Source organism: Rutidosis leptorrhynchoides, unplaced genomic scaffold (assembly GCF_046630445.1).
Source record: "Rutidosis leptorrhynchoides isolate AG116_Rl617_1_P2 unplaced genomic scaffold, CSIRO_AGI_Rlap_v1 contig220, whole genome shotgun sequence".
Lineage (NCBI taxonomy): Eukaryota > Viridiplantae > Streptophyta > Magnoliopsida > Asterales > Asteraceae > Rutidosis > Rutidosis leptorrhynchoides.
The window spans coordinates 10,074-82,162 of record NW_027266469.1 but is presented as its reverse complement, the minus strand read 5'-3'; the positions used below and the strand labels follow the sequence as shown (position 1 = coordinate 82,162).

The following is a 72,089-nucleotide window of genomic DNA, read 5'->3' as shown; positions in this document are numbered from 1 at the left end:
TGGCCTGGAGGAAGGTGTTCCGGGGATCACTGGGGTAATCAACCCTGAGAAGCCAAGAAAGGGTTTCTTTGAAATCTGGGAGGATGGGGTTGAGACTTTCATTAGTCTTCTGGACATGAAGAGGCCATTTAAGCCGATGAAGGATCTTGACATGGATGAAGTAATCTCTGATATCATTGCCAAGATCAAGTGAAGAAGCACTTCTTGGAAAAATATCTAGCTATCAGTACAGTAGTGATTGACAGACTTTTAGATGGCAAAGTTTGTAGGCCCCATGCATTATGAAATTTAAAACATGGTCGACTTTTTTGTATCCATTTTTGTAGTTCTGCCTGGTAGTATTTGCAAATGGAGAAATTCTTACATGCACTTGATACACCACGTCATTTGTACACCCTCCAATCAGATTTCGATATGTGGATTATTTATTTCATTCATTTTTCATATAAGTGATTAGTTGCCATATAATAATAGTTACGTCATAAATTCAAAATATATAAATCACTTATATGAAAAATGGATGACACAAATATTCCACATGTAGAAATCTGATTGGAAGGTGTACAGATGATGTGGTGTATCAAGTGCATGTAAGAATTTCTCTTGCAGATGCAAAAATCGTAAGGCTAGGATGTTGATACTTTTCATGTCACTATTGACTTGGTAGTTTTAAATTGAATCTTTGGAATCAAACAAAATATTTCAGTATGTACTATATATATGATAAAATAAATTGACAAAATTTAAGAAAAGATTTACAAAAACCTTTTCTTTGATTTTTTTGGTAGCTTCCATGTCATTTTGATACTACATAACTCTTAAATGAGCTCAAGCTAGCTTCTGTAAGTTGCAGGAACTCAAAAGAAGTTGAAAAATAGTCGGACAGTCACAATTAGTTAAAATTGATAATTTTGTTATAGTTTGAGTTGTGCAGTCCTTATAGCCTAATTAAGCATATATAGAAAATTTTCCTAATGATTTCTTTTTTCGAAAATTGATGAAACTCATTTTTGCTTAGTTTGTAGTTTTAGTATCAGAACATTTCCAGCTTCGGCCTGTTTACGTTTAATTGACATTTTTATTTTTATTTTATCTTAATTAGGAATTAAACATTTTTGTACGCAGGGGACAATTACACGACCAACATATATGAAAGGAACAAAAGGAAAGTTGATTCCCTAAAAGTGATGATAAAATTTATCTCTGTCTCGGCTTCTACTGCTTCGCAATAGCCCAAGGAATGGTTCCTTCGTCACCAAAACGCCCTTAGGAAATTCATCGGAAACAGCAAAACTCCCTAGACTTCTAGGCAACATCCAGAATCTTCCCAACGCACATATGCCTGAAAATGGAAGCAGCATCTCGCTACGTATAGCCGACTCATTTGCTGGGTTTGGTCAATTAATCTGGCTTTGATTTCTTGTAATGGATGTTTGCTTTCTATATATGTGTTTCTTGATAAGTTATTGGTAATTTGGTACAGTGGAAAAGAAACGTACTACATATTAGATATTTTAATTGTATGTGAATTCAATACTTACAACTCACATGAAACAAAAAATAAAAAATATTTATATGAATTCATTTAATTATGCTAGTGGAATTGAATGGATCAACAATGATAATACACGATCAATACTCTCCTTACTTTGACTAGCATGGCCATGATCCCCATTTTGGTACATCAACATGGCCATCCTTGTGATGTTCATTGTTGTTCGATTGAATACATTTGAAAATGGAGAATTTTTACAAGCTGCATTTAGCTTCTTCCAATCTTCTTCCATCAATTGTTGTATGTGTGCTCGAGCATCTTCCTCCGTAGCTCCGGTTTCATGCATATAACATTGGATTGATTTCGGGAACGTCTCCCATTTCTATCTCGTGCTCATCACGTCAACAAAATCCGCCATAACGATAAAAAAGTGAGATAAAATAGAAGCATCCTAGAGTAAAACATATATACACTATATTTTAAGAAATTTACCGATGATGTTGCGAGATTATCGCAAGGCAGAAGATCATAGCCGAGTGACGAATGATATGTGGTTGTTCCTTTGAACATTGTAAGTCCTGTTGCGTCATTTGATTGTTGGTCCAAAAATAGACTTGGATTAATGTGAGAGGGACTGATACTGAAACATGAGCATTTTTCAAGTACTCTTTTAGGGTTGGAATATAGTTGTTGTACGTGGTACCATTTGGCCTCCGCAAATAACTCTTCCCACTGCCTCTATGAAAAGTGCAATTAGTTCAATGAATAAACATATATAATTAATGGACGGATAACTGCAATTAACCTGATGGCCATTGAAAATCAGGTCGATCATTTTCTGGAGATTTTGGGCTTATACAGTCGCGCAGCTGGACAGTCAATTAATTTGCAAAGTCATCTGGCACGAAGTGTTCAGATATCTGGAGGGGGTTGTGTGAATGCAGGCATGTACTTTTGACTGGTAGCAGGTGGAGAGTAGGAGATGGGAACCAAATCAGGATCTTTACTGATCGCTGGTTAAAAAATACACCTGATGGTCGAGTTCCGGCTATATGGCATGCTATGCGCAAGATCCCTCCGAACCCAGGTTTCCTTAAAGTTAATTTTGATGCAAGCTTCACTTATGGATCGATTCATAATGGATATGGCTTTGTTGTCCGTGACTCGCAAGGGAAGATGGTGCATGCTGAAATGGGGCCTATTGGATCTGCTGAGGATGCTTTCCACGCAAAATGTCTAGGGGCATGGCGAGCGGTTCTATGGGCTGTAAATATGCAGGTTCATTCAGTCGTCTTTGAAGGAGATTGTCGGTTGTTGATCGAAGAACTCAAGTCTACTATGGCTAGTCCTACCAATACTGGATTGCTAATTTCCAAGCTCAGGTCTAGTGTTATTTCTTTACATAGTTTTTCTTAATCATTTATTAAAAGGGATGGAAATTGCTTGCTCCTTAAGCACTTGAGAAGCAATTTCGTTAATTGTGTTGAACAAAGTGGAATAACATATCTTCATGTAGTCTGGCAATTGCTCCAACTCATGGATAGTACTACTCCATCTGAGATTTACAACACTAAAATTAATTAGTAAAGCAAGATAAAAATAATTTAAATGACATTCTTACAAATCCTCTTAAATTTCCTGTCTAATTATATTATGAATGAATCTAGAAGGGATTTTAAAGCTCTTTACCTCAGCTTCTTAGATGTGTTATACTACTTGTTTAAAAAGAACTCGTCTGAATATTTTCCTAGAAAATGTTTGAGAAAACGTATATTTTCGTCCTCACGTTTCACCTGTAACACCTTTTCTGTCTCTCACGTTTTTTCCGTTAGCATAAAAATTCCTCACGTTTTCCGCCAGCGACCAAAAATAACCCTCCACTGTTTTCTTCAACTATGTGGCACCTATGTGGCGCTTTGTGGCGCCGACTCATGCCTAGTCAACTAACGGACCGATATAATAATGACACGTGTCAGTGACACATCACACATTTTCTTGCCACATCACCAAATTTTCAAAGAAAATATGGATTTTTTGATGACGTGTCAAAGTTTTTGAGGAGTCAGTTAACACGTGTCACAAATATATTGGTCCGTAAGTTGACTAGACGCCACTAGGTGCCACATGTGCAAAGTTAATGGCAGAGGCGTACGTATGGCTGCTAGTGAAAAACGTGAGGGATTTTTAGGCTAACGGAGAAACGTAGGGACAAAAAAAGTATTACAGGTGAAACGTGAGGGACGAAAATATACGTTTCTCGAAAAATATTTTCAATGCGATTCTATTTTGACTATATTCACTAAAGGCCAGAATAATATATGTAGCCCATGCTTGCAGGGTCAGGATCAATATCCAGTACAGTCTAGGAATGGGCATGTGCCAGGCATGTTGAACAACTCAATAGCACCACAAAAATATTAGTGGTGGAATCCTCTTGCTTTCAAACATTTTTTTTATAGTTACTTTCAAACATTTTACATGTGCTTGTAATTCTGAATTGATGTTTAAGTACTAGTTCTTTGTCTTTTAGGAACATGTTAAAGTTCAAGGGTCCTGTTAATTGTTGGAGTGGCTTGTTTCATGGAACCTACATTTCAAGACATGATTGAAGGTCTGGTATGCTCAAATGCAAAGAAAGCAAATAATAAGAAGAGCTGCAGAAACTTGCAGTTGAAGAAATCTAAGTCATCAATGGATAAAGCTATCAAAGTCGGCATTAATACATTTGTCAAAGCTCTCCTGGGAACTTTGGATAATTCTGAAGTCAATAGAAGCAAGACTGGATCGATTAGAGGCAATGTAGAGAAGATTGAAGTTGATTATATATTTGTGACCGACGAGGACGAAATGGCACGTTGGAAAGAAGTCAAGGATCTTGCTGTCTCTGCACTAAAAGTTGGGGACTCTGTTGGCTTTTTTGAAACTTGTGAACGCCAGAATGCAATTGACGTTTGGCGGACTGGACGACGCATAGTCGGAACTCAGGCGACATGCCAGACCACTCAGGAAGCTGTCGACAACAATGCCTCATTGTCTAATTCATCGACAATTCCCCAGAATGAAAGTGCCCAATTCGAAAGTTAGGATTTCCTATTTTGGACTTGCTACAGTACTTTAGACTTTCAGTTTTTAGCTTCTGCCAACAATAAATTAGGGTCAAGTCGTTCTTTCGTTGTAGTTGATCAAAACAATCGATTTAAAGCTCTAGATTCACTATAATAGATGTTGCAAATCGAATGGTTAAGTCAATTTCATCGATTAAGTAGTAAAGAATAAAATATCTGCTTGATCAACTTGCTTTCTAGGTTTAGTTGTCAGAATTGGAGATTTTGTATGCCGGCTATATTTCTGTTTCTTTCGATTCAGATAAGATGGATTATGCTTTTAGAAGTTGTAGTGAAGGTTTCTACAGAGTTACATCATGAGAAGATGAGAATGATCATTATATTAGTTCATTTCAGTTCAAAGTTCAACAAATCCAATAGTCATTTTGTTTTCCAGTTAAAAGAATGAAGAAGTAGAATTGTAGAACCATTTAGAATAGTATTTAGAAGCTTTCCACACTGGTTTTCTCGATCTGTCATGGCTGGAACAAGAAGTCAACTCAAAGTCAACCTTTTGAAGCTTTTGCTGATTTGATTTGATTCAATGAAGAAGAAGGAATTTGTTATAGCTGTAATTTCAACAGTTACTTTTCATCTTGCAAGATTAATTCCGAGCAAAGAGAAGTGATGAGCAAGAAAGAAACCGAGTAAAAGGCTATGTGGCATTTTCTCAAGCTTGTGGTCCCAAAAAGTGCTTTTCCCTTTTGTTTTCAATATCTGATTTGTATTTTTCATTTCCAGAATTTGTAAAACTCGACTTATGACGTCTAGGTTAGTTAGAGATCACTATATAAGGTCTCTAACTTTTCTTTTTTTCGATTATGAGCTCATAGTATTATCAAAATCAAATATGCACTTTACTAATTTGATCATTAGTTCATCTTTTATTTTTTTCAGTTTCAAATGCCTTTTAGTTTATGGTTGCATTGGATTTGAGAGTAAACTTAGTACTAAAATCGAAATTAAATTAGTTTTTAGGATCCAAACATCTTAGATTCCGACGATTAGCCTCATATTAGATTCAAACTTCAGCATGAATATGATTATCATTATATCAATTGCAATTTTCTTATTTTGTGTCTATAAGTATTGTTCTGTTTTTGTTTTTAGGTCTTGTGATCTTGTACTTCACCGGTGTTGGGAGTACTTGGTCGACCATCACTAATTAAGTAGAGAATGTATGAATGAATGGCTAAAGAAAAAGTCACCTCTTAATTGCATTTGTGAAGAGGGGGAGTTCATCCAAGGTGCCATAAACATCATAGACATCGTCAATTATGGTTATCAATGAAATGATTTTGGTTTGCAGATCTTCTACATTCTCCAAATTCTTGGCTTGAAGAAAATCCCAATCGTCCACAAGAAATTATCCATTAGCCTATCCCTTGCGAAATGTAACTTCTCTCCTAGCCCCGTACTCCTCTACCACCTTAATTATATATATCATCACATTCGGCCACATTGATTAATTATACTATTGAGCAATGAGATAATCGTATACACATTAATTAGATTAATGAAACATTAGAAACATACTTTGATGAATATCGTAGATCATTTAGATGTATCGATTGTACCATGTTAAAGTCCAATTTTGCGAGTGCTAGCAGATGATTAATATCTTCCTTTATTTCATATGTATCAATGAACCACCTTGCCTCTGACCTTGTAATCCTCCAATGCAATGGAAGCTCCAATGCATGATTTACCAACTTCAAAAAAAAAAAAAAAAAAAATGCACGATTTATTAGCAAAGAGAGATACAAATTTCTATTTTCCCTCTTCACACATATTCTTTAAGGTGGTTGATCACGAAACGTCTTGCATCTTCCAATATGTTTTCGCCGTCAACTAGAAGATATGAAGCTTCGTAAAATTGCAACATCCCCTTTATATCTCCAGTATTAATAAGGCTTGCCTTGAAGCTCCCATTCTCATCTTTTAATGTATTGAAAATATCTGTGATAGATTAATTATTTTTCATCTTAATTGAAGGGCATGACCCAGTGGTTAGACACTTCCTCCATTGTGAGGACGTAGATTCGGCTTTTGGGGAGCAAATTTGGGTGTGTAGATTGTAATAGGTTACTAAAGAAAACTATAATTAACACCTGATATAATTTATAAATAGAAAATATTAATTTTATATATACCTGTGTGGACTTCGTAACCATATTGTCTAAGTAGACGAAATCCTAATGATGTTAAGCACAAATCGTCCTTCTTCCATACTGCGTCAATGTGACATGAGATATTCTTTAATATCGATTTTATTTGATCGTCGAAGAGGTATGCTAATCCGAGTCTAATCATTGTATCAAATGTGTTTAGCTTAAAATAGTCTGTTTGGGTGTCGGGAACGTAAGGCGAAAGTATTACAATGTGTTGAATGAATAACTCTATACAAACTTCATGAATATATTAATTTATGCACAACGAAGTCTCATAATATATGAATTCAGAAAACAATAGATCCTTGCAAAAGTTGAACACGTCCCATTGGCTATTAAGATTTGCTATCTACGTGTGATGCATTTCATTTGCTATAGCGACGCCTATAAATATAGGAACAATGTGAGACACATATCATAAACATCGAGAAATTATGAGAAAGACTTGTGAAAATTTTGTGACTTATTGGTTGCGAATTCAGTATCGCGAAATTCTGCAGGTTCCAACGTTAGAATCCAGAAAAATTGATAATTACTTTCTTGCTTGTACGTCGAACTATGAACCACCCATTTTTGTGAGCCTTCACCCGTAGAAAGTGAAATTCAATCGTGTATATGGATTTTTTTTTTTTTTGTAGAAGCTATGTAAGTCTTAATTAAATATTGCTCAAACGTTAATTGTTATAGATCCCTTAATATATATTGATAACATCTTTCATATATATATATAGATAACTTGTTAATTTCATTCATTGATAGGCAGGTATAAAACATGAAATTACAGTAATGAAGAGAAATTTAGGTATAAAAAATACTAATATGGTCGGAACTACATTTTCTATGCATTTTGTCTGAACCTTGATTTGAATATCGCAGAAAGAGTTTAGAATCGGCTTATTTAGAAACAACAAGCAGCATAGCCTCTTCACTGACAGGGTTGGTCGATCAATTTATCTAGTTTTATAGGCATTACACCCTCTCACATGAAAATTAACATTTTTCGACAAAAGTAATTTGGTTCTATTTCTGAGCAGATTGTTTACTTGTTCGACTCGAAACATGACGGAAAGATTGATTTTCCTGAGTTTGCTCATTCTTTGTGCATCTTCCACCCTAATATCCAAAAAGAAGAAAAAGCAGTGTGTAAGAAATTGATCTTATCATTATTTGTGCATATATATTTCCATATTCAGACTAAAAAGTTATTATATCCCCATCATCTGATGTTTGCAGTTGCATTCGATTTATATGATATCTGGCAGACCGGTTTTATCGAACGTAAGTGAGGAGGTACGTTCTTGGGTTTAAACTCTGTGAAGAACTTATTCGGTTTAATTTGAACAGATGAAGCTTTTGATATATTTGACCTTTAACTAGATCTAATGCCAGGTCAAGGAAATGATCTCTGCGCTTCTGGACGATATAATTGAAGCCATCATCGATAAGGTACATAATAAGATAAAACGGACTAATTTCAAAACCAAACATATTTCAAGTCTGAATCTGCCCTCGTTCTTCAATTTGTCTTCAACTAGGATACTAGAATTCTGGAAAAATGTTTTGAGTATTATATACTCTTAAGTCTTCTTTTCTGTAGTTCATGACGGCTGAGAGAGAGGGGGATGATAAAGAGCTTTCACTCAATATCACATCCAATTGTGACGAGGCTGTTACAGGTGATCGAGAAGTTCCCGTTAATCTTTTTGTTGGAAATTTACCGGCAACGATGACCAGCTCATGGTTGAGGCGAATTTCCGAAGGCTTTGGGGAAATTGACTCTGTGTTTCTTTCCCACATATTGGACAAGAAAGGAAGGAAATTTGATTTTACTAAGTTTTTGTTTAAAGAACATGGAATCTCAGCTATAGAAAAATTAAATAAATCGTGGGTGTTTGATGGTTATATTCGTGTTAATATTGCTAGATTTAACCGGAAAGAGAAGCCCCATGTTCAACATAGCCCTGCAACATCGGAAAAGGAGATTAAATGGCTGCGGGAAGTTCGGAATGATATGTTTGGAGAATTACCATCTGCTTTTCGTAAGTTGTTGAATATCACTGAGATAGAGCCCCATTCAGACTCATTGGTTCAGCACAAGGAGGCCCCGAGCAAAGACGTAGCTTCTTATAGGCCGGATTTGAATGAATTAAATTGGTTGAAGAGAAGTGTGGTAGGGTGGTAAGGAACCCGCAATCGGCTCATCTAATCATGGACAATTTCATTATTGAAGGAGTTTTGTCCATTAATTTTACTACCATGGGACAATCTCAGATGTTACCGACTTTTACTTCCATTGAAGAGAAGAATTTTTGGAAGTCGTATGAGCGAGATTGGTTAGACAAGTGGTTTGTTTCATTAGATGACCGACAACCAGGTAGTATTTGTAGCAATCAAAAACGTCGAGTGACAGTCAGTGAATCCCGCTTCATGCATGGAGTTCGAAGTTCTTTAAGTTATCGAAATTCTATGGGGTTCTTTTATTTCTGCGGATGTACATGAAGTTAATAAGAAAAGACCGATTCATGCAGTATTTACTTCTCTGTAAGCGTAGAAATTGAAATTCCAAGTTCTTTCCCTGTTGACGTCAGTGGTACTATATTTCAATTGAAGGTTTTATCGATTGATAATGATGTTATAGATCCTTTAATTTGAAGACTTAAACTCTCATTTGTAACACATTAGGGTATCCCATTAGTAAGCCTACTTGAAAGTTCCATTGATTCAGAGGAACATGATGTTAATGATTGTTTTGATGAGATTTAGTTTTCCGATGTCGATTCAAGTAGTAATTTCGGCATGTGTTCAGGCTGTGGAGAACGAATCAGGTAATTGTGGAGACAAATCTATTTTGAATCTGGAAATTGGATTAAGAATGAGGACTGGATAATTAGGGATGAGGAAATAGTGGAAGAGGTTGATTTTAAAATTTCGAATCTTGACGGTATTGTTGGGAACAAGGAATTACGGAAATTTGTTCGGGTCTGCCTAGTCATCATTTGGACGTGCAAGAGACATTAGGCTATCAAGGTACTAATAATAACAATGATAAGTTTGATTTAAATTCAAAATTAAATGGAGCTTATATGGATTTATCATAATCTAATAGAAAGGTGGTGATATGGAAAGGACTTTCAGAAAGACAGAGCCCGAGAGTGAGTCACACAGACCGACCTAGATAGGCTCGTCCAAGGAAGGAGTCTGACCCTCATGGTCGGCTCCATGACCCTTGGACAGAGACCGATAGAAAGACCCTCTTGGCATAGGTCTCTCAGTCTCCCCTCTCTGGGCAATCTCGACTTATACTCCGGGCATAATGGTCACTTCCAAAAGAACCCTAGTAACTCCCTATAAATACCCCGTGACTTGACACTTGTCACATCATTCGAACATTACTATTCACAACCCTAGCTTACTAGCTTAGTTCCGTACGTTCTCTCTCTATCACTAGAGATACGAATACACACACATACCACAATCGACACCTCTTGTCCCCGAGACTCGTGTCCACGCCTAGAGCCTAGCTTAGCTATTGGCCCCAAGGTGAGCCTTGTTGGCCCGGGTAGGCCGTAGACGCTGAACCACTCTCTTCAGAGTCCTGTCCCTCTTACGATCGAGACCGACTACAACAAGACAAGAAGCACGTGCTCCTCACCACTCTCTATATTCCATCTGTGGACGAATCATTTGGCGCCAACCGTAGGGAATGGTATACAAGGTTTCTTGTTTTTTCAAGTTGTGTTCTCGGTCAGGCTAGAATTCTCGTCTCTTAGGAATGCCATCCAGGACCCGATCTGAAGTGGTGCGTCCTAAGGAAGACCGAGAGGTCGAGCCGGCCCGTGCCGTTGCTCCTTCTTCGGGTCGCCACCGACCAGCCACCGGAAACCATGAAATTCCAGTTCGCGATGAAGAACCACAAATGTTCTCTCCTAACACCGCCGATCTGAATAATTTGTCCCGTCCTACCGCATACCAGTCCGATCACCACCTGGACAATCGGGCTCTCTAGAGGGTCAAGTCGGTCACTCTCCCAGACCAAATGATCAAGACACTCGACCTGCCCAGATATACACTAGAAGGCCAAACTTGGCCGGAGAATCCTCGAGAAGACACCCGGTGGCTCCCTGTGTCGGTGGGGATCTTCATGATGACCTAACTACCCGACGTCAGGCCCACTCTAGAGATGACTAACGCGACTCCCTAACACGGAGGCGCGAGCGAGATGGCCAACTACTTGCAAATCACTACGCCCGAGGCAGAATCCGAGAGGATCTCCGAGATGAACTTTTGACTCGGTCTCGTTAGAATAGTATTCTAAACGACCGAAGGAATTATGCAAACTTACCTGAAGGCATAGCTGAGAGTCGATCTCTTCATCATTGAGACTTACGTCAGAGCTTGAGCAGAGGCCGACACGGTCTCCCATGTATCGTGCCCGCTCGCTCCTACCTGTCTGAAACCCTAGACCAATTGATAGAGGATGAGATCCAAAGCGCCTAGGAGGCCAAAATAATGCCCTCCCACAAGCTCCCCTACTACAGGCACCTCTCCCAACCCAAAATGGATATGCGTCGCATGTGCAGTACACCTACAACTTGATGCCTCCCCAGCTTATCAACCCTTAGTGGCGTATTAGAAGCGGATTGCTTATGGAAACGGGCTGGCTCCTCTCAACGGAGCGAAACCGATAGTATTTGGTCACAATGGGTATATGATGGGTCCATCCTCGTTCTTCCTAAGTGTACTCAGCGAGCCTGCGCCCAAGAGAATGCAAATCCCTAACATAAAGAATTTTGATGGCACAGGGGACCTGAGAAGCCATATCTTGGTCTTCAAGTCCTCTGTGACCCTCCATGGCTTCTCCGACGCCATTAGATTTCAAGCCTTCCTGACGACTTTGGAGGACGCTGCCCAGATGTGGTTTAGAATCATCTGAGGTGGAACTATCGACAACTTTTATGACTTGGCAAATTAGTTCATGCATCGCTTCGTCGGGGGACAAGTCCAAGGCCGAAGCTCGAAATCCCTCTTCTTGGTGAGGTAGCACCATTATAAAAGTCTGCGAGATTATGTTGCACGGTTCATGGACGCGTGCAACGAAATCTCAGACTTAACGCCCGAGGTCAGTGTTGCAGCTATGACTATCGACACCAATAATGAAGCCCTAATAGCAGCTTTGACAAAGAGACCATCGAGGACTATGGTAGACCTCTTAGACAAAGCAGGGGGAGGAGATGTTGGTAGAGGATGTAATGCATGAAGCAAATAAGAACAAAGAATTCGACAAGAAGAGGAAGTCCGACGACAAAGGCCAAGGAGGCCGAAATGATAAGAGAAGAAACAACAATGAAGGCAGAGAGCCATCCCGAGAGAAGGATAGATCCAAGTCAGAGTACCCATCTAGATTTGACAAATACACCCCATTGAATCCCCCGCGAAGTCGAATCCTCATGACGATTCAGGAGTCCATCTCGAACTCCATCCGCTATCCTAAGTCGATGCGAGGAGAAGGGAACCGAAAGGAATCAGACTCTTACTGTCAATTCCATAAAGACTACGACCACACAACAGACGAATGTCGAAAGCTCCAGAATGAGACCAAGTGGCTCATTCGACATGGAAAGCTCGATTCTTTCACTAAGGACGGTCGTGAGCCTCAAGGAAAAGGCCCGATTAAATTCAACGAAGGTCGAAAGAACAACAATCGTCGTGGAGGATATTAGTCGACTATGGGAGTTCCATTGACATCCTCTATTACCACGTGTTCAAAAACATGGGATTTGATGACCGACACCTAGCCACTTCGCCCGGACCTATCTATGCCATGAACCACATCGAGGTGTCTGTTTTTGGCACTATTTGCCTGCCCGTTGCCTTAGGATCGGGTGACTAAAAGGTTACTCAGTTCATAAACTGGCTTATAATCTAAGGACCGACTCATTACAACGGGATATTTGGCCGAGAATGTATAGTCGCCTTTCATGAAGTAGCGTCTTTCATATACCAAGCTTTCAAGTTCCCTACTTTCCATGGCATCGGAGTTGTCCAAGGGAACCAGAAGGCAGCCCGACAATGTCACATGGCCACTTTTAAATCAGACGAGCACCGAGAGCAACACGAGCTGGTCATATCAGGCTCGCTCATCAAGCCAGTCGGTTCAGGTCCCTCGGGTTCAAAGGGAAAGCAGATTAAGATAAAGGTTGAATGTCTGACAAAGGAAAGAAAAAATTTGTCGGCTCCACGTTGGCGATAGACTTTGATGTGAGAGATGATTTCACAACTCCACGTGCCAAACCAGTGGAAGAACTCGTCCCCATACGCCTCGTAGACAATGAGCCCAAGAAGGTGACCTTCATCGGCTCGGAGCTTCGAGGTCAGCTCCATGATGACTTAGTCGATTTCTTAAGAACAAATAGCGATGTCTTTGCTTGATCTGCAGCCAATATGCCAGGGATTGATCCTGATGTGATGGTCCACGAGCTGAATGTTGACCCATCACGAAAGTCGATCAAGCAGAAGAAGCGTGCTTACGCCCCAAAGAGGCAGGTTGCCATTGTTGAAGAAGTCGACAAGCTACTCCAGGTAGGTTTTGTCGATGAAATCCAATACCCATAGTGGATCTCTAACCCGGTTATGGTGAAGAAATCAAATGGAAAGTGGTGTATATGCATTGACTTCAGGGATCTAAACGATGCATGCCTAAAAGATCACTACCCCCACCCACAGATAGATATCTTAATTGATGCCACGACAGGACATGAGATTTTGAGCTTCATGGATGCCTTCTCGGGCTATAACCAAATCCTCATGCTCCTATCCGATGTGCCGAAGGTATCCTTTATCACCGATAAGGGCCTCTATTGCTACACTGTCATGCCTTTCGGGCTCAAGAACGCCGGAGTGACATATCAAAGGCTAGTGAATAAGATCTTCAAAGCCCAGATTGATCGAAACATGGAGGTTTACATCGATGACATGCTCGACAAGAGCGTCCGAAAGGAGGACCATATTGCCGACCTTGCAGAGTCGTTTTCGGTGCTTTGCTAATACAGAATGAAGTTGAACCCCTCTAAATGCACCTCCGGAGTAAAGTCAGGAAAATTTCTTGGACTCATGGTCTCTCAGCGTGGGATCAAGGCGAATACCGACAAAATTCAGGCCATAATTGACATGGCTGAGTTGACCGACACCAAAGTCTTGCAACGCCTAACAGGTCGGATTGTTGCTCTCAGCCGGTTCATGTCGAGATCGGGTGATAAGTGCCTACCGTTTTTCAACGCTTTGAAGAAGGCCTTTGAATGGACACCTGAATGCCGAGACGCATTCCACGAGCTTAAGCACTACTTATCGTCACCTCCCCCTCTTAGCCAAGCTGACTGAGGGTGAGCCGCTATTCATGTACTTGGCAGTGTCCGAGGAAGCACTTAGTGTCGTACTTATCAAGGAGGAAGGTCGAAGCCAAAAGCCTATTTACTATGTAAGCAAAGTCTTTCAAGGAGCCAAAATAAAATACTCAATGGTTGAGAAATTCGCTTTAGCACTGGTGATGGCCACGAGAAAGCTCAGACCCTACTTTCAAGCCTGATCGATACGAGTCTTAACAGAACAGCCCCTCCGAAAGATCTTACACGATATCAAGTCTAGTGGTTGAATGATCAACTAGGCTTAGAGTTAGGAGAGTTTGACATCTCGTATCTTCCCCGGCCTTCGGTGAAAGGTCAAGCCTAGGCAGATTTTATCATAGAATGCACTATACCCGAAGAGCCGACCAAGAGGTCCAGTGTTGACAGTAAGAGCACCCAGCCCGATAATCCGACCCAAGTTATCATATCAGAAAGGCCGGAGGCCGAGTATTGGAACTTATTCTTTGAACAAGTCAGGCAGTGGAGCCACCAACAACAAGGCTTAATATGAGGCCATTGTATCGACCGCGACCCACGTTTATTTTCTTAATTGAAATTGAGCCAAGTGGTCGCGTAAATAAATTCTTAAGTTGATTTTTCTATTGATACGAGTTAGAGGAGTGATAAATTTTCTTTTCGATTATTTTGAATTGAGTCGAGCGTAGATGCGAATCGAATAAAGGGAATGTTGAAAAAAATGGTATTAAATGTCAAGGACATTCATTAAACAAAAGAAAATCTAAAGATTACAAATAATGTTATTATCAAATAACTAATAATGTCCAAATACAAACATTAAAGTTTGAACTAAATACATTTAGAATATATATTACATAAATTGACATTATCACTTACACTCCACAAACATTACACTTTACTACCTTATTCTACGACACTATTATACAAAAATAAAATGAGATTTATAATTTAAATACAAATATAGACTTAGGAATTTCAAAGTCTTTGACTGGATAGCCATTGCACCATTTCAACACTACTCTGACAACACTTTGACTAACCACAACTCCTTGTCAATGCACAATAAAATTCATCGCCACCTACCAAACCCCACAGCCTATATCAGACATCTTCTTCTAGCCAACTCTACAATTCACTCTACTCTAATGAATTTTCAACTCTTGTCGGTAGAAAAATGCCACCAAATCTCTCCAAATCGACAGCCTGCAAGGTAATAAAACCAGAAAGACCATGATGTTATTCATTCAACATGTGACAGATAACTTACAGGAAAAATCAAACACTCAACTTTCACCAACAACAAGGCTTTCAGGCAGAGATCAAAGCAGCTGTCCAAGCATTCAAATCAAACAACCGGTAATCAAATTCGAAGCTACAAATCCTAGCAGGTATAACATTAATCCAAATTTTACAATTACCAGTAATGAACAAATTCAAACTTTGCAATTTTAGCTCATACTATCAAAATCGAGATCCTCACAGCAAACAAATTTAGCAGTAAGGAAGAATTAGGGAGAAAGAAATTTATTTGTTGTGTTCAACCGAGCCAACTCACTGAGCCAACCCGACTGAGTCAACTCAGCGACTGATCGACTGTTCTAGAAGAGAAAAAGCTTCCCCTTGTCGCCGTTAACTTCCTCCAAACCGAATCGGATCTCGACAAACAAACAGAAATTTTGAGGTAAACTTTTAAGCCAAATTTAACGTTGAATTAAAATTAAAAAAAACTACGTTAGGAAGCTTAGAATTCATTGTAGAATAACATATTAAAGAATCGGAACAAAACCCCAAAATTTGTTCATGTGCCCGAAACCTTAAAATCGAAATTAATGATAAAATAAACGAAATCAACGAAAACTAACCTTGGAAACGTGATCAGCGTCTCGTCCGCATCGAACCCGACCAGAATCGCCGAATTCTAGGCCGGATTCGACACGGCGACAAAATCACCGAGAGGAGAAATCGAGAGACGATCGTGAAACGGAGGAAGAAGAAGAAGAGAAATGATTGAACCAGCCAGTTCAATTCTTTTTATACCAAGGTTAAACCGGTTCAATATGTTAAAAGATTGTTTTACCCTTATATTTTTTAAATATTTACAAGATTACCAACGTTATTCTATTCGGTCAAATATTAGTCAATGATTAAACTGTCATTTCCTACTTTTTAAATCGGTTCACTTCGGTTCATTTCGAATCAATTCGGTTAAGGCCAAAACCAGTATTCCGACCCTAAACTGAAACCCTAAAATGGATAATTTTATCTTCCAAACCTAATCAAATCATCTTTACTCATTCCGAACCTATAAATTTTTTACCATAACTTAATATTAATATTTCAGACCTGATTATGTAAAATTTTGTAATTAAATAATCAGATTAAATAAATCTTAAATTATGGTTTATTTAAATTATTTTAAATTTATATGACTGGTCAATCAATAAATTAAAGTAGGAATTTGATTAAAAAAAGTGTAAAAATAATAATAAATTATTTTGGATTAACCAAAAATAGGAGAGCGACCGTCTTAGTACGAGTAATGTTTCTGAGAAGTATTTAACTAGATGATTGGTTAGCTTCGATAATTTTAACAGGTCGTTAGATTTTGTTGACGTAAAATCATGCTTACGATTATTTCGAGGTGAGTTATTTTTCATTATGTGATAATAAAATTTTTTGCTAAATATATACTACGTCGTATAACATCTATTTATTGTTTTAAAGTGATTTATATACGACATAGTATTATACATATAAATATGAATTTTGGTATATAAAAATTGGAGAAAATATTCTTCAAATAAATTAAAGCAAATTTTGCTTTATTGAAATAAAATTGTATAAAAATCCATAAAAAATTCCACCACTTGTTGACGGTTGCCTAAGTTCAACCCAAGTGGTATTTATTGTTCAAAAGGCGGATTACGGACGGCCTTGTACCTCTTATCAGACTGTACGTTTTACTATGACTGTTACCTAGGTCTGGTAGGGTCGAGTTCCTGGCATAAGAACTCACATACGTGGGGACGATCGTTACGGTTAGCTCTCGTAAATTGATCCACTATTGATTCACTGTTGGGTTCATATTGTGTTAAAATTTGATATGGCATATATCAAATTAAAACAACTGATTGATTGATTTAAAATATTATGTGAATATTGAATATGTTATCAAAAATTGAAATAGTTTTATGTGTTGACAAATGATTATTGAAAACCTCACTAAGCATATAGCTTACAGATTTCTACAAAAATAAATATTTTCTCCAGATTAAACAGGTTCAAGTTATGAGGCATGGCTAGGGCCCGAATTCTGCAGACGATAGAAGGTACCAACGGGCCCCACACTAGACCCACCTGAGGGGTCGAAATGCGGGAGCCACAGCCATACTTGCCGGACTCAGTCTGTGTAACGACTCAACCTTTTTTTCGATTTCTATGTGAGATGAATTTCGATTATTACGCTAGATGTACGTTACTTCTACGACAAGTTACGATTTTAATGTGACAATTTAATTCGATTTAGATGATGATTTTGAAGTAATATACACTATAGATGTTCCTATACAAAATCATTACAAGAAAGTTTTACAAAGTCCAAGTAAAAATCTTTGATTACTCAAATAAAATAGATTATACAAGAATTTTCATACATACAAATACTACCTACTTCCTACACGTACTAATTACCATTATATACACACCTATCTACAATACATCAAACCGGCAGCCTCATTTTTCCATGGCAACCTGCAAAACCAAGACAAGCAACCCTCTTTCTTTGACAATCTCTATAAGACAACAACAACACAAGTCAAATAAAATTTTTCATCACATGCTAAACCTACAATTATACATAACCAGTATGTCAAAGACATCTCACTCAAGTTAAAACAAGTTACCCTCCTGCACAAATTCATCTTAACTGCACTTGGGTCAAAAGAACTTTACAATTTCAACTTTCAACAGGAAACCCTCAAATCAACTCCAAAATGTCAACAAGCCTACTGTTATTTTTTCTAAACCTACCAGCTCCCCAACACGTTATAAGCACACTCAGACTCATTATACAACAAGCATCAATTAGAATTATCATCAACACCAAAAACAGAACCACAATCGGCCAAACAAAGTCTACCAAAAATCAAAACTTCCAAAAACTAAAACACTTACCTCAGTCGTGTTCCTTGTCGACTACTGACCACGTTTGTCATCACCTCCGAGCCTGCAGCCGGCCGAAACCAGCCGAGTCACAACCAAGTTAGGACTGAGTCGGGACCGAGTCAAAGCTTTCCAGCCAAGTCGAGCATTAATTTGACGCCCCAAACCTATTCTAGAGCCAACCAACAACAGAAACAACGATTTTAAGCCGAAAACAGTAAGTGACCCGAAACTCAGATTTCAATTCATCCCAAATTAGAACATTTTATTAGTCGATTTTAGTATAAAAATGATTAGAAGAAGGAGTAGAATAACATATATCAGAATCAAAGAAAATCCCCAATTATACCGATGAACCCTAATTTTTAGGAATCAAAATTAAAAACTTATCGGAGAAAATTAGAGGAAACTGATTGAGGATTCTTACTCCCCGTGTCGAACTCTATCGAGAACGTGCAAGACTTTGGAGAATGACGAGCGACAGAGACAGACGCGGAGAGAGAATCGGCTGTATCGACAAAGAAGAAGAAATAATGATTGAACCGATTTGGTTAAGTCATTTTTATAACAGAGGATTAAAATTGGTTCAATTAAGTAAAAGACTTTATTACCCTTACGATTTTAAAATATTTACAATATTACTAACGTTAGTCTTTCAGTCAAAATAAAAGTCAATGGTTTAATTGTCTTTTCACAATATTAAAATCGGTTCTTTTGGTTTATTTCGATTCAATTCGGTTTAATTCAATCTGTCAGATCGGTTCAATTTTAAATCACCCGCACCTATGTTAAAAGTCATTTATACCTTTATGTTTTTAAAATATTTGCAGATTTACCAACGCATCAGATTTATGGTCAAAGGTTATGTTTGTAAATTCGTACAGGTTCGGGTAAACTGATTTTTAAAATATTTCGAACCTAATAAAATTATTTTTACTGGTCCCGAACCTACCAAATTTTTACAGTAAGTTAAATATATTATTTTGAACATAATATCAAACATTCAGAATTTTTGAAGAACGGATTTAATTTATTTTAATTTCTGAGTTAATTAAGGTTATAAGAATATTTTAAATATAACTAAGTGTAATCAAAATTATTTAAAGTAATATTTCAACTTGGAAAATTATGTCAGAATATTATTTTCAATCATTTGGAGTATTATATAATTTTTATAATATTTTTCTATTATATAAATGCTTAATTAAATAATTAAACTAAATAAATGATTTAAGATAAATACCAAAATAGAATAACTTGACTTAAATATTTAACTTTAAAATTGCGCATTGGATTCGAATCGAGTAATTTTCCATTAAGCGTTAGTACTTACGAAATTAATAATCGATATTCGATAGGTCGCTAAATTTCACGCTAAACGGATAGAACGAATCGAGGAGCACTATAAGGTGAGTGTTACTTTTTTTTTTAATTATTAAGCATATTGTAACGACCCGGCCCCGCCCGGCCCGCTAGCCGTTCTCTTCTCGATCTCACCGGCACCGGCGGCACGACGAGCACGGCGTCCCCAAAGAATCGACAAGACTGTCTCCACAAACCAACACACATCTTTCCAGCATGCTTTGTCCTCACTCGCGCTCTCCGGAAAATTTCGAGAAACTTCCCAGACGAGTTTCTATCGATGGGCTACCGAAAAGAAGTTGCAACTTGTTGGCATGGATAGTACAAATCAATTCTTTTAGCCCATCGTCTTCCACGTACCTTTCATTTCCAATGCGGGCTGTCACATTCTCAATGCGGGTGTTCACACATATGTTGATGCTTTATGAAATATATATATATTACTATGTCGTGATTTATGTTATATCAAGGTTTATGATTTATTTAAATATACGACGTAGTTATGTATTATACCTTTAAAAACTAGAGAGAACCTTCAAGACCCTAAAAGCAATATTTTATTTGCTTATTAACGACGAATTTTAAAGCAAGATTTGCTTATATATATGCGAACCCAAATATAAACATTTTATTCGAGGGGATTCGGTCGACTTTGTGGCGACCAATCCAAAGAAAATACTTGGTCCTTACGTGACCCCATGGTTACGGTCTGATCAGAGGGTATGGCTCCCCTAGTTTATCTAATGTTTTTAGGATATTATAGTAGGTCGCTCCTGTTGTAGTCATCCTAATGTTTTTCACTGACGGGGTTCGACGAGTTTCTAAAGATGTTTATCAAGACTTATAATGACAAAGTGATTTATAATTTTTATGAGTTCAAAGTTTACCTTAAAGATATTTCAAAGTAATGTTTTCAATAAAACCTCACTAAGCGTTATAGCTTACCCTTGTCGAAAAACTTATGTTCTTTCTCTTCATGTTGAGTTGGAAATTTCTGAAAGAGGAGTTAGCGGTATTCATCTATGTACGATATCGAATAAGGTGGGTTGCGCGACATTAGGACTCGTTCTCTCTATTTTACAAGTATTTGAGTTATTTTAAATAATTATGTAATTTATTTTCCGCAAACACTTAATTTGTATAATTATATTTGTGATCGACTTGACGTTATGTTTTAAATAATGGATAATCGAATAAAGTTAAGATAACGAACGTATAGTAGGCACCGTTTCCGATCGGTCGAGGCGGTCGGGAGCGGGGCCCACAGTCTGGCTCAAAGCTTACAAGCGAAGAATGTTCGGATTCACACTGATTCCCAACTCGTAGTTAATCAAGTAACAAGGGAGTATATGGCCAGGAACGAAAGAATGGATAAGTAACTCAAAATGGTCAATGCTCTCCTAAGTCAGTTCGACAGCTTCAAGGTCTTACACGTGTCGAGAGACCAAAACCAACAAGCAGACCTCTTGTCCAAGTTGGCCTCACGTGACCTCGAGGATATAGACCAACCAGTCTACATTGAGGTGTTACAAAGGCCATCGATTGACATCCCGCTACTCGCCCCGATCATGTGCTCTCTTGACTGGATGATGCCCGATGACTCGGTCGAAGCCCAGAAGCTAAAGCGTTAGGCCGCAAAGTACACAATCATTGTTGGTTAGGCCACGAAGTACACAATTATTGATGGTTCGCTATACAAGAGGTCTATATCGGGTCTGTTTCTCAAGTGCTTAGCCCCGAAGGATGCCGACTACGCCCTTCAGGAAACTCACGAGGGTATATGTGGACAACATCTAGGAGGCTGATCCTTGGCTTATAAAATACTTCTTCAAGGCTTTTACAAAATACCTCGACTTCGTCTAGAGATGTGATGCATGACTTCGTTTAGAAAAATGGAGGCTTCCAAGCCTAAAGAAGTAGTGGGAAAGCTGAGTCCGAACTGGGAAGGCCTGTACTGAGTCATACGCGTCTCTCGGCCCGACTCATATCGCTTGGAAGAATTGGATGGCAAGGAGATTCCATGAAGTTGGCACGCCACCAATCTTCGTGCTTATCACCCTTGAAGAAATCCCAAGTCTATTGGACATGGGTCGAGATAGCCCGACCAGTATATTAACGTTGGCATTTTGCTAGTTAAGCCCGATACTCCCGAGTGGAATCGGCATTTTAGAAACTTACGATTGAAAAATCTTTCTATTCGGCCCCTTGTGGCAAACTTTTGTGTAAGCTCTGTTGTGGCACCTAAAACTTATTTACTTCTATGTCTATGTAAGCCCCGTGAGGCATTAATAAGTCATTTACTTGTAAATTTGTTTTAACTTTTTGAGACCCAAGAGTCTTAGCCGAAAGGCATTCCTCCTTAGGGTTTTTAGCCAACCTACAAGGTTAAAAGGGATGGAAGCCGACAACAACGAGTTAAGGATAGTCGCATGCCGACAGCCTTCCAACTCCAGTCGCACCATCACTCTCGACTAAGGCCGACAATCATAGGAATGAGCCGAATCCGCTCGGAAGCGTAACCCCTCAAACCTTAGTCGCCGTGAAGTCGAGAACAAACTCTAAAATGTCACTAAATAGTGGAGCCCCGATGAACGTTGAGGAACCAGCCAATCCGATTTCACTCTCAGCTCGCCTCGTTTCGTTTGGGCAACATCACACGCTTGTGCTTATCCCAACAAGGAGTTAGCCAAGACAACGTCTGAGTGAGGTTGACTTGACTTGTTATTGAAGGGTGTAAGAATTTAGCGCTAAGTGTGACAATCTAAAGTCCCTATTTCAACAACAAGTGATCGAACTGCAGAGCAGACCCGATCGCTTCGTTTTGTTCGGGCCAACGTCTGGCGCTAACGATTCTCTCATAAAAAAACTAGCCAAACGGACATCTAAAACGATGTAGCTTTACCTCATTTTTATGGGGGCAACCATCCAAAGCTAAGACAACTAAGCCACCTAAAGACCAAGGGAGATACAAGTGATTAGCCTATTAGACAAACTCGATCACTTTGTTTTATTCGGACAAGTACTATACACACAACGATATTTGATGCAAAAATTCGCTAAGTATGGAAAAGTTTAATAAAAATGCTAACGAGATAAAAATTCAAAGGCATAAGAATATTAAACATAAATATCCAACAAGTAAAGTAAATGTTTGTTATAGTCATCCAAAATTGTTTAACAAACTAAAGCAACGAGGGAGACGGAAACCGAAGGAGGAGAGCACAAAGCCGAGAGCAAGGCGAGTTATCTAGATTGGAAGCTCGAGCTCAGTCCAGCTCTGCTATACAGACTTCACCCGACTTGGCAAGGTCTCGGCTCTCGTCAGCAGTGCCATTGTCGGCCGGGGTCTCGCCATCTTCCATCCCATTTTGGTCTTGGCTCGAGCCAATACGACGCGGCAAAGTCTGGTTCTTGGCCTTGTCCTTCCCTCCATCAACCCCCTTTATGGTCGAAGAAATGACGAGTCAATCCGCCACTTACGTAATGGATCCACCGCCAGTCTTCCCATTTTGAAGAGGTTCTCGTCGCTCAGAAGGTCGACCCAGCTTCCACCTTCCTTGCCCGCCTCTTCACAGGCTCTCAAATCGCGCTTTTCCTCGTCATTGAGGTTTGCAACCCAAATGGGCCTGTCTTTCGGGTCCGAGTTGTATGTTCCCGTGAACGCCCGCATGCAGTCTATAGGACCCTTCATCATGGTATAGAGACCTCGCCAGTGTTGGTTTACCAGTCTCTTTACTATCGGAATTATTTTCTTGGTCCCGGCTCTCTTGTGGAATCCTTACCAGCCTTTCCATGGCCTGGCCTCGACTTTCTTCTTGCCTTTTGGTTTTCCGATCTCGATTGCATTGGCCTTCATACTAGACTTTCCTTTCTCGGGCTCATGGGGTTGACCACCCTCCTCATCGGAGTCAAGAAGAATTCCTTTACCCTTAAAAGAGGAGCCAACAATTAGGCCTTTCTTCATCTTGGCTTTTAGAGCCTTCTCGTCGAATTTCCTCTTTACTTCTTCGGGCTTGGGAGGAAATTCCTTTTGAATCTTCCATTCGCTCCTGAATACCCTGGGATAAGCCGAGACGCAGACAAATAAACACTGCATCTCGAAAAGGCAGATCATGCCGATAGCCTTACCAATGAATTGTTGGGGAACTACACCTATCTGGTTTACCACATCCACAAAGAAGCGGGTCTAAGGTACCCTCAAACAGTAATCCAAGTGGACTTTTAACATGGCCATACCATTCCTCCACCAGTCGTAAATCCTGTCTTCGGGTCCCATCATCTCGAAGTAATGGGATTTATCATCAGGAAAGTCATATAGAGTAATCCATTAGTCCATATGGCTTTGGTCGGTGACCCTTGAGCATATGACACTCATCTCGGTGAAGCTCATATCAGGCCCTCTCTTTGGAGGGATTTCCATCCCCTCCTCAGTCTCTTGCTCATACAACGACTCATCCTCGCTCTCACTCTCTTCATCGGTCTCCGACTCCTCATAGTCGGGATCATCCTCGACCTGTCTTTCATGATCCTAATACTGATCATCGGCCTCTTCTCTTGAGAAACACTCACTGACGTCATCATCTAATCTGTGATCGGACTCGCTCATGGTCTCCTCACTGTCACCTTCATCAAAATAATTTGCCTCTCGGCGTCCTAAAGAAACCATCAAAGTAAAACCAAAATAATATTGATTTTGGCCTAAGAAAGACAAAGAGTCGATAGTCCAGTACCGTTCCCACTGAAAAGAGAAAGGGTCAGAGAAACTTACTATCCTTAAGGAGTGACTCCTTGAATGCTAGGGTCATAGATTTCCCAGCGGTTGTCGGACGCACGCTCGCGACTGCCGAGGATTGCGCAGGCCCCGATTGCCTAGAGGTTGGTGAAAGCGCTTGAAATGCCGTCGCGTTCTCAGTAGCAAGTTGGGCCGAGGTTGAAAGATTGGCCGCGCTTGATTTCTTGGCGACCCCCTTCTTGATGGGCACTCTCACTATGTTGCCGGGGCAAGCCCGATTGAGGGAAGGAATCTCGGTATTCTTGCTACTCTTGTTCGAAGGTTTTAAAGACATCTTGAATATCAGTCGGAGTTTACTTAAAGAAAAAGACCGAAATTGAAGAGTGAATCCGAAAGGTGAAGCGAGAAAGTTTGAAGAAACGGTTTCTCTCAGGCTCTTGCTAGCTTATCGGGCTCTGTCTCTCTAACGGGAACATTAGTTCTCTCAATTTTGCTAAAAGTGGAAAAATGAGAAGAGGGAAGCACTATTTATAAGGAGGTCGAAAATCATGATGAAATAACTTGTATACAAAGTGGAAGACGGAGAGACTCAATAGTCATTATTATACCATCGGTCCGTGCACTAGGGTGTACCCGCGCCCAGTCGGTTCAACTTCCCTAAACGGAGCATGATCCGACCCGGCCCCATCCGACCGATCCGCTTACTCGACTCGGTTCAATTCAGTTCATTCCGAATCAACTCGATTCATGCTCTTTCCCTTCGAACTAGATTAAATTCACCATTCCCGGAATTACATCGCAAGGCGAAATCAACACTCATATCAAGGGTAAATCTTCGGTCGTCCAGCTTCAAGGCAAAGCACGAGGGATGCTTCTCGATATGTCGTCTATTTCAAGGAAATATTCACGACTTTAAGCCTACGCTGCGAGGTGAGTATGCCACGATGAATTAAAAGTTCAGAGCATGCCGAGAGCTTCCCCAGTGGTGCCGACTCGTTAGGCCCTGATCGAACTACGTCGTCCCGAAAGGCCCTATAGAAATCCATTTCTTACACGAAGATCACTCTTCATACAAGAGAGGGGGCAAATGATAGGGAAAGGACTTTCGGAAAGACAGAGCCCGAGAGTGAGTCACACGGACCGACCTAGATAGACTCGTCCAAGGAAGGAGTCTGACCCTAATGGTCAGCTCCATGACCCTTGGACAGAGACCGATAGAAAGACCCTCTCGTCATGGGTCTCTCGGTCTCCCTCTCTGGGTAGTCTCGACTTATACTTGGGGGCATAATGGTCACTTTCGAAAGAATCCTAGTAACTCCCTATAAATACCCCGTGACTTGACACTTGTCACATCATTCGAACATTACTATTCACAACCCTAGCTCACTAGCTCGGTTCCGTACATTCTCTCTATCACTAGAGATACGAATACACACGCATACTACAATCAACACCTCTCGTCCCCGAGATTGTCCACGCCTAGAGCCTAGCTTAGCTATCGGCCCTTATGTGAGCCTTGTTGGCCTGGGTAGGCCGTAGATGCTCAACCACTCTCTTCAGAGTCTTGTCCCTCTTACGATCGAGACCAACTACAACGAGACAAGAAGCATGTGCTCCTCACCACTCTCTACATTCCATCCGTGGACGAATCAGGAGGTTACGAAAATTCAAACTACTAGCGCACCTAATAATAAATTTTTGGTTGCTAACATTAAGGAGTTTGTTAGTACTCTTGAATCTAAATTTGATTTGGTGGAGTCTAATTCTGATTTAGCAGTGGTGGATAATATCACTCTCTTGATAAGGAGGTATTAATCGAAGAGAATTTAATTATTGCAAATAAATGGGATAGTCAATTTATTTGGAATTTAAATAATGGGAGTGATGAGGATGCTGGCATAGTGACGGAGAAAAAACAAAGTTCGAATATAGACAAGTTTATTGGACATATTGATAATGATTCTCCTAATTTAGTTGTGGGTTCATCAGTTAGTAAAAAAATTTTGCCTAGACGTAGTAAAAGGATTAACAAAGAAAAAATTAAGAAGTATGAGAAGTTTGATTTTGGGGGGCTATCTTTATCTAATATGCCTAAAATTCATAAACCATCCGCTGAAGAGTTTATTACTACTGGATTTCAATTAGGCATGAAATTGACGGACAAAGTAACATTGCCTCAAGCTGTAGAGACTATTTCTAAATTTTTTATGGAAGAAGAAAGGAGGTTTGAGAAAGACAAAGTCATTGAAGAAGGAAAAGAGAATGAAAAAGCCTATTTGGGGGAGGAGTTTAACTATCCCAACTTAGAGTATAATGGGAGCTTGAAATTATAGCTATGGATGATTGAAGGGTATTCACAATTGCTACTCGAAGGTTTCTCTTGAAGGAAATCCAGTGCAATTCGGTATGTTTTATTTTTCTTTAATTTTTTGGTGCTTTGTAGGAGGATGTTATTGACATTTGCCATGAATTTCCTTCTTTCAATTACAAGGTTAAAAAAGAAAGTTAAAAATAAAAAATCTGACTTATGTCAATAATGGATGCAAGCAACTATTTTTTCTTGTATTTTGGTATTTTCATTGTTGTCAATGATATCAAAAAAAGAAAGATAAAACGGACAAAATTAAATTAAACCAAAATGGCTTGATTTAGAATTTAAAACCAGGTGAACCATATGGTTCAAGAAATGATGCTCAAGTCCTCCATGACCCTCATCTTGTCTTCATAGTCCCTAGCTTTTCTCTTACGACTTTTTGCTCCATATCCTCCCCACAAAGGAATCTCATCTTCACAACCCAAATTGATCTCATCCTGGTGATGTATTAGCTTGGTTTGGCATGACTTATCTTGTTTCATTTGTCAACTGGAGTTGGAAAAGAGAGAGATCTTGGAGATGGTACTCCATCACCACCCCGTAACTTGCAATGACGCCTAAAGACTCAACTACATTCAGACCAAGAGCGTCTTAATCGAAGATTCAAAGTTGTCCTACATAATTTTAAGTCACCTATATAAAGCCATGATTCCATCTTGAGTGGGAATTAATTCACAAGCTCGAATTCAAATATGGATTATGAAGTGGAGTGAAAAGTCGTTTAGAATTATTTGCAACGTTTGGAATATGGATTGGTATTAATTAATCTAGAACTCCAATTATGTCCAGATACATTACTTTTTGGATCAATCAAAAAAGTAAAATGGATATTTGTTGTGGAATGGAGGAAGTAGTCAATATGGAATGGGTAAATTAACAATATAAAAATGTCATAATCAAATTAAAATGTCATTTAAGAATAAAATTGAAATAACATTGTCAGATAGAGGATAAAATTGCCATACTAATGTATTACGTAAACCCTTACACTGAAGCATTCCAATAAATATCCCCGTAGTGAACGAAATGAGTTATAGCATAAAAAATTCTTTCAATCCTTCGTGGTCGCAGTCGACATTAGATGTTCCTCAACGAATACAACTATGAAAGAATTTTCGGGGGTATTACTCTTGGTCGCTTTGGCTTAATTTAATTTTCGTTTTAATGGAAACATGATATAGTTGATTTTGATAAAATATCCGTTCATATAGGATTCCTGACGAAGAGAAAGGTGTATCAAGATCGAGAAAAATTATGCTTCGCGATGATGATCAACATCGAATTGACGATTTACCATTTACAAGGTATGTACTTTCTTATAATTTTCTTTTATATTGTCATAAATCTAAAGCTATTGATGATATATTTCTCGAAACTCACTCTAATGTTTTACCCTTAATATACGGGAATCCAAAGTTCCCAACACACGAAATGAACGAACTCTAATAATCTTAGCAAAATCCATTAGGACTCTCCAATTTTCCCCGCATTTTTCTTTTTCTATTATACCTTCGGCCATCGATGCACTGTGTTTCATTAAAACGGATGAATTTTATAATTGAAACTCTGATGACCCTTGCTTTTCTCCCAAGTTGCTATAATCAATATTGTCAAGATCGTAAATCTTATATAAAATCGTGGAATCATAAAAGATTGAAAATTCCATTTTATGGCTCATGTGAAATTTAGACTTATCATGGATATGTCTACTTTTGCTGACGAGGCAACTTGTTCCAGCTAAGTAAATATTGCTATTTCGGTGGTAAGAAACCGTAGAGAATATTGTTGCAAAAGTTCCACCCTTCCAGGTACTGTAGCTAGGTCTTCGTGTATGCAAAAGTCAAAGTGTATAATCTTTCGATTCGTTTCGTTAGGAATTTGATATGTTTCAGTTTTACTATGGCCTGCTCATTGTCTGTATTTTCACTAATTAAATCAATTTTTGAAGAAATTCAAATAATTTATTTTAATAGAATAAATTAAAATAAATTATACATATAAATGATAAATGATAAATAGGTCACTTTAATCTATATATATACATAAGTAAGTAGTAAAAATATTATTAAAGAAACATAAATTATAATGAAATTAAGTACTTACGGTATCTATTTTGGTTTTGGTCCAGGTGTTTGAAGAACCTTCCACCCCTCTTCCAGCCGAAAGGGAGTAGCATGTCGGCCTCGATCTGCAGCGTGGTTCAGCAGCTGCGGGTTGTGGGTTAAGTAAGCAAATGACGTCGGCTCCTCCATCTTGAGCATCCAATATTGGAGTTGGATTCGTCTCCTCCTCCACAACAGCAACTTCCAAAGGGGGTTCTACGATCAGGCTATCCGCCCACTTAATAAGTTCATTATCAAATATGGAATTTTTGCCATCCATTTTTTTTTTCTTTCTTTCTCTACTAGTGTATGTATGTATATTCTCTGTCTTTTAGGAACATGTTAAAATTCAATGTCCCTACTAACTAAGTAGAGAATGTATGAATGAATAAAATTAAAAGTTAGCTCTTAATTGCATTTGTGAAGAGTTTGAGTTCATCCAAGGTACCATGAACATCATAGACATCTTCAATTACGGTTATCAATGAAATGATTTGGTGAGCCATTTTTTTTTTATATAAATTCCTAATAAAATATATCCTCCAAAAATCTGCTCCCCCAGGAGTCGAACCCATGACCTCTCGTAGGAGGTAAACGCCTTAATTATCGGGTCACGCCTTGGTTGGAGTTCTCCAAATTTTGGCTTGAAGAAAATCCCAATCGTCCACAAGAAATTCTCCATTATCCTGTCACTCACGAAATGACTAATGAGTGCGAGTTAAAGGACTAATGACTTTCTTTTTTCATATGTATCAATGAACCACCTTGCCTCTGACCTTGTTGATAAACTATATATTTTAGAGTTGATGTCTCTTTTATACTTTATTTTTTGTTAAGGAATTGAGTTAGTTAGTAGTAATTTCATGTATTTTTGCATTATTACTTTGTGTTTGATTTTCCTTTGTGTATGTAGGCAAAATAAATCGAAAGGATAGGACTTATGTACATGTTCCAACTTTATAGTGATTTTAGGACAACATCCACTGTGAATCAACAAATGTGTTAAACATGAAAGTAGTAGCCCCATCTCTTAGCTTTCCAATTATAAAAAATCAAGTAATTTGGATATTGAGAGCTCAAGATATGACAAATTTACAAAAACAAGACGAAGGCTTCGCCTCTTGACGCTGCACCTGCGCGATTTGGCCAAGAGTTGGTGCAGCCTGCGCCCCTTAGGCCGCCCCTGCCGCGCCACAACGAAAAACTCCTTTTCCGACTTGATATCCTATTTTCGACTGGTTTTTGGGGCTTAGTATTAATTGAAAAACATAATAGATTATCAAAAAAAAGAAAGAAAAAAAAAATGAAAACCACCATTGGGTTCCAAGAAATTTCAGAGACATTGAGAGAGCATATTTATAGGGAGAAAAGGCAAAGACAAGGAGCGAGAAGATTCAACGCAAGACGACTCTTTTACGTTTACATCGTTAACTATTGTAATCATGCTACTCTCTTTATTTTTTGTTTTTGCTATTGTCATAAGTAGCTAAACTTCTAGGGCTTGATGAACCTATAATTTAGCCGATATTTCATACTTAGTTTCGTCCTCTTCTTTAGTTAATAGATTCCAATTTTTGTATTTTGTTTTTTTAATGCTTTCATAGGATTAGAATGAAGTGATTAGGGATGATTTTCATGGACATGCTATCAACTAATAATGAGTATTGAGCAATTGGATTAGTTGACGTAATTAAGTATGAACTTTGTGGAAACATTGGTGATAGTTAAAACGTAGTTGAATGCCATGGAATTCTCTCATCTCTAAATATCAATCGTTGTTTTATTTGCTTTTACTTTTGCACTAGCTATTTATATTTTCAATTCCATAAGTTTATAGTATGAACAAGTTCATATTGAGATAATACTATAATCTAGTAGTGACTTGAATTGCAATTCCTCATGAGATCGATAATCTACTTATTAGTATATTACTTGTGGAGATACGTGCACTTGCATGTGTGTGATTTAACCCAACACGTGTAATCCTCCAATGCAATGGATGCTCCAATGCAGGATTTATTAGTAAAGAGAGATACAAAATTATATTTTTCCTCTTCACTTATTCTTTGAGGTGTTCAGTCTCAAAACGTCTTGCATCATCCGATATGTTTTCGCTGTCAAACTAGAAGATACGAAGCTTCGTATAAATGCAACATCCCCTTTAAGGCTTGCCTTGAAGCTAGCATTCTTGTCCTTGAATGTATTGAAAATATCAGTCGTACATTAATTATTTTTCATATTAATTGATTGAAGGGTGTGCCCAATGCTGAGATATATTTCTTTCATATTGACGATGTGGGTTCGACTCTTGGGAGAGAAAAATTTGGATGGATAGATTGTAATAAGTTAATAAAAAAAAATATAATTAACACGCTATAATATAGAAATAGAACATATAATACACCTGCATGGACTTCGTAACCATATTGTTTAAGTAGACGAAATCCTAATGATGTTGAGCACAAATCATATTTTTCATGTGTCAATGTCACATGAGATATTGTTTAATATCGATTTTATATGATCATCGAAGAGGTATGCTAATCGGAGTCTAAGCAATGTATCAATTAGATCAACTTGTCGTAAAGGGTCTTCGCTGGCTTTGACTTTGACTAGCATAGTACTCACATCATCCTTCAATTGATATCTAGCTACTTCGTTGTATACTTCTCTGTATGAATTAAACACACGATAAGAGCTTATTCGATAGTAAGATTTCTCAAGCATCGTAAAACTCCATCCAATATGATGCAGTCAATATGGAGAGGTAAATTCACTACATAAAAGTCATAATTGAATTAAAATACCATTTAAGAATAAAATTGAAATTAAATTGTTCGAGAAAGGATAAAATTGTCGGACAATTATATTACGTGAGCCCTTACAATGATGCATTCCAATAAATATTCCCATAGTGAACGAAACGAGTTCTAGCATAAAACTTTGTTCCCGATCCTTCGTGGCCGCAGTGGACATTAGACGTTCCTCGACAAATACAACTATGAAAGAATCTTCAGTTGGTCACTTTGGCTAAATTCAATTTGTGTTTTAATGGAAATATTATATATTTGATTTTAATAAAAGATCCGTTCATATAGGATTCTGAAAAAAAAAAAAAAAAAAAAAAAAAAAAAAAAAAAAAGTGTATCAATATCAAAGGAAAATTATGCTTCGCAATGATGATCAACCTATATCGAATGGACGATTTACCATTCACAGGGTATGTATTTTCTTATCATTTTTTATATTGTTATAAATCTAAACTATTGATGTAATAATCATCGAAAGTAACTATAATTGTTTACCCTTTGTACGAGAATCCCAAGTTCCCAACACACGAATTAAACAAATTCTAATAGTCTAAGCAAAATCGGTTACGACTCACTAATTTTCCCAGCATTTTTCTGTTTCTACTTTTCCTTCCATCGATACGTTGTGTTTCATTAAAACTGATGACTTTTCTGATTGAAACCCTGTTGACCCTTGCTTTCCCTCAAGTTGCTATATAATCAAGGTTGTCAAGATCGTAAATCTTATATCGGATTGTGGGATCATAAAAGATTGAAAATTCCATTTTAGGTTCATGTGAAATTTAGACTCATCATGGATATGTCTACTTTTGCCGACGAGAGGCAACTTTGTTCTAGAGTAAATTTTGCTATTTTGGTGGTAAGAAACTGTAGAGAAAAATGTTGCAAAAGTTCCACCCTTCCAGGTCTTCGTGTATGCAAACGTCACGGTGGATAATATTTCGTTAGGAATTTGATATGTTTCAGTTTTATATTTCAGTATATGAAAAATTAAATTGATAAAATTTAAGAAAAGATTTACAAAACCGATTCTTTGATTTTTACGGTGTCTTTGTTTATCGGTAGCTTCCCATGTCATTTAGATACTACATAACTCTTAAATGAGCTCAAGCTTCTGTAAGTTGCAGGAAGTGAGCTGCTCAAAAGAAGTTGAAATCGGATAGTCACAGTTAGTTCAAATTGTTAGTTTTGTTATAGTCTGATTTGTGCAGTCCTTATAGCCTAATTAAGCATATTAGAAGATAAACTGATATCTAGAAATGTTTCCTAATGATTTATTTTTTTCGAAAATTGATGAAACTCATTTTTGCTTAGTTTGTAGTTTCAGAAACAGAACGTTTCCAGCTTCAACCTGTTTACGTTTAATTGACATTTTTTAATCTTAATAAGGAATTAATATTTTTTGACGCAGGGGACAATTACACAAGACCAATATGAAAGGAACAAAAGGAAAGTTGATCCCCTAAAAGTGATAATAAAATTTCTCTATGTCCCGGCTTCTACTGCTTCCCAATGGCCCTAGAGGAAAGGTTCCTTCGTCATAAGGCCTTTAGGAAATTCATCGATCGGAAACAGCTAAACTCCCTACACTTCTAGGCAATATCCAGAATCTTCCCAACACACATATGCCTGAAAAATGGAAGCAGCATCTCGCTACATGCAGCTGACTCCTTTGTTGGGGTTTGGTCAATTAATCTTTTTTTTTTTTTTTTTTTTTTTGATAAAGGGACAAACCGACAAAGCGAAAACCAAAAGAGTTTTCGCAGAAGAGAATACAAGAAAGAGAAATTAAGTTTAAATTACATCATAGAGAAGACGGAGCAAAGCTCATAAACTAGGTCTAAATTGGATGTGAAATCTCGAGAGGGAGAAGAAGCGTAGTTCCCAATCTTTCCAGAGTCATTATCATCATAATACAGAATGGGCAGCAGCATAAATGTTGAGACAGGAGTGTCTCGCAACAGTCCAGCCAAACAGAGCAGTTCAGGCATGGGCATGAATAGATTCCAAAATGCAGTCTCCTTATTATATCAGAACGCAATATTCACATTCTTAAGGTCCAAGAAATTCTATTCCAGCCTTACATGAGCTAATCATCCACGATATCACCATTCAAAAAATACAGTCTTGCTTTGATTTCTTGCAATGGATGTTTGTTTTCTATATATATATTTGTTCTTGATAAGTACTTATTGGTAATTTGTTGAAAAAGAAACGTAATACTATATGTAAATTAGATATATTGCTTGTATATGAATTCAATATTTACAAATCACTTGAAACAAATATATATATATATATATATATATTATTTTATAGCAAATGAAAATGAAACAGAGTACAAAACAGGGGCCTAGAAACTAAAACAAGCACATCACCCTAAACTATTTGCACCAAAACACCTCCTCCCTCAAGTGAGTAAATAAGGATGTAAATAATAAAGGCATCATGTGCAATACTTGTATAAAAATTAAAGACAATCCTGTGAAAATTACAACCATGTGCTTATCAACAACAGATTGTCTTCCTATTAGCCATATCACCTTGATTCTTATCATCTATCCTTGTGACAGTGTTCGAACCTCAGGAAGATACATAGTTAAGATTAGGGACTTCTCTTAGACCATCATAAAATACCTGCCACATTTCTTTGTAGCTCCGCCGATGAAAAGCAAAAATCTGCGCTTACTGCTTTAAGCCATGATACAGCTCGATGAATGATGAATAAATACAAATCAGACCATCTGAGCTTTGCATTCTCAAAAGCAATCCTGTTCCATTCTAACCATAACGTCTAGGAGGCCACGCCAAACAAAATAAGGGGGAATGATCTTTGGAATTTTCCACAATCAAGATTGGACCTGTAGACACGAATAAAAATAAGAAATGCAATATTCGGAATACACGATAAATGAAGTGCAGTTTTATTAAAACTTTAATGAATTAATATAGTTTAAACAAAAGGTGGGGATACGACGACTATTTTTACCCTTTGATCAACGCTAGCTAACTCCGTCTTCTTCGTTGTGGAATGTCCTTCGCTTGTGTCTTTGTGCTTTGTGACAAGCGGCGGTTTCTTCGCTTGTGCCTTTGTGCTTTATGCCAGGCGGCGGAGTTCCGACAGCGTGACGACGTCTTCTTGCTTTAACTTCTTGCCCGGATATTCTCTCAATTCTTTTGTGTGTTGAATTATGAGGAGGAGACTCCTATTCATAGTGTTGAGGAGGCTTGGAGTCATGAATGAGTGGATATATACTTTACTTTTTTTCTTAAACGTGATGATCACACAATGTAGACATAATGTTGACATTTCACTAATTTTGGCAAGAATTGGATCATTCACGGCAAAGCTTTAAACATTCCTAGCTCTGGAGCTTGTGGCTATGGGCACTTTCCGTCTCACACTTGATTATTTCCATTTTCATTCAGCTGACTTCCAACTTTCTCCATAAGACAATTAAGTCCAAATATTTTCTTCCACTTTTAATTTGATTTATGACAATATTGTGAGTTAATATATATATTCTTCTAAAATATAAATCATTTATTTTATACAACAAAAAATTCATTCTCGTCAACTTTTCTTCTTTTGGGCATATATCTGATTTGATCCTTAACTTCTTGGTTTGTCTATTTTCGTCCTTCTTTCCATCTTAGACTATTTTCGTGTGACAATCGTATCTTGAGCTTCAGACCTCCGATTGACTTGATTCTAGCGATGGCGAAAACCTAGGAATTAGGGCTATAATTTTCGTCTTTGCCCTAGGGCTAAATATTTACCTAGTATGACGTGTCATTATTTCATTGGTCATCAAATTTTCGATGTTTAAAGATGCTCCCTTTCAAGACTTGGTTGCTAATACAAAATTTGGTGAAGTATTAAAGCAACCTAGTCTTGAAACCCTTCATTGTTTCATGCCTTCAATATACTTCAAGCATGTTGGGCTTCTTCTTTCTTCGATGATCAAGGTGAATTTGTTTGTTTTGTGACTGTACTCAAGATATAAAATCTTTAAGTTGCCTACGTATCTTCTTTATGAAGAATCAAGTCATAACATAGTTTAGAGATGATCTCGGTGTTTACTTGAAGAATTTGGAATAGTTTATTCTCATTCTTAGAAGAGGATTTATTCGGGACAAATTTTAGTTTAACCTCATGTTGGAGAATTTGATTTGGGACAGGTTAGTTTAATTTCATTTCAGAAAATTTGATTTAATCGGGACAAATTTATTTTATACTCATTGCGGAGTTATTTGGGGCATTTTAGTTTAAAGGCCCATTACGAAGCATTGAATTTGATTTTAGTTTATGAGCTCATTACGGAGCGTTGGATTTGATTTTAGTTTATGAGCTCATTGCGGAGCGTTAGTTTTGAATTTGATTTTAGTTTAGGAGCTTATTTTGGAGCATTGATTTGAATTCTTTTTAGTTTAAAGGCTCATTACGGAGCGTTGAATTTCATTTTAATTTATGAGCTCATTGCAGAGCATTGGTTTTGAGAATTTAGTTTATACTCGTTACGGAGTATCTGATTTGGAATAATTTAGTTTATACTCTTTGCGAAATATCTGATTTAGAATAATTTAGTTGTCTTCGTCAGGAACTTTGGCCTACTAATCTGCAACTTTCTTTAACATGGAGGTATGGAAGCTAAACTTATGAACAAGTTAGTGCAAAAGACCGTAAGTCTTTTTTTTTTTTTTATTCCTACAGTGAAGCTAGGTTTTTGTAGAAAGTTTTATTCTTCAAATATTTTTTTACAGTTCATAATATATCAACAAATTAAAGGCGTTATGGTATCGGCTCTTCTTCACTTTGATAGGCATCTTGTATCTGTTTGGTTTGCATTATTAATTATTTAGTTTTTTCCCTCTTGGCTGAGTATCCGGACTTGTAACTTCTATTGCCTAGCTCACAATTTTCCAAGTTCACATTAGTTTCCTGGCTAGTAGCTTCTTCTTCATGTAGGCAATTGCTCCAACTCATCGATACTCCATCTGAGATTTACAACACACTAAATAATTAGTAAATCGAGATTAAAATAATTTAAATGGCATTCTCACAAATCCTCTTAAATTTCCTATCCGATTATTAGTGGTGGAATCTAGAAGGGATTTTGAAATGGGCTTTTGCCAGCCACTGTCGAGCATGAACAACTCCACACGCACCACAAAAATATTAGTGGCGGCATCCTCGTACTTTCAAACCTTTTGTTTTTTTGGATAGTTATTTCAACATTTTACATGTGTTTGTAATTCTGAATTGATGTTTAAGTACTAGTTCTTTGTTTTTTAGGAACATGTTAAAGTTCAAGGGTCCTACTAATTAAGCAGAGAATGTATGACTGAATGGCTAAAGAAAAAATCACCTCTTAATTGCATTTGTGAAGAGATGTTGAGTTCATCCAAGGTGCCATAAACATAATAGACATAGTCAACTATGGTTATCAATGAAATGATTTTGGTTAGCGATCTTCTACATTCTCCAAATTCTGGCTCGAAGAAAATCCCAATCGTCCACAAGAAATTCTCCATTAGCCTATCCCTCGTGAAATGTAACTTCTCTCCTAGCCCCGTACTCCTTCACCATCTTAATTATATATATCATCATAGTCGACCACATTAATTAGCTATAATATTGAGCAAAGAAAATATTTTATAGACATTAATTAGATTAATCTAACATTAGAAACATACTTTGATGAATATCGTAGATCATATTGATGTGTATCGATCTTACCATGTTACAGTCCAATTTTGCGAGTGCTAGCAGAGGACTAATGTCTACCTTTATTTCATATGTATCAATGAACCATGTTGCCACTGACCTTGTAATCCTCCAATGCAATGGAAGATCCAATGCATGATTTATTAGCAAAGTGAGATACAAATTTCTATTTTCCCTCTTCACATATTCTTTAAGGTGTTTGGTCGCGAAACGTCTTGCATCTTCCAATATATTTTCACCGTCAACTAGAAGATATGAAGCTTCGTATAATTGCAACATCCCTTTATATCTCCACTAAGGCTTGCCTTAAAGCTCCCATTCTCATCTTTTAATGTATTGATAAAAATATATGTCATACATTAATTGTTTTTCATCTTAATTTAAGGGCACGACCCAGTGGTTAGACATTTTTTCCATTGTGAGGATGTAAATTCGGCTTTTGGGGAGCAAACTTTTGGGTGTGTAGATTGTAATAGGTTAATAAAAAAAAACTATAATTAACTCCCGATATAATTTATAAATAGAAAATATTATATACCTGTGTGGACTTCGTAAGCATATTGTCTAAGTAGACGAAATCCTAATGATGTTGAGCACAAATCGTCCTTCTTCTATATTGCGTTAATGTGAGATGAGATATTCTTTAATATCGATTTTATTTGATCATCGAAGAGGTATATGCTAATCCGAGTCTAATCATAGTATCAATTAGGTCAAGTTGTAGTAAAGGGTCTCTGCTTGCTTTGACTTTGACTAGCATAATCTCCACATCATGTATCCTTCAATTGATCTCTGGCTACTTCGCTCTGTGAATTAATTTTAAAGTAAATTAACACATGCCATTATATACTTAAGTAAGAAAAGTAAATAATTTTAAAAGTGATATATATAGTTATGTTCATACTTTAGATGGACTTTTGAGAGTCTGAATCGTCTACTAACGACGCTTTCCTGCTCAATGGTTTTGGAGGAAGCTACTAGTATAGGACGAACCCAAAGAGCATGGCTATTAGGCGACGTCGATGAATTACCATCATTGTCGTGTACATGTTTCCAAAGAAGTTGCCTATGGAATTATGCCATCATTAGGAAATTAATTTGACAATTGATCCACTTGTTTTATGGCTTAAAGTAGTCTGTTTGGGTGTGGGGAACGTAAGGCGAAAGTATTACAATGTGTTGACAATTGACTTGTGCTATAGCGACGCCTATAAATATAGGAACAATGTGAGACACATATCTTAATCATTGAGTAATTATGAGAAAGACTTGTGAAAATTTTGTGACCTATTGATTGCAAATTCAGTATCACGAAATTCTGCAGGTTCCAACGTTAGAAGCCAGAAAAATTGATAATTAGTTTCTTGCTTGTCCGTCGAACTATGAACCACCCATTTTTGTGGGCTTTCACCTGTAGAAAAGTGAAAAGTCAATCGAATATATGGAAATTTTGTTGTAGAAGCTATGCAAGTTTTAATTAAGTATTGGTCAAACGTTAATTGTTATAGATCCCTTAATATATATTGATAACATCTTTTATATATATATACATAAATATATACAACGTGTTTGGACTAAGATGGAACCGCTAAGTTGATAGATCGATGATTCCTCCAAAGAGCGAATAGAGAAGTTAAAAGCGCAATAATAGCTTATTCTCTTGGAAGATTTCTCAAGTGTCGTAAAAATATCCATCCAGTACGATGGAGTCAATATGGAGAGGTAAATTAACTACATATACAAAAATTCATAATCAAATTAAAATGACATCTAAGAATAAAATTGAAATTATATTGTTCGAGAAAGGATAAAATTGTCAGACTATAATATATTACGTAAACCCTTACAATGATGCAATCCAATAAATATTCTCGTAGTGAACGAAACGAATTCTAGCGTAAAATTTTTCTTCCGATCCTTGGTGGCCGCAGCCGACATTAGACGTTCCTCAACGAATGCAGCTATGAAAGATCTTCGACGGGTATTACTCTTGGTCGCTTAGGCTTAATTTATTTTTTGTTTTAATGGGATATGATATAGTTGATTTTAATAAAAATCCGTTCACATAGGATTCCTGAAGAAAATGTGTATCAAGGTCGAAGGAAAATTATGCTTCGTGATGATGATCAACCTATATCGAATTGACAATTTACCATTTACAAAGTATGTATTTTCTTATCTGTTTTATTATTGTTATAAATCTAAGGCTATTGATGATATAATCATCGAAACTCAGTCTAATTTTTTACCCTTTGTACGGAAATCTCAAGTTACCTACGCACGAAATGAATGAACTCTAATAGTCTTAGCAAAATCGGGTACGATTTAGTAATTTTCCCAGCACTATGTTTATTTGATTCACTCTTACCCTAGTGAAATTAGCAGCTGATGTACTAAACTAATTGACGGTTTGTGTCTGTGTGGAAACACTTTTTGTATTGTTATGCACATTTCCACGTTTTGGTTCTTTTCCTGGCCTCGTATAACCTGTATATAAATTTTCCAAATTTTGAGATACATACATAAAACACGTAGGGATTTTGTCTTCAACAGTAAGAGTGAATCAAATAAACGTACGGATTTACGGTTTGCACCAAAGTGTTCTTATATAGAATGATTCTACGTTCTTAATAAATTATCGCTTCTACTATATTGTTATAGATTTTGTAGACGGAATTCTTTCCAGATTTGAAGGAAGCACACTCAAAATTCTAAGATAACAAACTCTCAGAATTTTCTAAGAATAAAACTAAAAAAACCTTTCAAGTTTTGAGTCACCAAATAAAATAAAACATCAGTAATAATAAATAAATAAAAATATATAAAAATTAAAACATTGAGGAGCTTCCCACTGATTTCTCATTATTAACCAATGAAATTTCTTCTTTTTCTTTTTCTTTTTATTATTTAATATTTAATTGTTTTCTAAAAATTCAGTAATTATCCTAAAAATATTAATTTCGGAAGGATGTATTGTTTCAACTAAAAAAGAATAATATATCTTTTGGGTCAAACAGTTTTTTTTCTTTGGTATTTAGCAGGTTGGTTTCGTTAAAAGAAAAACATTAAACCAAACTAATCTTTTGGTATACTGATATATATATACAGTCGTACTGTTTCAAATATAGATCAAAATAATCTTTTTCTTTTTTCAAATATATATACAGACCTACTGTTTCGATAATAGCAATATAAATATGTATATATACATATAAACTTTTGTGTAAATATTTTTTATTCTTGGTTTTTTTGGATTTTTCTTCATCTTTCTAATTTCGACATCAAAACAATTGTTTTTATTTATGTTTGTTTTTCGATTGAATAAATGATGACGGGAAGAAGAAGCATCGTAATTGCAAACAAAAATTTGAAAATATTGAAGAAGTATAAAATTGACGCATGTCTGGTATGTTGATTTATTTTATTTATTATTTATACAACAATTTAATATATGAGTATTAGTGGTTTAGTGAATTTGCAAGAGAGGTCTCTCTAAAAAAAACTTTTCATACTTAAAATTTTGGTTTTTGATAAAGCGGGTATATGGTGAAAATAAAAACAGTGGAAGAATGAGAATTTTAAAATATAGTAGGCAAATTAAAGTTATCAAGAATGCTTTTCCTTTTTACCGTATAATCAAGGATTATCTTTGCTTCATTAGCATTTTCTTATGTGGTATGGGCAATTGATATCGTAGAGCATGATATACAGTGAACCACAGTATCTTATATATTATAAATTGATTTTATGGGCAAGTATAAGAGTTTCCAGAAGATTTCCTAACCCTTTTTTTTTTTGTCAGTTTGTTTATAATGAAGAAATAATCAAGTTTAAAATTGCAGAATTCGACATCAAATATGTTCACATATCCGAGGCAATGCCTCAGGTGCTACTCTAGTCTCATTTATATAGGTTAGTGTATGAAGAGTTACAACTGTTTATTTATATTTTTAGAAAGACACATTTTTAAAATAATTTATTATTTTCGATTTTTTTTTTTGTTTGAACTCAGATTTTGGTTCGAAATTTTTTGGGTCAAACTAACTTCGTTTTGGTCGAATTGTATATCAAAAAGAAACTTTAAGATGTCTAGGTTCACAATATATAAACCTATTTCAAAACTGTGTCCATTTACCCATAACAGACTAACTCTATTTTAAATAATCAATGGTTTTAAACCATTTGATATACAATGCATTTTACTTTCATAAAAATATTCTTTCATTTAATTGTCGGATAAACTATTTATTTAAACACAAACTATTTTGGAATATAAAATTCCAATAAAATTAGTTGATGGGTAGTAATTCTATATAAGATCGAAGCCTTTCAGAGTCTGAACTGTGCAGTCATTATCCGGCCTAATTAAGAATATGGAAGACAAATCAATATCTAGACGTTATTCCTAATTATTTAAAAAAAAAAAAAAAAAAAAAAAAAAGAGACATTATTCCTAATGACTTATTTTATTTTTATTGAAAATTGATGAAACTAATTGCATGAAGATTTTATAGCCTACAATCAACATTTTTTGGTACTCTTTATAACTTTTGTTGTACAAATTAATAAAAAATTTCATACAGTTCCCAGTCGACAAGCAAATGATGATTGGTGCAATCTCTTAACTGGGGAGGTACTTCAATTAGTTGTAATTAAATACATTATGTTATATAAATATATATATTCAATTTATAGTTACTTTATTTTCCAACTGTTGCAGCTTGAATCAATGAGAAATGAGACTTTACCTGAATATCATTTTGCGACAGATGGAAGTCTGAAATTGAGAAGGTAATGTGTGCTGCTTCTATCGATCGACCTGTTTACGTTTTCGGTTAATTGTCATTGTTTAATCTTATTTCGGAATATTTTTAATTATGTAGGGGGACAACTACACAAGAACAATATGAAGGAACATAAGGAAAGTCGATGCCCTAAAAGTGATGACAAAATTTCTCTCTGTTCCGGCTTCTACTGCTTCCCAATGGCCCAAGTGTTCATCATCAAAAGGCCGTTAGGGAATTCATCGGAAACAGGAAACTCTCTACACTACAAGAGTTCCAGGAATATCTAGAATCTTCCCAATGCACCAGCGAGAAATGTATGCCTGAAAATGGAAGCAGCCTCACGCTACAGCCTACTCATTTGTTGGGATTTGGTCAATTCTTGCTATTTCTTGTAATGGTTATTTGTTTTCTTTTTTTCTTCTATAGATATAATGAGAAAAACATTAAACTGAAAGAAAAAGGTGTTTGTATCAATTTATTGATATGGGTCTGAATTTTTCAATGGGTCTGAATTTTTCAATTCTTTTTATTCTTGCCCTCCAAATAAAGAAAATTCATGACAAATATCAATAACATCCCTAAAAACTAGATAAATTGAAAAAATAAAAATAAAGTAAACATCAAAAAAACCTTTCCAAAGCTATAATTTTAAGCTCCATGTATAATCCAAATTGAATTCCTCCAAAAATTAGGCTTGATCTTTCTCAATCAATTTTTCTTCTTCCATAACTTTGTCTTTCCCCTTCCTCTTGCCCCTTCCTCTTTTCTTCTTTGACAAGAATTTCAGACAGTTGAAATCCAGTACTAACCATTTCTTCAACGGAAATTTTATGAATTTTAGGCATATTAGATAAAGATAGCCCTTCAAAATCGAACTTCTCATATTTTTTAATTTTTCCTTTATTAGTCCTTTTGATATGCCTGAGTATAATTTTTTTATTAGGTGATGAACCCACAACTAAAGCAGGAGGATAACAAACTTCTCTGTACTTGAAATATTTTCTTGCTCTGCCACTAATCACATGGTTTCATTACTCTCATTATCTAAAATCCAAACAAATTGACTTTCCATTTTCAGGCATACAAGTCTCATAAACTATATTATCTGTACCTACTAAATTAGGATTAGACTCCACTAACCCAAATTTAGCTTCCACAAACTCCTCAATATTAGCAACCGAATCCTATTTACTAGTCCTATCAATTGGAATTGGAATTTTCGAAACATACTCCTTAGTGAATTGCAATGCCTCTAACTTATCTGAATTTAATTTTGAATTAAAAAAAATTATCATTAATACCTTGATCAAATATCTCTCGCCTCATTTGCTGACTTTGAAATCTCGAGCAATCCTCCACAAATTCTTTCTCAGCCAACTCCACAACATCCTTCACAAGACTTTGAAATTTGAAAATCAACCTCACCTGATAACTTTATCCCCTAAAGTACTGGAATCGACCTCCAGAACCTATGACGGATGTACCACCAGAATTGTTGACGGCAAACTGAAATCATAACCACCATCAAGACAATCCTTACTAACATGTTTGTCATGATCAATCGAGCTTTCACCTCTCTTGAAAGTTGAAGTCTTTAAAATTAAAGAATCAATGATATCATTCTTAATAGATAAAATCTTCAATTTCAATAAAATTCCTCCCACATCAACAAAAAAGAACTTGAAATTTCAATTTCTAGACTTCTTGAGAAATAAATGCTGCAAGTATCAAGTCTTTTTTTAATAACTACATGCCAATCCGTCAAAATAAATGATCCCCATAGATTTCCAATAACCTTGAAGAACTCCTCACTCCATGCATGAAGTGGAATACCACCCATTGTCCCCCTACGTTTCCGATTGGTACAAATACTACTGCTGTGAATCATCCAGGGATACAAACCATTTGGCCAACCAATCTCGTTCATACGACATCAAAAAAAATTTCTTTTCAACTGAAGAAAAGGTCAACAACATCTGAGATCGTCTCATGGTAGTAAAATCAATGGACAAAATCCCTTCAATAATAAAATTATCGACGATTAGATGAGCTGATTCCGGATTCCTGACCACCCCACGCTTCTCTCCAACCAATTTAACTCGATTAAATCTGACTTATAGGAAGTTACTGCTTGGCTCGGAACCTCCTTGGCCTGAACAATGGGGTCTGAGCTTTGTTCCATATCAGGAATATTCAACAACTTCCAAAAAGTAGCTGGCAATTCTCCAAACAAATGATTCCTTACTTCTTGTAACCATTTAATCTTTTTTTTGGAAAAATTTGGGCTTTGTTGAACATTAATAGTCTTTTCTTTCCGATAAAATCTAGCAATATTAACACGGATGTAAGCATCGAACACCCACGATTTATTAAGTTTCTCCATTGCTAAAATCACATGCTCTTTGAACGAAAACTTAGCAAAACCAAATCTCCTTCCCTTCTTGTCCAATCTGTGCGAAAGAAACAACGAATCAATTTCCCCAATGCCCTCGAAGATTCGTCTCAACAATGACTTGGTCATCGTTGTTGGCAAATTGCCAACAAATCTATTGCCAGCTTTGTTCTATACTTTGGATGTTTGTTTTCTATATATAGTTTCTCTCTTTATACATTTGTTTCTTGACAAGTTATTGGTAATTTCGTACAGTTGAAAAGAAACATTACTATATACATTAGATATTATTGTACATTAATTCAATACTAACAGTTCACATGAAACAAAAAAAAAAAACAAAAAAAAAAAGATACATGAATTAATTTAATTATGGGACTGGAATGGGATGGATCAACAATGATAATACACGATCAATACTCTCCTTGCTTTGACTAGCATGACCATGGTCTCCATTTTGGTACATCAACATGGCCATTCTTGTGACGTTCATTGTTGTTCGATTGAAAAAATCTGAAAATAGAGAATTTTTACAAGCTGCGTTTAGCTTCTTCCATTCTTGTTCCATCAATTCTTGTATGTGTGCTCTAGCGTCTTCCTCCGTAGCTCCGGTTTCATGCATAAAACATTGGATTGATTTTGGAACGTCTCCCATTTCTATCTCGTGCTAATTATGTCAACAAAATCCACCATAACGATAAAAAAAAAAAAAAAAAAAAAAAAAAAAAAAAAAGCATTATAGAGTAAAACATATAACAATACAGATTTCATGAAATTTACCGATGATGTTGCGAGATCATCCGCAAGGCGGAAGATCATGGCCGAGTGACGAATGATATCGGGTTGTTCCTTTAAACATTGTAACTCCTTTTCTGTCATTTGATTGTTGGTCCAAAAGAAGACTTGGATTAATGTTAGAGGGACTGATACTGAAACATGAGCATTTTCCAAGTATTCTTCTAGCGTTGGGATATAGTTGTTGTGGTACCATTTAGCCTCCAATAAATAACACTCACATAAATCTGCCCACTGTCAAAATGAAAAGTGCAATTAGTACAATATATAAACATAATTAATCGAGGGATCAGTACAGTTAACCTGATGAATTATATCGAATTTTATTTTATTTTTTATACAGGGAAAAAAAACCAAAAGGCAGAAAAGCAAAACACCAGAAGAAGAAAATTCAAAGGAGACACCAAGCCGCACGAAGCAAACAGAAGGGAGAACAACCAAGACGAAGAAGGAGCCACAAGCAAGCAAGACGAACACCCAACAGCAAAGAAACAAACCAAATTGAAGGAGGGAGCACCAAAAAGAAGACCAAGGCAGCAAGGCGGAAGAGGGAAAGCAAAGAGCCAGAGGCAGAACACCAAAAACCAGCGTGCAAGAACACACGAAAATTATTAATTACCGAGTCTTTGAGATAAGAAATTATGCAGATTCCTTGCTCCTTAAGCACTTGAGAAGCAATTTCGTTGATTGTGTTGAACAAAGTGGAGTAACATATCCTCATGTAGTATGGCAATTGCTCCAACTCATCGATTCTCCATCTGAGATTTACAACAAATTATGTGATTAGTAAATCGAAATTAAAATAATTTATATGACATTCTTACAAATCCTCTTAAATTTCTTGTCTGCACAATTTTCCTTGACCGTATTTTCAATGCTGATTCTATTTTGACTATATCTCTATTAAGGCCCAAAAAATATGTGTGGGTACGTAAATATTCTTTCTTAAAATTTGGCTTTCAGGCCTAGGCTCAATATTCATTTCTGTCCGGAAATTGGCTTGTGCCGGCATGAGGAACAACTCAAGAACCACCACAACAAAAAAATGTGGTGGCCTCCTCGTACTTTCAAAACTTTTAAATGCGTTTGTAATTCTGAATTGATGTTTTAGTACTAGTTCTTTGTCTTTTAGGAACATGTTAAGATTCATACTAATTAAGTGGAGAATGAATGAATGAATGGATAATACTAAAAGTCACCTTTTAATTGCATTTGTGAAGAGATGGAGTTCATCCAAGGTTCCATAAACATCATAGACATCGTCAATTATGGTTATCAATGAAATGATTTTGGTGAGCGGTCTTCTACAATATCCAAATTGTGGCTCGAAGAAAATCCCAATCGTCCACAAGAAATTCTCCATTATCCTGTCCCTCACGAAATGTAGCTTCTCGCCTAGCCGAGTACTCCTCCACCACCTTAATTATATTATCAAAGTCGACCCCATTAATTAAGTGTAATATTGAGCGAAGAAAATTTCTTATAGACATCAATAGATTAATGTAACATTAGAAACATACTTTGATGAATATCGTAGATCATCTTGATGTATGGATTGTACCAAGTTAAAGTCCAATTTTGCGAGTGCAAGCAAAGGACTCATGTCTTGCTTTATTTCATATGTATCAATGAACCACCTTGCCTCTGACCTTGTAATCCTCCAATGCAATGGAAGCTCTAAAGCATGATTTATTAGTAAAGAGAGATACAAATTTCTATTTTCCTTCTTCAAATATTCTTTAAGGTGTTTGGTCGCGAAACGTCTTGCATCTTCCAATATATTTTCGTCTTCAACTAGAAGATATGAAGTTTCGTATAAGTGCAACATTCCCTTTATATCTCCACTAAGGGTTGCCTTGAAGCTCCCATTTTCATCTTTGAATGTATTGAAAATATCTGTCATACATTAATTATTTTCCTTGTCAACTGATGGAAGGATGTGGCCAATGATTAGACACTTCCTCTATAGTGAGGACGTGGGCTCAAATCTTGGGAAGATAACTTTAAGTGTGCAAATTATAATAGGTTAATAAAAAATATAAAATATATAATCTACCTGCGTGGACTTCGTAACCATATTGTCTTAGTAGACGAAATCCTAATGAAGTTGAGGATAAATCGTCTTTCTTCCATGTATCATCGTGACAGGAGATATTGTTTAATATCGATTTTATTTGATCATCGAATAGGTATGCTAATCCAAGTCTAATCAGTGTATCGATTAGGTCAAGTTGTAGCAAAGGGTCTCCGCCGGCTTTGACTTTGACTAGCATGATACTCACATCTTCCTTCAATTGATCCCTGGCTACTACTTCATTGTATGCTTCTCTCTGTGAATTAAATTTCAAGTAAATTAAGACATGCCATTATACATATTTAAGTAAGAAAAGTAAATAATTTTAAAAAGTGATAGATATTGTTAGGTGCATACTTTAGATGGAGTACTTTTGAGATTCTGAATGTAATCATACTTCCAAATAGGTGGTTGATAATTTCCTGATCGTCTAATAACGACGCTTTCCTGCTCAATGGTTTCGGAGGAAGCTACTGTCATAGGACGAACCCCAATAGAATGGCTACTAGACGTCATGGATGAATTACCGATCATCGTCGTGTGCATGTTTCCACAGAAGTTGCATATGGAAGATGCCATAATTAGGAAATTAATTTGCCAACTGAATTGAGCTTAAATTAGTCTGTTTGGTGTGGGGAACTCGTAAGGCGAATCAAGTTAAGTATTGCAAGTATTGATTGAATAATTTAGTACAAACTCATGGGTATATTTATACACAACTCATGGGTACGTGTAGTCTCATACAATTTCTGAAGTCAGAATCCTTACAAGTTGAACGCGTCCATTTACCAACATATGCCATCTACACGTGCATGTCATTTCTTTTGGCGACACCTAAAATATTGGAACATGTAAAGCACGCCTTAAATATCATAAACATTTATGAGAAAGACTTGTGCAATTTTAGTGACCATTACAAATTATTGCTTGTACGTCCAACTATGAACCGCCCATTTTTGTGAGCCTTCATCTGGAAAGCGACAACCCAATTGTTTATACGGAAATTTTCTCATAGAATACAAAGTTCTAGCACTTTCAATGCCGCGCGATCGTACTAACTAGTTTTCTTATTGAAGGTATGGAAGTTATAATCAAATATTGCTCGAACGTTAATTGTATGTATCGATCCCTTAATATTGATAGCGTCCATTTGATTAGGGGTGGCAAATGAGCGAACACGAGCAAATACGAACCGAACAAAAATGAAGTGAACAAGAAATTGTTCATTGTTCATATTGGTTTTTTCTTTTTTTCATTTTCGTTCATGTTCGTATTAACTAAAATAATTGAAATGAAACTAAGAACATCATAAATTTAAGAATGAATCAGTTAAAAAATATGAATCAAAATGAATTATCATGTTCGTCCATGTTCATTTTTGTTCATGAAAAAATGGGCACGGCACTTTTGTATAACGGAACCTGAAAAGGTGAACACCATTTACTATTCCCCGGGTTTCGTATACCCGGGATTGTTAATGACGATTAATTAAGCTTGTCCCGGGTTTGGGATTTCCGGGAATGACTTTTTCTTTGTAAAAAAAAATGCTTAATTACCATTCCCGGGAATAGATAATCATGTAATTAGTGAGCTTGTCCCGGATTTCGCATACTCAGGAGTAGTAGATTTGTCTACCTCCCCCCTTTTCTCATTATTCCGTTCATCTTTTAAAAAAAACTTATACAATTATAATTTTTCGATGAAAAAATGAACACAATTTGTTCGTTCGTATACGATTGTGTTTAAAAATGAACTGCACATGAACGAACTTTTAACGAACGAACACGAGAGATCAAGTGAACACGAACACATTTTGCCACTTCTAATTTGACGATGATTCCAGTCCACACAAACCTTGACTAAAGGCAAATAATAAGTGATGGGGAGTAGGGACCTAATCAAGCTTGAAGAAAGTTAATTATAATAAAGCAGGGCGTGCTAACTGATAAGGGTGTAGTTGGTCCAAAGTTTATCATTTTACAAGCTTTGGCTCAGTTATTTAATTACTACATATTTTGGTCCACACTAAATTATTAACATGTATCAGTAATGGTTTCCATGGCCGATTCCGTCAAATAATCCTACGTGAATCACTTGATCCGTTAAGTTCCATATGCTGCCGTTTTATGGCTGCCAGTGGACAAAATTAATTTCCACTCCCTCCATCTCAAATTAAATATTAATATAAATATAATTTTTTGTCTTAAATTAGATGTAAATTTTGACAAGTTTAAGGAATATTAATTATATTTTTTCATTATATCCTCACCACCTTCACCATCTTCATCCTCATGTTCTCCATGTACTCTCCTTCACCAACTTCACCATCTTCACCCATATATTTTTTATGAGGATTTTTTAGTCTATACTATCACAATTATATTGGAAAATGAACTAAAAAACATATTTTATTAATTTGTGTGAAATTTCCTAAATTAACATCTAATTTGAGACGGAGGGAGTATAAAATAACTTTGTCCAATTTTGTAAACTGATAAAGATTTGAGACCAAATACTTCTTTATCCTTGGTAAATTTTCTTTGGATATGACATGGACGGCGGAGTTATTTAGTAGGTTGTCACGTATGTTAGGCAATTAGCCTCAATTGGTGAAGCATAAAACTTGGTTTCGTAAAGATCGAGTGATAAAATTAGGACTGAAAATGTGACATTAAGGTACACATATAATATAAATGGTGATTTAATTTATACTCCCTCCGTCCACTTTTAATTAACACAGGTTTTATAAGTATTAAGAAAGCTAATCATTATTATCAGGTTTAAGACTTAAAATATCCTTACATAAATAATCATTACTACTAAAAAGTTGAGTAGTTATATGAAGGTATAAATGAAAAATTCTATAACGGTATTCTTGAAGTTTGGATGTGACAATTAGACATCTTGAAATGTGGGAATCGTGACAATTATTCATAGATGGATCGAGTTCATGAAAATATATTTATGGAACGGGTTGGACTAGCAATGATAGGACGCGATCTATACTCTCTTGGCTTTGACTAGCATGGCCATCCCCGTTTAGGTACATCAACATTGCCATTCTTATGAGGTTCATTGTTGTTCTCTTGAAAACATCAGAGAATGGAGAATTTTCGTAATTAGCATTAATACAAGCTTCATTTAGCTTCTTCCATCCTTCATCGATCAATTTTCGCATGTAGGCTCGAGCTTCTTCCTCTGTAGCTCCAGTTTCGTGCATATAGCATTGGATTGATTTCGGAACGTCTCCCCTTTTTATCTCATCCTAATTACCAAAATCCAACAATTAGAGAGGGAACAAAAATGAATTAGCAAGCACAAGTAAATTGTACTTTTCCTAAAAGCTTAAGCTAATAAATTAAACTCCATCAAGTATCCCATTGGAGGATTTTATCAAGTTTATCTCATATATATCATTAATGTTAATTCTATACCATGTACCATATCTATTGTGATACAAATGGGGTACATCCTTACCGGTGATGTTGCAAGATCATCTACGAGGCGTAAGATCATTGATGCGTGGTAAATGATGTCAGGGTAATGTTCTGCTAAGGTTCGGAATGATCCATTTGTCGATATTTGATCGTTGGTCCAAACATAGAAGTGTGTGATTATGAGAGGAGATGATATAGAAATATAAGCATTTTCTAAGTATTCTTCTAGTGTTGGCATATGGTTGTTGTGGTACCATTTAGCCTCCAACAAATAACACTCGCATAACTCTGCCCACTGCATGTATCAATAAATATAGATCAGATCGAGCTTTTAATCAGTTTAATTTGTATTATGAATAAAAGTTGTGAGGCAACATATATATTATCGCAATCAACACCGTGAATTATTACCGAATTTTTAAGGTAGGAGATGACGCAAACTCCTCGCTCCTTAAGCACTTGAAAAGCAATTTCGTTTATAGCGTCCAAAAGTGTGAGAAAACATGTCCTCATGTAGTCTGGCAATTCCTCCACCTCATTGATATCCCATCTGAGATTTATAATACCAAGTAATATCGATCATAAAATAAAATTTAATAAAATAAATCAAATTTTACCTATTCATAACTAAGGATACTCACCTCTTAACTGCATTTGTGAAGAGTTCGAGTTCATCCAAGGTGCCATACACGTCATATACATCGTCAATAGTGGTTATCAATAAATTTACTTTTGCAAGTGATCTTCTAAAATTTCCAAATTCCGGCTCAAAGAAAACTCCAGTTGTCCACAAAAAATTCTCCACCAACCTGTCCCTTGCAAAATTTAGCTTTTCTACGAGCCCTGTACTTCTCCACCACCTTATAATTCAAACAATGGGAGAGTCAAATAGTATAATTATCAATAATACTTATCCAATCATACCTAGATGTCGAAATTATAACTAATATAGCCAATAGACATTAGATTGTACATACTTTGATGAATATCGCAAATCATCTTGGTGTATCGCTTGTACAATGTTGAAATCCAATTTTGCGAGAGCAAGAAGGTCAGGATTCATGTCTTCCTTTATTTCATATGTATTAATAAACCACCTAGCCTCCGATCTTGTAATCCTCCAATGCAATGGAAGCTCCAAGGCATGACTTACTAGCAAAGAGAGATACAAATTTCTATCTTCCTTCTTCACATATTCTTTAAGGTGTTTGGTCGCGAAATGTCTTGCATCTTCCATTATGTTTTCACCTTCAACTAGAAGATATGAAGCTTCGTATAATTGCAACATCCCCTTGACATCATTACAAAGGCTTGTCTCGAAGCTTCTATTCTCGTCTTTGAAGATATTAAAAACATCTATCATACAATTTAATCAAACCACTCACGAAGACATTAAAACAGTATTTATTGTGATACTTAGGGAATGCGTAACGACTTATGAATAAGTAACGCACACGACTATATGTATAAAATATACATACTTGTATATACCTGCAGAGACATTGAAACCATGTTGCCTAAGTAGTCTGAATATTAAGGCCGTCGAGTACAAATCCTCGCTATCAAAGTGATTATAATCATAGTGCATGTTTTTTAATATCGATTTTATTTTACCATCGAAGTGATAGGTTAATCCGAGTCTTTGCAATGCATCAATAAGCTCAAGTTGAAGTAGAGGATCGCTACTTTTGTGAAGCATTATCCTAACACCATCCTTCAACTCTCTGGCTAGTCCATTATATGCTTCTCCCTATAAATTTCAAGTAATTAATTAAATCAACATATATATTTCATGCTATTATAATATGTTAATCTGGAATTTTAAGTTAAAAGTGCATACTTTAAATGGACTTTTGAGAGATTGAATGTAATCGTACTTCCAAATAGGTGGTTGATAATTTGCTGATCGTCGGATAACAGTGTTGCTTTTCTGCTCAATGCAAGCTGCTACGAAGATACGATCACGTCGAACCCTGATTGACGACGATGAACTAGCTGTTGTTGTGTGCATGATACGATTAGTGAATTTCTCAGTAGACAGTGAAAATGACATCGTCAGGATATTAATTAATTTGCCAATATTGGAATAAAGGTGTATGGGTCTAAATAATTCCTATCCAAGATATGGCCTTTATATATCAAATCTTTGCTATGTATGTCTCCTTTTTTGTTAATAATTTCTCTCTTTACTTTACCATTAAATGAAAGTTGTTGATTACATTATTGTAGTGGGTGCATGCATTTAGCAAATTCATTTTTTTTCGTGCAAGAAACTTTTGTTTTGGTATAGAAAAAGGAAACACCTTTTTTCTACCTCGTGAATCACGAGTTGTACAGATTTAATATTAAAAAAAATTAATTATTCAATAATACTATTCCATCTTAAAATAAATATAAATTTTTATATATAATTTATATTGAAAAATTTATATTTATTTTAAGACGGAAAGAATATTAGTATATGCTATATATTTAGGCGTGTCTCATTTAAACATCACAAAAAAATGATTTAATTATAATAAAAAAAATAAAGGATTAGATTATGGCCGTCTCGTGAGAGATAAGCTGAAACAGAGCTGGACCTCATCGTCATCCGTCTCCCACATTATATATGATCCAAATCTAAATTGTTCGATTGTCGGATCACATTAATGATCACCTTCATAAGAATATAGATGAGACGTGTCTATGTCTTATTGCTTCCTATAGCATTCTAGAAGTTATTACTAGTATCTCTTTAAAGAAAAACTTAATTAACTTAATCATTTGAGATTGTATTGTGCTAGCTAGTTTATATCCGAAATGGATAATGTCACGAGATAAGTCAAACTGTTAATATCGGTAAGGATTTTCTTATGTTTGTAAGAGCATGGACAAATTGATTAAGCATTCTCCCATTTATATATATATATATATATCTTATATATAATAAAGAGACTTTTTCAATTTGTCCAAATTGTAATATAATTACAAATTTTATTGACAAATTAGCATCCGACACATGGCGTTTTATTAACGAATAGTAATTTGACACATATATATAAGAACTTTGAGTTTAATTAGGTTTCAAGTTACTATTTTAAGTCAATAATATTTTTTTTCCTTTTCTTATTAAAAAATCAAAATACAATAAAAATATAATAATTCCTTATAAAATTCTACCAATTACTTTTTCTTAATATAATAGTGATATTCTTAATCAATTTCCTTTCCATTATTTTAAAAAAATCCTAATAAAATTATAATACACTATATGTTTTTTCTATTTTTTTATTAAACAATTTTTCCTAATAAAAATTCATGATATTTTTTTTTCCTATTCCTAATTAAAATAGGCAAATCTTCTTTTTCTCCCATTCAAACGGGCATATTGTTAAAAAAATTATTCCTAATCAAATAATAATATATATTATTTTTCCTAATTTTTTTATTAAACTATATTTCTCATTTAGAACTTTAAGTTTAATTAGGTTTCAAATTACAATTTTAAGTATATGATTTTTCCTATTCTAATTAGGAAATCAAAACACAATAAAAATATATTCCTAATAAAATTATAATACACTATATTTCAAACGGGCATATTGTCAAAAAAATTATTCCCAATCAAATTAAAATATATATTATTTTTTTAAAAATTTTTTATTAAACTATTATTCCTAATAAAAATTCGCTATATTTTTTTCCTATTATTAATTAAAATGAATATATTTTATTTTTTAAAAAATATAATTTTTTAATTTTAATAGGATTGTAAATTTTGAAATAAAATCAAAATAATTCTAATTGATTTAAAGTTAAAATAATTTCTTTTTGATATAATATTTGACATAGATTTAATAATGTTTAATGCAAATAATTATTATATAATTTTTTTTAATATGTATATAAATTATTTATTTTTAAATGTACAGACTTTCCGTCCAACGGACAGGTCCACTGACTAGTATAATAAAAAGAGGAGAAAGTCTCATAATACAAGTAATTATTTTCTTATAGAAACGAAATCTATCGCCAAGATTATTGAACCTCAATAATATAGAATCACATTCCAAAATGATCACTCAATAATACAAGATGATAAAAAGCATGAAAGTATTAACATTGAGCTAGAAGTGAAGTAATAATATGAAGAAAGTATTCGACTCACCTCATGTATATGGATCACAATCTCACTTTCTTAAATTGGCTTATTTAAGAATTCGTATCCATATTTTTTTATTCAAATTAATTGAAGGGATGAGGCTTCTACGTACCATTGTACATCTGCAATTTTGCATCAAGTCGAGGTCGATAATCAAAATAAACTCTATAATCATGTTTACTATTGAAGGAAGCAACTGATGCTCTTCTCTTTTGTAAACCATTTGCAAAGTGAGATTGACAGCAGACGGCCTCACCGGCCATATTCATTGGGCCAAACATTTTCAGATTAGCAAAAAGCCCGGCCCATTGAAAATTTCCATCCCACTCAGCCCATTGCTTGATATCGGTCTGTGTATTGTCGACTTGACTCACATAGCTACTGATAAAAGATTCCTTACATAAAATTCTGTTTCAATTAAATTTGGTTTCAAATGGAGTTTTAGACTAGCAGATTTTTAGATGATCATCATGACAGCGTGACAAGCATGTTTTTGTGCTTTTCAATCTAATGATATGTTGCCTTAATTACTAGTTTTGAATTACTCGAAAAATAGGGGTATTCCCTTCGTAGAGGTGTGCAACTTCGATTCGGTTCGATTTTGAGCTAAAAATCTTACCGAATCGAATATATTCGGTTTCAATCGGTTCGATACAATCGATATAAGAATATAAAAATTTACCGAATCGAATCCAACGGTACCAAACCGAACCTTATCTTATTTACGATGCAAATAAATATGCATTTACGTGCCGAATCCTCCTACGTAACGAATCATGAGATCATATATATATATATATGTCACAATCTTACTATTTCAAATTACTTATATATTAATTGAATGGACGAGACTTGAACCATTCGCAAAAAGCAATTCTGCATCCAGGTCGAGATCGATAATCTAAGTAAATTCTTTAATCATATTCATCATTGAAGAAAACAACTGATGTCATATAATATTACTAATTGTATCCTTTTAATAAATCCTAATTATAATGTGTATACACATGTATTATTTATAAAATTTCCACTAAAAAATCATACCATATACACGTCCTTAAAATCAAACAATTGTCATAAACAAACAAATAAACAAATATGGTCTCCGAGATACTCTTCTCTTTTGTAAACTTCATTCTTTCTTCTTCTTTTTTGGGTAGCATCCCGTCTCATTTGCACAAGACAGCTTAAATGACAAAATTATATATCAAAATTTAATTTCATAATAAAATTTATAAATACATCTAATCAATTTAGTTGGTTTTATTATTTGAAAAATAATATATACACGCTTTAATTAAAAATAGAAAAAATATATAATTATTTTTATGAAAAATAATAGTTTAATAAAAAAATTAGAAAAAAATAATATATTATAAATTAATTATGAATAATTATTTAAATAATATGTCCGTCTAAATAGGAAAAAATAAGACGTGTCCGTTTTAATTAGGAATAGAAAAAAAATGTAATGAATTTTAATTAAGAAAAATTGTTTAATAAGAAAAATAGAAAAAATATAGTGTATTATAATTTTATTACGAATAATTTTTTAAATAATAGATAGGAAATTGATTAGAAATAAAATTATTATATTAGGAAAAAGTCATTGGTAGAATTTTATTAGGAATCATTATGTTTTTATTGTGTTTTGATTTTTTAATTAGAATAGGAAAAAAAATATTATTAATTTAAAATTGTAATTTGAAATCTAATTAAACTCAAAATTTTAAAATACATATGTCAAATTATCATTCGTTAATAAAACGTCATGTATCGAATGTTGATTTGACAATAAAATTTATAATTTAATTTGCAATTCAATTTACAATTAAAACAGATTTAAAATTGAAAATTTTTTGTTATTATATATAAGATTAGATATTAAAAATCATGATCTTTTTTTGAAGATTTAAAGATCATGATCCTATAATTATTTAAACTAGTCAGGGGCCGTCCGGTGAACGGAAGGGCATTTTCCTTCAAAAACTGTTTAAACGGATGTTATATATAATCATCATATCATAATTTATATTTTAGAAGTTCGATAATCATCAAAATATAAATTATGAAAACGAATATTTAAGTAAAACTATCCAGATGAGCATTAAGATTAATTAGAAAAAAAATAAAAAAAAAAATTCCTAACGAAATCTAGAACTGTTTGCTTGGTTCATCGATGCTAATTTTCTTTCTCAACTTTAACTCTAACCAATTTGGGACGGACTTTCCTTGGTTTTTCCCCGTATCATCCTCGTCATTAGATGAAATATACATTGCTCTTTTTCTTTTGTTGGATTTGTCAATTGTCGGAGTCAAGTCGCTATCTTCTCGATCGGTATCCTACCACACCAATTTTAAAAAATAAAGTTCATTATATATGTGTATATTTTAGGAATGAAAAAGTGCCTTATAACTAAAGATTCAATCGATAGTGTTTATACCTCCAAATCCGCATCGACGTATTCTTCTTCTTCTTTCTCAGAAGTCTAGAAAGAAAAAAAGATTCAAGTTTTTATGTTAAAAATACGGGTGATAAATAAGGGAGCCCCAATTATAATATTATATATATGTGTAAGGTAAATGTGAAAAAGTTTACTCGAGTGAAGTGTTTATCCTTAAACTGTTTAATGAGAGCCTCGTCTGATGTCACTTGATTAACGGTATAAGTTACATCCCAATCCGATAATAGATCCTCCTCGATAATTCCAAATTTAAATAACAGCTCATTGTCGGCAATTTTCTCAAATTCAACTAAGAGATTTTTATTTGATTTTTTCTAATGATGATCAGAAAATAGATATGGTGGTTTACAAACACGTTTAAATATAAATATAAATATAAGTTCAATTTATTTTCAACCTTGGTTGATGGATTTATAAGCTCCGTTGCTGATTTGCCGATCAACAATTTCACCATCCGATCAAATAGCATTATTAATGTTGCTCCAGTACGATCACGGACTCTCACTTGCATCTTAAATCCGAAAAAAAAAACCATGTTAAATAATTGACTTGTGTTGGAATATGCATTAGCATATCGGAGAATGCTATTAAATTTATATCGCTTTGCCCTTAAATTTGGTGATATGGCTCAGAGTCAGCAATATAACCAATTAATTAAAAAAATATAAGGCTAAAAAAATAACATTACTATTAGCATAAACGGATGAATTTACGAATATGGATTTTCGATATCTTATTTTGGCTCAGCGGTCACCAGGTCTTGACACTTTGGACACCACCATTTTGGCCCATTCTTTTCAACTTTTTTATTGCACATGGTACATCCTTCATAATACCAGTTCTCGATAAACTAGACTTCGATAATTCGTGCAAGCATAGTAAAAAGTCCCACCTGTAATAGAATTTTGAATATTTTACTTTTCTTGATAGGTTTGATTATAATAAATTCTCCAGATAAATAGCTACTAATTAAGACTATGAAATTATTATTACCTCTAGAGATATAGAAAGTTCTTTAACTGTGATTCTTTTCGTAAGGAGAAATTCATCCGACATCGAAATTGGTCCCGGTAGTTGAGTTATAATTTGTGTGTAGGAGTTTATATCATGAAGTCTACAATACACCATAAAATCAGTAAGTAAAATTGTAGAAAAAAATATCTAGTGTAAATTAAAATCAATCTATGGTATAAAATAATTACTTTTTGCTGTATTCAACATCTTCAGGTAGATTCGGGTTGACAAATATCTTTGTTCCTTGAAAATTATTACTTATTTCACGAATTTCTGCAATTTAAAATTATTTAAAATTTATTATGGTATACATTATATTATGAGATTTTAAAAAAAAAGTAATATAGAAAATTGATGAACTTACTATTAAAAGTATTTGTAACAAGCGATTGTAAAATAACAACTATTGATTTCTTTAAAGTTGTAGCATCTAATATAGTTTCATTTAATTTCTCGGCAAAAGCATCCCACAAAATGCAATTAATCCTCTTTTTCCTTGAGCATAGGGAAAAAATAAGCGTTTAAATAAAAAATCATAATAAATAAAATAAAATTAGATCAATGACATAATTAAATTTATATCATAAATAATGATAAAAAAAAACTTACTCTAAATCCTCTAGAATAAAGGTAAGCAATTTCATTGTCTTGTCTGGCTTGACTATTTTCCTTATTTTTTCATTCTCCACGACATACCCAATAACATCTGTATTTTTAAGAGATCTATACGATTATAAAAAAAAAAACAGAGAAAATTAAATATAAAAATTAAAAGTAAACTTATCAAACATAAACGATTCATTCTCCTTATTTAAAATTGAATCAAAGCTCACAAATTTTGAAATCCCTTCATCCGAAAACTTTTCGACTATGGTATTTTTCAAGAAGAACAATTTGTATTGATTTCTAGTAGCTTTAAGTTTGTTGGTAGGTTCAGAGACGAAAAAATTTTGGAAGCTATATACTTCTCCTTCACTTATTTGTTGTCTATATGTTGCAAGAATATCCTCTTTTTTTTGTTGCTTGAATGCGGCCATACTACACACACAATAAAATATATTTTATAAAAGAAAAATTTATTAAATACATTAAAAAATAAAAAATTCTAAAAATTCAACATCATAAATATTCTAAGGATAAAAAAAAACCTTATCATCAAGAAAAATCATCTCTATACTTCCATCTCCTATATGGCTACGGAAATTTGGTATCGTCCAAAGATTTAAAACGCGCGCCTTAATCTTCCAATCAATACGTCCGGGACAAACATCATCGATTTGAGAATATTTTGACATCATCCTACAATAAAACGATCTATAATCAAAAGATTGAAAAGATAATTATTTAAATATAATTTCGTTGATTACATAACAATAGAATGTTATATTGATAGTTGTATTGATGAGGAAAAAAACCCTTACCCGAAACTTTTTTTTGAAATAAAACAAAGCTAGTTTAGCAAAAGAAAATCGTAGCGAAATTTTTTGTCCGTACGCATGTGAATTTAGTATGTTGCATATAGCTATATATATTCCTAAAACAAAACGAACAAAAAATAAGAATCTCATATGATTAGGAATACTAATTCAAAATATATATATATATATAATAGTTAAAAATTGGATTTGGAAAGATTAATTACGAAGCCATAATATATTCGTAATATTACGAAGAATCAGTTAAAGTGAGGAATATAAATTAATTATTAAATTTAATAGAGAAGTTGAAACTTTAAACATGAGATATCATATATTATAATATTATAAGAATAAGAAATGCAATTAATATATAATATTACATGAATATGTCTGGATAGTTGTCATATATATGAAGATATAAATATATTTAAATATGATCTTATTTTACAATAATTAAACTATAATTCATTGAAACATTATAAAAAATAAAATTTTATCTTAAAATAAAAATATATAAAAAGAAAAAGATTTTTATGTTGTAGAATAGAGAGAATAGTATTTATGAATGTATGACAACAATGTGAAACAGAATACAGTATATATACTACATATAGTAGATGGCGTGAATTCATTATATTTGCTAATTAATTATGTCTAAAATCCCAAAAAAAAATTAGTTTGTTTAATTATTTTTATTGTGTTTTTGAAATCCTAATATAGTTAGGAATCGGATTTGGTAGGGAGATTAATTAGGAATTGAATTTGTCTTCTATTAAGAATAAAATCTCATTATTTAATTATTTTATTGTGTTTTTGAAATTTTAATATAGTTAGGAATCGGATTTGATAGGGAGATTAATTAAGAATTGGATTTGTCTTCTATTAGAAATTGGATTTGTCTTCTATTCATAATAGTTTGTTTAATTATTTTATTGTGTTTTTAAATATTAATTCAACACAAATTTGATTCCTAATTAAAACGTCATGTGTCGGATATTGATTTGATAATAAAATTTGTAATTGAATTGCTATTGGAACAAATTGAAAAAATCTTTCTATGTCATGTGTCGAATATTGATTGGACAATAAAATTTACGATTAAATTGTAATTGAAACAAAGATAAATAGAATTTAAGAAAGTTTGAATCAACGTTCTCAGTGTGACCTGTGAATTTGATTTAAAAAAGGTACTCCTATAACAAACTGGTCGAGCAATATTAATGTAAATTGCAGCCACCGTGAAGATAATTAATTGCACATGCGTCTGCAGTTTCAGTGTATCTCGCCCACCTATCATCACACGGGACATCTTTGATCTATCTAAATTAATTTAACTACTTCCAGGAGATTTTGTTACCAATTACCAAGGGAGTTATAAGGATTGGTCACTACATATGTTGTCGTCGATCTGGTAGTTTATTTATAAAATTTACAGGTGAGGGACTCGAATGTCATTGTACATTATCATAATCTTTAAACATTAGGGGCACATTGGTCAAGATCACGTGCGAAGTGAGTGAGGAGGGGATCATATGTTGTTAACTGTTTTTTTAGTAACGGAAATCTTTTTTTTTAATTACCTCATTTACTAAATTTAGAACAGTAAACGTCACCGCCGTTGACAATTTATCTCCAACTTTTCGGTTACAAGAAGGAAAATAATTTAATTTGACAGACTGTTTGTGTTTGTATATGGTTTGTTGATTTACCTAAACAACGGGATTTTCTAAGCGACTCGTTAACAGTTAAGTTTCATTGATTGATTCAAAAGTTTATAAGCTACATCCTCTAGTCCACTTACATAATAAAAATTATGAATATTTAAAATTAATTTTTTTAGATGTAATAGAAATTAATTATTCCCATCAATAATTAATATATTAATTTAAATATCATGATATAATTAATTAAATGTATTAAGAGAATTTATGCGAAAAAAATATTTCATAAACTTCATATATAGTAAAAAAAGTTTTTTTATATAAAAATATCCTCATTTTATTTAATTAATTGCATAATACCATTAAAATTAATTCGATTGATATTAACACAATGACTTAGGTGCATTTGTTAATTATAGGATTTACATAAGCTACATGGTTTTTTTATTGTATTAAAAGAATAAATTAAATAGAAGATTTTAATTCTTTTTGGAAAAAGGAAAAGATAGAAGAATTTAACGCATTATGGAAAGTATATTAAAATAAATTTAATTATGGGAAGTGGAAATATAAAGTAGGAAATTCGTTAATTAAATTAACCAAAGTCTGAGTGAAAAAAAAAAAAAAAAAAAAAAACTCTATATTTAGGGAGAAACACAGATTATGTCTCGTAAACGTAGTTAATTAATACTGACATTAATCGTAAAAATATACTACTAATAATAAAAATAATTACAGTATCTTTGTCAGAAATGAACTGCCCCCTCTGACTTGCCAGTATAAATTATTATTATCCAAAAGTATCCCAACTTACTGCTAGCCAACACTCTGCTTAGCTATTTAAGTAGTACTGAAATCTCCCCAATCAATCAATAACTCATTTCCAAACAATGAAGATATTTTCTTCGACTTCAAAATCTCATTTCATCTTGGCATTGTGTTGCTTCGCGTTCTTCGCATTTGCCGGAGCTGCCAATGTCTCATACGATCACCGCTCTTTGATCATCGATGGCCATCGGAAGCTTCTTATCTCTGCTGCTATTCACTATCCTCGCAGCGTCCCGGCGGTGAGTTTCACGCTCTCCCCTTCAACTCTCTGTGCTGTTTTTTGTTCAGTTGTAAGTTTGGTTGCTCAATGTGCAGAGCAGATTGATGAATCAGTAGCTTAAACAAGCAAGTTCTGTAATCAGACTTTTAGTTTGATCAAGTAGATTCGGAGCTTGGAATTTGATTGGAATCTTACTCTCTTTTTTTCTCTATCTCGTAAAAGTTGAAACTTTGATTTGTGGCGAATTTTCGTTCAAATGCCAGAGGCTATATGTGGGAATAGAATGTTTGTGGAATGCAATGTTAGTTTGATTGTGAGGAAATGGATATAAAAGTAGAGATTTTTTGTTCATCCAATTTCATATCTATGAGTAATGTATATCAACAGTTTATACTTGTGTTGTGCCTGCTATTGGTATAAATTCAAAGTTGCTTTCTACAATATTCTAAGCTGGTGATGTTTGTTAGATGTGGCCAGGGCTGGTTCAAACAGCGAAAGAGGGAGGAGTTGATGTGATTGAGTCCTATGTCTTTTGGAATGGTCATGAACCGTCTCCTGGTCAAGTGAGTATGATAACTAGCAAATGAATTGCTATTCTTGCAACCCGCAGAACCTATGTTGCACAGAACATGCTCTGTTCATCATTTAACTTTTTGCTATTTGAAAATCTAGTATTATTTCGGGGGTCGGTATGATCTGGTTAAGTTCGTGAAGACCATCCAGCAAGCTGGAATGTATATGATTCTTCGAATTGGACCATTCGTTGCAGCAGAGTGGAATTACGGGTAAAATTGCAGCCCTTATGAATCTCTTACCTGGAACCATTAAAATTATCAAAAAAAGAATAATCATTTTTTTCCCTCTCGGCTTACAGAGGGGTACCTGCTTGGTTGCACTATGTGCCTGGTACAGTCTTCCGAACAGATAACGAACCTTTCAAGGTATGGAATGTTTACTCATTATGCATCGTTTTTAGAACATATGCAAGGATCTTCATTTGTGCTTTTATACATTAATTTATCTTGTGAATTAAGTGTGAGTTCATTTCTAATTTCATTTTCTGGTGGCTCAGAATTACATGCAGAAGTTCATGACGGTCATTGTTGACCTTATGAAGAAGGAGAAGCTCTTTGCATCGCAAGGTGGTCCCATCATTTTGGCCCAGGCAAGTGTAACCTTCAAGCTAAAGTAATATGCCTGCATTATAGATTATTACTTGGAAGAAAATGATGTATAATCATTTAAGAAAAACATTATGAAACCCACATCCAATGCCTTTTGTTCTTCATTACTATCCCAAAACATTAAAGACCACTGGTTCATTGCAGGTTGAAAATGAATATGGATACTACGAAAAGTTTTATGGCGAAGGTGGGAAGAGATACGCTCAGTGGTCTGCCAGGATGGCAGTTGCACAAAATACAGGTGTTCCTTGGATAATGTGTCAGCAGTGGGACGCTCCTGATCCTGTGGTGAGTATATGTTGTTCTATAACTTAGAACCTCTGTCGATCTTCAAATTGTCCCGAATATGAGCTGGTGTGTGATCAATTCCTTACTTTCTGCAGATCAATACCTGTAACTCCTTTTATTGTGATGATTTTACTCCTAGTTCTCCAAACAGACCCAAAATTTGGACCGAGAACTGGCCTGGATGGTATGCTCTATTAATCTATGGAAAAGATATGTTTGCATGATTCCGAAATTGGCCTTTTTTTTCTCCCTCTCTCCCTATGTCCTGAGTTTGAGAATTGTTCGGCTTCTAAGCCAATGATTAAACTTAATCACATCTTATTAACATGAATACCAATAAGGCATATTAATATATGGCATTGGATAGGAAAAAGTAAAACAGAACCCCATTTATATGATACTATAAACTAGAGTTATCTTTTGTTCGACTTTTGGCAGGTTTAAGACATTTGGAGCACCAGATCCTCACAGGCCAGTAGAAGATGTTGCTTTTTCTGTGGCTCGATTTTTCCAGAAGGGTGGTAGCGTACACAATTACTACATGGTATGACTTGCATTTCTGTCAAATAGTATCCTTTATAATATTATATATGTTGTAATATGGCATTGGCCATCTTCTAGTTACTTTTAAATGTGATGTCTATCGATACTTGTAAAATTTAGTTTAACTATGTAATTTTACTTCTACTGTATAGTACCATGGAGGAACAAATTTTGGTCGTACCGCCGGTGGTCCATTCATCACAACAAGTTATGATTATGATGCACCAGTTGATGAATATGGTAAGTAGTCTTTTTTTCATTATAATGATTGTGTGCATGTGTTCCAATTGTGCATTGGATTCAAGTACGATTAAGAATTATACTAATGAGGGCTCCTTGTGGTTTATGTTAACTGAATTTTCTTATGTGACTCGTAGGGCTACCCAGACTTCCGAAATGGAGCCATCTTAAGGAACTTCACAAGGCTATCAAATTATGCGAGCATGCATTGTTGAATGGTGATAAGACTAACCACTCACTAGGCCCTTCCCAAGAGGTGGCTTCTCTTTTATTCGAGCTCCTAAAGTCAAAAAAGGTTTTTTTAGTTGAGCATGTTAAACTAACCTGTACTATCATGTAGGTCGATGTCTATACAGATTCTTCAGGATCATGTGCTGCCTTTCTTTCTAACACAGATGACAAAAACGACAAGACAGTGGAATTTCGGAATGTCTCATATCACCTGCCTGCATGGTCTGTCAGCATTTTGCCTGACTGCAAGAATGTAGTATTTAACACCGCAAAGGTAATATTCATATGCTTTCAGTACCAAACTATGAGGAATTTGTAAAATTCGTTGAAATCAGCCATTTACTACTTTATAACATCATACTAGATTGAGATTATGTTTGAAGAGTGGTGTTGAGTAGGTAACTCTGCATGATCACAATTTGCTCTAAGTAGAGTTTGGACTTTTTCTTAACAGTTAACATCACAAACCCCTGTGGTCAAAATGATTCCTGAAAAATTGCGGCAACCAAAATGGGAAGTTTTTGTAGAGAATGCTGGCACTTGGGGGGAAGCTGACCTTATTAAAAATAGCTTGGATGACCATATCAATATCACAAAAGATGCATCTGACTACCTCTGGTATACAACAAGGTAGGTATACCTCTGTTAACAATTGATAGTATGTGGCGGAAAAAGTGGTGTAGGATTTAATGTATGAGTTGATCTTCTGAAGATTCTTTGAAGCTGATGTTATCTTTCAATTGCAGCGTTTTTGTTAGTGACGATGAAGAGTTTCTAAAGAAAGGGACTAAACCAGTGCTTTTGATTGAATCAAAGGGTCATGCTCTCCATGTTTTTGTTAATAAGGAACTTCAAGGTTATCATTTGTTCTTCCTGTGAGACACAATAAGCACATGGCATTGTCTGAGTCAATAAAATTGTTTCTTTCTTTTAAATTTTCGAAATGCTTTCCTGTTTTCAGGTAGTGCATCTGGAAATGGGACAGTTTTTACATACAAGTATAAGGAACCAATCCCTCTTAAAGCTGGAAAGAATGAAATTGCACTATTAAGCATGACTGTTGGCTTGCCAGTAAGTGCCTAATTTTTTCCTTTTTTTTTTGGCACTTAAGACCTAAAGTCATATGCCAAATTAAACTAGTGGAAAACGAAATATCCACAATTTCAAGCTAGGAATAATTATTGAGGTTGAAGTTATGGAAACACATCCGTCCGCAAAGATGAGATCGTGATATGATATGCAAATAGTATTGTGGTCTTGCTTCTGCATTTGGAATACATTTGATTTTCTCAAACTATGACTCTAAATGGCGATTTATTGTTGCTTTTAGACTGCAGGACCATACTACGAATTTATAGGAGCTGGATTAACGAGTGTCAAGATAGAGGGGCTTGGAAATGGGACACTAGAATTGTCTGAAAATAGCTGGAGTTACAAGGTTCGTTTTTCTTATGCCTTTCCATCACATACCTAATTTATAATCCTAAAAATGGTTAACGATATTAAGCGTTATGGTTTTTAGTATTGCAAAAGCTATTAGTGGTTCATATTAAATAACTGTGCTACTGTTGTTGCTCATATGGCTTCATTTGGTTCTTGTAGTGACAGAAAAGTTTCATGGATCTGCATTAGGATTAGACCTTAAATCTAAGTCGATACCACACTACTACTATAGCCAGTTTTCTTAATTCTTTCTCATTCTTCATCATTATTGAATTAACAGTAGCCTTACATCTTTATTGTTGTTCAAGATTGGTGTGCAAGGAGAGCATTTAGGCATATACAAGGCCGAGAGCATGAATACAGTAAAATGGAATTCAACCTCAGAGCCACCAAAAATGCAAGCTTTGACATGGTATAAGGTATAAGCACTTCAAAAAGTAAACCCTTTTTGTTGATCAGTCTAAGCAATCGTTTCTATATCATAGTGAACTTTGTAGCTAGAAGATCATGTGTTTTAACAAGACACAAAAATCACAATCTTTTCAGGCTATTGTGGACCCACCATCTGGAACTGAACCTATCGGGTTGGATATGCTTCACATGGGAAAAGGTATGGCGTGGCTGAACGGAGAAGAAATCGGAAGATACTGGCCTCGTAAAAGTTCTAAACATGAAAAATGTGTCGTGGAGTGCAACTACAGAGGCAAATTCATGCCAGACAAATGCTTTACAGGATGTGGAGAGCCAACACAAAGATGGTACTGAAAAAATGAGATATTTTGTTTATCATAATTTTTGGTCCCATTTTCATTATGCATTGATGAATGACTTGTTTGGTTTTGTGGATGGATCAGGTATCATGTTCCGCGATCTTGGTTTAAACCATCTGGAAACATTCTCGTGATCTTTGAGGAGAAAGGAGGTGACCCGTCAAAGATTAGTTTTGCAAGGAGGACAGTTTCGAGTTGATTATTATATGTTGCCACAATTTTCATCCCCCCACTTCATTTGGGGATAATATATAGGCGGAAAGGAAACAAGCTGCTCTTTTCATGGGCATGAGTTATGTTTTTTAAGACTTTTGTTGTTTAGGTACTTTGTTTTCTGTAATGTTAAAATATTACTGGAAAGGATCAGGCAGTCAATGAAATTAAAGGCATGAAGCCTAAAAAATACATACAATTTTTTGTCCTAATCTAAAAGTTTTTTATTATTGCCAGCCAGGACGTGAGGACATGACTCAATGGTTGATGTGTTAGTTTTTATTTTGGAGAAACTCTATTAATTTTGTTCTTAAAACAAGATTAAAAATTTGCTCTTCAAAGAAAATTGAACACTTCTGATGACCAGGAGATTGAATAGGATCCTTTGGAGTTGTACTCTTTAAAAATTCTATTTTTATAGCATAGTTTACTTTACACATAATAAGAAGTTAGGGGTATAATTGAACAATATAATTATATTGAAGGACTAAGTTAAACATTATTTAATTTTACATTCGTTCGTTTTACTTTTGCCTTAAACCCAGACAATAGTACCTGACAGCCAGTCCTTTTGTGCAGCACATTGGCACCATTTTTCCATAACCAAAAACCCAAAGATTTATCCATTCGTTCTTAACGAACAATGGCGTCCTCGACAAAACCCACTTGGAGCAATCTATCTTCTGCCCAATACAACAGCAAAAACCTAATTTTGATTTCATTTCCAATATCAATCTCCTTCTCTTCGTTTCAAAAACCCGCCAAAAACACTTTACCTCCTTTGTGCTTAGCTGCTGCCAAGTCGCAGACTGGACCGGTGAGGAACAAGTCCTCATCTACAGGAAATAATAGTACAAGGAAGAGGAAGAAGAAGAAAGAGACCAAAACCATAGAAGAAGAAGATGACCATGTTGTTGTTGATGATGAATTGAGCTCGAGCGATTTCGAAATTTTGCAAGACGGTGCTGGAGAATTAGAAATTGATGAAGATATTGAGCCATCTTCGGATTTGAATTCGCGGTATATTCCGACTCCGTTGCCGAAACCACCGGCGGGTTTCGTGTTGGACGATCATGGGAAGGTTCTTATGGCTTCAAACAAGCGGATTGTGACTATTGTGAGTTTTTATTTTCTTCAATCAGTGTGTTTCTTCTTGTCATTTGTTGTGGTTAGTTGTTTTCTGAAGAATCCATTTGACAGGTTGACCAAGCCAATAATAATCCCTTGGAGTGTGTGGTTAGGAGAGTGTTCAGAAGTTCGCAAGGAGATGAATGTATGCTTCTTTGCCCTGTTGACATGTGAGTAATATAGGCAGATGCATTTGAGCCAGTTTACGAGTGTAAAGTTGATATTTTTTTTGTTAATTCTTTGCATGTGGAGATTTTAGTTAAAAGGTTTGTTGTTGCAGGCCTGTCCAGATTTTAAAGAGCGTTAATTTTGAAGGGTGGTCGGCTGTAAGCTTCTCATTGCAATTGTTTGAGATATCAATTACGAGCTTTTATAGTTTTTAAGCTTGAGCTTTTATTGTTTTGCTGCGGAAAATTTGATTTAAAGAGTAAAATAAAGTTTTTGCTAATAACCTATAACGTTCATTTGCCCTTTTTTAAAAACTTCCCATCTCTATTCTGTCCTCTGCTTGAGCTTCACTTAACTTTTTGTCATTTCCCTAAGATTTTGTTCTTTCCAGACAAACTGATACAGTTAATGCCCTTATGTGCTGTTATATCCTCGATTTATTGTCTTAAAGAAAATAGTAAAAGCTGTATCGCAGTTATACTCCTTTATAAAGTTTCTAGATATTATAAAATTTCTGGGGTGTTAACTGCTGTTCATACTTTCCTTTATGTTTTAGGTCAGTGATGAAGAAGTTGAAACTATACTTCCTGCAGCTGATTATGCACTGGCCAAGATACACATTCATCTCGTGTACAGTGGGTATGTGTTCAGTTTTTCGTTCCTTTTTACCTGTCAAATTATGTTTTCTTAGCTCTCTCAGCAATGTTCGTTTGATACGTATTCTCCGTCTGATTCATACACCCAGATTCTGTTACACAGCACGTGGAGGATTTTGCTACTCTGAAGAAGACATATTTGATTTCCGTACTGGTAATGCTCTTCTAAGATCAGTGTCTTTGGTTCTTTCTTTTCTTTCTTTTTCCTTTTCTTTGTAAATTATGTTTCACAATTTCAGATAAATTGTTGCTGGTGAAATATTAAAAATGGCGTCTGATCTCACAGATAATGGTCAAAGTGTAGATGGCCTGCCAACCGAAGGAGTTGAAATTACATGCTTCCAAGTGGTAGTGTATTAACTATCATTTTTCTGAATGTTCAACAATCAGCATTTGATTCCATTTATTCTACAGAATAACAATTATACAATGTTAAGGGTAGCAAAGTTGCATGTAGTGGGGTACATTGTAAGCTTTAATTTCCACATAATGCGTGTTGTGTTTGTGCCCTATGATATCAGCCAACACGATGAATACATACCATATCTTTGACTGTAGTTGGTCTATGTAGAAAGTTATTGGATTCAAGATTTTCGATAACCTTGCTACTGACTTTTTTTTTTCCTTTCATTTTCGATCTCAAATACTATTTTTCTTCTTTGCAGGATGGTTCTCATTACATGATTTATACACCATCTGATCCACTTCTTTTCGTTGCTGTGAAGGTATTGTAACCCGTGACGTACTCTCTTCTGGGAAAGAATCTGTGTATTACAAACTTGCAGTTGCTATTAATTGATTGTGTTCTGTTATTTTATACATCCAAGAGTTTAAATTGCTAAAATCCATCAAGCTATGAGCTCAATTGAATACTATATTATGTATTCCCTTTCTGCAGGATGCTAACGGAAGGTTGCAAATTGCTGATGATGTAAGCATTACGATTCTCTTTGTACTGAAAGTTTTTGCTATTTCATACTTTTCCTCAAAAATACTAAGATAAGCTACCAAGTAATTCAATCACGGCCCTTTGTATGTACCTTCCTGTTGTGTGTGGGAACAGGACCTGTTGGATGACCCAGCGATCATCAGTGCCATAGATGAAGAGACTGAATTTAATGCCTTGGTGGTATGAAATTTGAAACTCTCCTCTCTACTTGAAATTATTTACTCATTAGACGACAACCATTAAATGACACATTTGTCATGTCATCTTTTTGTAGGAGGAAGAGGCTGCTCTTCTGGAGTCCTTGATGGGTGAAAGATAGCCTAGGATAATTACATATAGTTGTATTACTTGCAGTTGTGGTGATAACTACTGATCAGGCAGTTTGTTTTAGGAAAATTCTCTTTAGTACTTCATAATCATGTATATAGTAGGTTTTCTCTATTTCCTGAATTTGATAGTATTTAGTTAAGATAGCTTTGAAAAAAATTGATTCCCTATACATAATATTACCAAACAGAGTAAGAAAATATAGAACTAGATTAAGATCAGTCTTCTGATATGTTCTTATTTAAAAGTCTGAGCTCGACATGATATTGAGCTCGACATGATATTAGTAATGTAATGATACAAAAATGCCAAGACTTAAAAGTTGATTGTTTCGCCGGCCAAGGATTTACAAAAGTCAGCTACGGTAGATGAATTAGGATTTCAATGACGAACACGTTTCACGTCATTCTCTGGGACACTTATGTCGCTTTCGCTCCCCGGAACCTAGCCAAATCGAACAAATATATACTACTATTAGGGTATAGTACCAATTGTATAAATAAATGCAAACTCTCTTGTATATATTTGCACTGAAGATATTGTTTGCAAAATCTTGCACTTACAGTTTCGCCAGGAACTACTGCATATCTCTCAGATAGTGAGACCCAGGTTTTCCCTGCGAGAAGAATACAACTGATATATGAGCAAAAATGTCTACAATTCCACCAAGTATTTCTTGATTTGCCAAAAAAGAAAACGTATAGTGAAAATAATGCAGCAACCTGACGATATATCCGCATTTGAGGTTTCTATTTGCTGTCCCCTAGCTCCATCAACACTCAGAGCTTCAATTATCATTGGAACGTTCCTTTATAGTGCAAAACAAATATCAATAGCGGCAAAGATAAACAATATTCAGGAAAATATTTGTTTTTTGTATTAATCTGATAATCAATTACCTATCCTTCGATTCTCCAAGGCCAAGCTGTCCATTTGTACCCCGTCCCCAGGAAAATACATTTTGGCGTTCAGTAACAGCTACTGTGTGCCGCCACCCACATGAGATTTGAACCACCTTCTGCTAGAAATAAATAAAAGAAACGTAAGTAAAAGTAAAAGACTGGGCTAGGAAGAGAAAATATTTGGAAGAAGAATGGTAGAAGAAAGGAGATAAAACCGGTAACAAGAGAAGTTATAGAAACAACTCAAACAAGGACAGACCTGTTCACCCGGAAATTTAACTTGCACAGGCGAGCAATGGTCAACATAGTCACCAACTCCGACCTGTCCAAACTGCATGTGGCAGAAGAAAAAGTATAACATCAAATTATATAGCTGTACACTAAAGGGAAATAA

At 35.1% G+C, this 72,089-nt stretch overlaps 5 protein-coding genes across 5 annotated transcripts in view; 2 read left to right on the top strand and 3 right to left on the bottom strand.

The window, feature by feature from the left end:
* Positions 1–44,967: 44,967 nt before the first annotated feature.
* Positions 44,968–48,045, bottom strand: LOC139882040 (terpene synthase 10-like). Its single transcript, XM_071866421.1, has 7 exons — positions 47,838–48,045; positions 47,449–47,718; positions 46,913–47,288; positions 46,592–46,810; positions 46,012–46,150; positions 45,378–45,626; positions 44,968–45,264 (listed from the first exon to the last, which is right to left on the bottom strand). The coding sequence occupies exons 1-7, from the start codon at positions 48,043–48,045 to the stop codon at positions 44,968–44,970; spliced, it is 1,758 nt and encodes a 585-aa protein (XP_071722522.1).
* Positions 48,046–50,428: 2,383 nt separating this feature from the next.
* Positions 50,429–52,956, bottom strand: LOC139882039 (terpene synthase 10-like). The gene is made up of 7 exons (XM_071866420.1): positions 52,744–52,956; positions 52,395–52,653; positions 51,881–52,259; positions 51,545–51,763; positions 51,315–51,453; positions 50,944–51,198; positions 50,429–50,731 (listed from the first exon to the last, which is right to left on the bottom strand). The coding sequence occupies exons 1-7, from the start codon at positions 52,954–52,956 to the stop codon at positions 50,429–50,431; spliced, it is 1,767 nt and encodes a 588-aa protein (XP_071722521.1).
* A 9,566-nt stretch (positions 52,957–62,522) lies between these two features.
* LOC139882038 (beta-galactosidase 10) lies at positions 62,523–67,551 on the top strand. The gene is made up of 18 exons (XM_071866419.1): positions 62,523–62,672; positions 63,121–63,216; positions 63,326–63,438; positions 63,528–63,594; positions 63,726–63,818; positions 63,982–64,125; positions 64,221–64,309; positions 64,564–64,669; positions 64,821–64,908; positions 65,046–65,164; positions 65,249–65,413; positions 65,594–65,769; positions 65,886–65,995; positions 66,101–66,210; positions 66,470–66,577; positions 66,891–67,001; positions 67,129–67,340; positions 67,437–67,551. Exons 2-18 carry the CDS (start codon positions 63,121–63,123, stop codon positions 67,549–67,551), a joined length of 2,022 nt encoding a protein of 673 aa, XP_071722520.1. The 5' UTR covers positions 62,523–62,672.
* Positions 67,552–68,607: 1,056 nt separating this feature from the next.
* On the top strand, positions 68,608–70,785 carry LOC139882036 (uncharacterized). Its single transcript, XM_071866417.1, has 10 exons — positions 68,608–68,682; positions 68,766–68,863; positions 68,974–69,019; positions 69,418–69,500; positions 69,607–69,671; positions 69,804–69,865; positions 70,183–70,242; positions 70,416–70,448; positions 70,581–70,646; positions 70,741–70,785. The coding sequence occupies exons 1-10, from the start codon at positions 68,653–68,655 to the stop codon at positions 70,783–70,785; spliced, it is 588 nt and encodes a 195-aa protein (XP_071722518.1). The 5' UTR covers positions 68,608–68,652.
* A 389-nt stretch (positions 70,786–71,174) lies between these two features.
* The window catches only part of LOC139882037 (ultraviolet-B receptor UVR8-like), a 3,576-nt gene continuing 2,661 nt past the window's right edge, over positions 71,175–72,089 (bottom strand). The window contains exons 8-12 of the mRNA XM_071866418.1: positions 71,955–72,026; positions 71,693–71,811; positions 71,516–71,601; positions 71,351–71,409; positions 71,175–71,237 (exon numbers count right to left, since the gene is read on the bottom strand). Coding sequence (XP_071722519.1) covers positions 71,175–71,237; positions 71,351–71,409; positions 71,516–71,601; positions 71,693–71,811; positions 71,955–72,026 — 399 coding nt within the window. The remainder of the gene's footprint in view (positions 71,238–71,350; positions 71,410–71,515; positions 71,602–71,692; positions 71,812–71,954; positions 72,027–72,089) is intronic.

Bases quoted from the DNA above. Each gene is read 5' to 3' on its own strand.
- LOC139882040 (XM_071866421.1), bottom strand. From the start codon at position 48,045: ATGGCATCTTCCATATGCAACTTCTGTGGAAACATGCACACGACGATG. The intron at 47,289-47,448 runs GTAGATTATATA...AATGTATGACAG, and splicing joins TGGTTACGAAGTCCACGCAG to ATATTTTCAATACATTCAAA. The intron at 46,151-46,591 runs GTGACTTTTAGT...TGTAAATCTCAG, and splicing joins TTCACAAATGCAATTAAAAG to ATGGAGAATCGATGAGTTGG.
- LOC139882039 (XM_071866420.1), bottom strand. From the start codon at position 52,956: ATGTCATTTTCACTGTCTACTGAGAAATTCACTAATCGTATCATGCAC. The intron at 52,260-52,394 runs GTATATACAAGT...ATTGTATGATAG, and splicing joins TGGTTTCAATGTCTCTGCAG to ATGTTTTTAATATCTTCAAA. The intron at 51,454-51,544 runs GTGAGTATCCTT...TATAAATCTCAG, and splicing joins TTCACAAATGCAGTTAAGAG to ATGGGATATCAATGAGGTGG.
- LOC139882038 (XM_071866419.1), top strand. From the start codon at position 63,121: ATGTGGCCAGGGCTGGTTCAAACAGCGAAAGAGGGAGGAGTTGATGTG. The intron at 67,002-67,128 runs GTATAAGCACTT...CAATCTTTTCAG, and splicing joins AAGCTTTGACATGGTATAAG to GCTATTGTGGACCCACCATC. The intron at 67,341-67,436 runs GTACTGAAAAAA...TGGATGGATCAG, and splicing joins GGAGAGCCAACACAAAGATG to GTATCATGTTCCGCGATCTT.
- LOC139882036 (XM_071866417.1), top strand. From the start codon at position 68,653: ATGGCTTCAAACAAGCGGATTGTGACTATT. The intron at 69,866-70,182 runs GTAGTGTATTAA...TCTTCTTTGCAG, and splicing joins AAATTACATGCTTCCAAGTG to GATGGTTCTCATTACATGAT. The intron at 70,449-70,580 runs GTAAGCATTACG...GTGTGGGAACAG, and splicing joins GGTTGCAAATTGCTGATGAT to GACCTGTTGGATGACCCAGC.